This window comes from Gadus morhua, chromosome 2, assembly GCF_902167405.1.
Source record: "Gadus morhua chromosome 2, gadMor3.0, whole genome shotgun sequence".
Classification (NCBI taxonomy): Eukaryota; Metazoa; Chordata; class Actinopteri; order Gadiformes; family Gadidae; genus Gadus; species Gadus morhua.
Genome location: NC_044049.1, coordinates 17820281 through 17892369, shown reverse-complemented (window position 1 = coordinate 17892369; position 72089 = coordinate 17820281). Strand labels below are relative to the sequence as shown.

The window sequence follows — 72089 nt, the reverse complement described above, 5'->3', positions numbered from 1 at the left end:
TGGACGATATAAATAATGCAGACTTCATTGTAATAAAAAATAATAATCTCTAATTGCCCTTTGTTGGGTGTGCCCTTTCCTGACCGAGGGAGTCGAGGATCACTGGCTCTGATAAGGAACGGATACGTCCCTCATTGACGACGAGTTCCATCAATGGTGACCACTACCATTTGGCTAACCCAGTTTTATTGGGGAGCAGAGCTGTTCTCAGCTTTTCTGAGACTTATCCGCCACTGTATGATCCCTTGCCTTTGCCATTGGACTTCTTTATTTATTCAGGCTTCGAGCTCTATTAATGTCATCATTTGATTTAGAAACTTAAATCCTTCGTTGAATACATTTAAAAGGATTACTTTAGGAAGAGTTAAGTTCCAAGAAACAAACTTCTGTGTGTTCTCTCATATTTTGGCTAGATAATCTGTATTTTACATTTATATGGACCCCTCTCTCTATTTTTTCTATGGTTCAGTCTTTTGCGGATCCAGTTTTCAGATCAGAGCTGGCTAATCCTTCATTCGGTGCGCATAAGTGGAACGGATGGTGGATAGTCAGTTGGTTATATATAAGCACACATATACACATAAACACACACACATATAGGCCTATACATATTTATAGCCTAAAAACATGTTGACTAGACGGATATAAAATACTTACATTTTAATATTATGTTCTTTCGAAGTGCCCGAATCCAGGCGCGTCGTTTAGGTACGGCCACACCAACCGCGTTTGGGGCGTCAAATCTGCATTTTTGCATAGGGAACCATTGGTATAGGCGCGTAGACGCATTAAGGTACGGCCACACCAACCGCGTTACTCGCGTTTGGGGCGTCGGAAATCTGCATTTTTGCATGGGGAACCATTGGTATAGGCGCGTAGACGCGTTACACGCGTTGAAGCGTCGCGTTAAGGTACGGCCACGTTTGGGGCGTCGGAAATCGGCATTTTTGCATAGGGAACCCATAGTATAGGCGCGTAGACGCGTTACACGCGTTGAAGCGTCGCGTTAGGGGCGTTAGACGCGGCAGACGCACGTAATTACGCACGTAAACGCAGTAACGGGCCCAACGCACCAACGCCCAGAGTTCAAAAAATGTAACTTTCAACGCTCCAACGCGTGATGCTTAGCCGCAATAGCCATTCAGAGTGGAGCTTGACCCGACGTCACTGGCAGAAAGTAGTGACGCTTGCACAGAAGCATACGGCCGACATCTTTCTTTATTCTGGTTCGAAATAGTAACATAGTTACGCCATTAAATGCGTTTATGTAAACATTTTTAGCGAGAAATGTGCATTTTACTTTCAAAATGTTCGCTCGGTGAATGTGAAGAATGTTTGGTTTGATAGTCATGACGAAGAGGGAACGCTCCATTCAATTGCATGGACAGCGTCTCTGGTTGCTAAGCAACCTCAACGTCTTGGCGGACTATATCTCTGCTGATCAACACTACGAATGCTGGAAACACACCAGACACACCATGTGAAGTTATTTAACCCGATTATTGTTATTATATCCGAGATTATTTAATCTAACCCGATCTAAGCTCTATCATGCACCCAAACACGGCGGCGTTTGGATTTCCTACCTCGGACTCCTAAATCCAGCGCAGCCACAGGCGCGTTAAGGTACGGCCACACCAACCGCGTTACTCGAGTTAGGGGCGTTGAAAAACGGCATTTTTGCATAGGGAACCATTGGTCTAGGCGCGTTACACGCGTTGAAGCGTTGCGTTAGGGGCGTTAAGGCCCATTCACACCCTACGGTAAATACGGATACGGACAGTTTCGTCCGGTCCCGGAGGTGTTTCGTCCGTAAATGGGTCCGTCGCCTCTGAGCTTACGAATCCGGAGTGCTCCGGGAGAACAGGAGCAATGCCACCAGAAATCGAGGCGGCAGTATAGAGTCAAAAGTCAGACCATTCGCGAAAATAGATAAAATAGAGTACTATAATATCTGATACATATATATAGTATTTGACGTTTTGTACTTATATTATACTATATACCTGACATTTTTATTTTATTGTTATTGTTCCCCTGCTTTGGCAATGAGTTGTAACTGGTCATTTAACAACATTTTGAGGAGATAATCTGCGGGTTGGTGAGGGGTGTCACATGCCACCGCACAATTTTTGCACTTTTTTTTGCCAATTTCGGATGACGCAAAGCAAAATCATCTCTACAGATGTCATGTTTGCGATTGTTGATGCCGTTAATTTGTGAAACGACAGTCACTGCCCTCTAGAGGATTTATTGCGTAACATCCATAACAACGCTGAAACCAGACGGAGGTATGAAGGGTAGTTCCGGGGGCAACGTTTGGGGCGACCAGATTTCTGAAATGAAAATCGGGGACATTTTCAATGCGGCAGTGAAAAATCATTACATATTATCATTATGAAATAAAAAATGGGGACAAGTACTTTTTCATGTATTTTAACCAGCTTTTATTACACAAAAGGTCAGAGGCGCCATTAGGGGGCGAAAAGTAAGGACAATTCTGAGGGTCCTTGAGTGACAGGGGCCCTGAAAAAATATTAGAACATTAGTTATGTTAATTAAAAAAACATCATTAATGGATTTTAATAGAAAATCAAATTTATAATTAAACAAACAAATGTATCATGCACCCAAACACGGAGGCGTTTGGGTTTCCTACCTCGGACTCCTAAATCCAGCGCAGCCACAGGCGCGTTAAGGTACGATGTAGGCTATAGATATAGATTGATTGTCTTGGCTTGCTTGCATCCATGAAATATTGTAATGTTATGGCCTAGCTGGCTACTGCATATTGAGAACAATCTGGGGATGAGGACATCCCCGAATATTGACGGGTATTTCGCACACTGCCATCTCAATATATAGCCTAACATATACAAATATATCACTGTAATAGACACAAATGTATTTTCCACTAGCTAGTGGTGGTCATTACATTGTAGTGAAACTAGTAAAGACAACACAGCTTTATGTTACGGCGAAACATGGAGGCACTGCAGCTCTCGACAATGCGTTACCTTAGTCTGGTATTTCTCTTCACTGATTGGTTAGACAGCCTTCAAACTTAGTGGTCAAGCAAAGAAGAGGGAGGGGCTCCTTCTGCATACCTAATAGCCGGAGTGAATAACTAAAAGCCGGAGTGAATAACCAATAGCCGCGGCTATTAGTCATTCAAAAAACGTACGGAATCCGTACGGAATTCCTGCCAAACCGCACGGAATCCATACGGATTCCGTACGGTTTCCGTGCGGTTTTGCACTTTTACCGCGCCATTCTAGGGCCAGTTAGTGGCTTTCTTGGCTTTCAATAGGCGCCCTCCTAGGTCCTTTGGGGCAAATACATTGTGTGAGGTTTGTCTCTATGGGTTGGTTAGTGTTACTGAGTGTGTTTTGGTGTGTCATGTGGTGTTCAATAAAGGCAACTCTGACAGCTAAACTTGGGCTCCCTTCTCATCCTTCCCGTGCTGCTTGCTACAGTATGTTTGCTACATAGGCTAAAATAAATCAACCCTCACAATAGTCATGCATAAGATGAACCTCAAGAACATCAACCGGATAGCTATGTAGGCTACAGTCAACGCCAGCTCGACTAATACATCATGAATCAAATCTCCTTACATCTGGAGCGGAGGATTGACTGACAGGTCTGATGGCCCTCCCTCGCCCCTAATTACGATTGAACAGTTGGCCATCTACCACCCCTTAATACTCGTTAACAATTTCTTTTAAATCAGCCGCCCAATGCTAATTTTTGCAGCCTAACGTGATTAAAAGTAGCCTAAAAACCGCTCAATCTGGCATCACTGCTAGAACGTCCTCAAGCTCGCCTCAACGTAAGTCAAGAGATCAACTTGAAATATACGAAGCCGGTATGAAATTAAACTGTAAAAGTATAAACGATATCGAATTGTCTTTCATGTTATTGAAGTTTGTCTATTTGTTAAATATTTCAACGAAGGTCAAAGGCTGTGTTGCAGGGTTTATTTTCCAACGTATTTCTGCAATTTGCTTGTTGGTAATAAAGATTTAAACTGTCATTTATTGTATGTAATGTTGTTAGGTAGGCCTATCACAAAACGGAATGTAATACGAAAAAATAGGTACTATTTTAGCGGTTTGCTATTGATTCTCATTTCCCCCAGAATGCATTGCAAGCCACATTGAGACCGTTGAGAGTAGAGACTAGTAAGAGAGTGTTCAGCAGATTATACAGATACATAGATAAATACATTTCTACTATCTATAGTTAGTATATGCTACACGTGAACCTCCTAAAATGGTGCAATTTCATTGGTTCGCTATCTCGGGATATTGGGCAATATCCCATGATTGACATCTCAAACTCAATATTGTTTTCATCGCCAAATGTCTGCTTATAACAAATAAACCTTCATCTCAGGGGCTATTCCCCACTATTCACTTCGCCTTCGGCAAATAATTGTTGGTTAATAGCCTCGATAGATAGATAGCCTAGTCAAGTCATTATTATTACCAAACTACACAAATCGTCGGGAATTCATTGAGGTGATTCGGCTCACACAGTATAGCGTACAAAACCACACAGAACAAGGGAGACAACAAGTCTGACTGGACATACACAAAATACATCACATTAAAACTAGATACATGCGTTCATAGATGGATAGATGGACAGACAGACAGACAGACAGACAGACAGACAGACAGACAGACAGACAGACAGAGCGGCACACGGAGTGTGCCGCTATGCAAATCCAACCGCCTTAAATTATCATTTGTCCCAGCCTCCATTATGCTGATGAACAATGTGCAATAGAATGATGTGCAATAAATAGGTTAGCACTTTAGCACATAGTACTTTAGCACATAGCACTTTAGCACATAGCACTTTAGAACTAAGCACTCTAGCACATAGCACTTTTTCCATACGTTTTATTACGCAAGACAAATATATATTATTTGTCTTGCGGAGCCAGCCAATCCTGTGCGCGTATGCCAATTAGCTATGTGCGGCTAACACAAGAAAGTCGTAATGTTGAGAAGTCATACTAAAAACGGATAGCGAGCGAAAGCTAAACCAGACTGTATCAATCACATACTTTGGGTCCATACTAACTTATGGTAAGAGGCTAGTCTTTAAATATTTGCAGTGACTGAATGTTGATGATAAAACGGATTGTTGCATTAGATGAGTGTATGCGACTGTGCATGTGTCCTTTCCGGCTTCGGCATACTGCATGGTTATGAAGGCCTTGTGGTTAGTTGTGGTCTTAGTGAAGCAGCTTAGCCTTTGAGTTGGATAAGTTGGAGTGATTGTGTACGGGCGTGCAAGAGTGAGAGAGAGCACACCCGCCGTGGTGATGTTTGGCTTGTTGTGGGCTGTCGGTCAGCACCCGCGTGGTTGGACGATGTGCTTTGTGTATGTGTTCAATGTACACCTCTCTGGTCGTATTTGCTAGATATAAAGAAAACGTTGACTTTCACTCGCTGCTATTCGCTGACAGTAAAAATAAATAAAAGTGTCGTTATTGTATGCACTGCTGTTCATTGACTAGCTCCAGCGCTCATTGCTGCGTTGCTAAATGATAGCAACTCTCCACTCATTCTCCTCTGACCAGGCATTCAATTTGCTTTGACCTCCATCAGTTCTCGGCAATTCCCCATTTGCCCTCTCACGTCTGACAGGTTCGAAATGATACTGCTGTGGGCCATCATACATTTTATTTGTGGTTCTTGCCACCTCTTAGACGCCATAGTTCTAGTGCTAGGCTGAGGCTACCTTCCACCATGTCTCCCCAACGTGACGTCATCGCCGAATGGCATTAGAAAACACCCATTACTGCCAAAAACGCCCAAAACTGGACTTCAACACTATTTTGGAGACATTTTATGAATGATACACATATTTTGAGTGTTTTATGTACCCATTAATCAAAACTTCTGGTTAACCTGCACGTAGGCCTTTAATCCTTAAAATTTGACCAAGTTACAAAGTGTCAGAGAGTGGGCGGATGGAAAGTTAAAAATATTAAAAAAAACATGAAAGGAAGAGTGCGATTCTCTAGGTGATTTTTTTTGGAAGGAGGGTCCCAAAGTTTGCAGAGAATAATAAAGAAAGAAAGATTAAAATCTAATAAGGGCTATAGTTGAGCGCTGCATGCAGCACTCGCCTAAACAGGATTCTTTAACTTTTTTTCTTCAAAATTAGGGACTTCTTTCATCAACAGTGATATAATTGAATAGATTACTATGTTGGTGATCTATGTTGAACCATGCTGCCATGTAGGAGATCTTTTTGATTGTGTGTGGTGATGGCTGGTCTAACCTGTGCAGACATAAACCTAGTTTCCTCATTTATTTTGGGGGGTAATCACTCAGTATGTTTACATGCACAGCTTAATCAGATTAAAGCCATTCCGACTATGCTCCTCAATTGGACAACAGCAATTGTCTGATTATACGACGGGGAGAAAATAGATTCAGTGGCAGTGTACCCATTTCAACTAGTGGTAATAGAGCCACCGGCTGACCTCTCTACGTCACCAGTAATAACAAACTCAGGTGGCAATCGAGAAAGATGTTTCCAGTAGACAGCTGTCAGTTCACTTCGGGTCAATGTCATTTCTCCGATTGGTCCGACCTCTCGTTGGTATGAGGACTCCTCCGGCGGCAGAGCCCCTACGGCGGTGAGTCTGCATACGGGAACAATCCCTTTCTCTTCCATGTCGCAGCTAAATCTGGACATCAGAGAGTCAAAGCCAAAGTTCCTTTCCCCCACTTCCTTCTCCACCATGGCCGAGATAACCCCCACTACGTGCAAGTCTTGTTGGGGAAGTACCAGAGAGTCAGAGAACCTGACGCAGTCTTTAGATTCATAATATCAGAGAATATCCCTGTCAGTTAGGCCGCGGAGCACTGAATGAATAAAGATCTAACCCTTAAAAGAAAAAAACATTTATTTTGAAAGATGTGCCCAAAGTTACTACCGTATTTTCCGCACTATAAGGCGCACCTGAGTATAAGCCGCAGCAGCTAAATTGAATGATGTGTACATAGATAAGCCGCACTGGACTATAAGCCGCGGGTGCAGTGATGTTGCTAGGTACGCGTCCTGCGTCCCTGACGCATTAAAATCTAAAAGGATGCACTAAACTCACTATCCATGCGTCCCGGGGACGCATCTCATTTTCCCCATGAAAAACGATACATTGTGAACATTAAACTACTCGTATGGCGACACATTAGTGCCATAATTCACTAATGTGATAAAAGATGCATTCGGGCGTATTATATTATTCCACACGCGTAGATATTAACTGCGAGCGCGCAAATGATCTCTGCGCGCGCAAAACAGCCTCTCGCGCGCGCAAATTACCTCAGCGCGCAAAAAAGCCTCTCGCTAGCAGCAAATTACCTCAGCGCGTGCAAAACCTCTCGCGAAAGATGTTTTTACACTCTTGCTCGAATTTAATTTTGGCACTATGGGGGAGGGAACCAAGGCAGGGCGGGCTTTCCTATGATTGGCTGTTTCTGAAGCGCGATATTTGATTGACAGCCCTCCTCAGCTCTCCTCTCATTCAATTCTGAATTGTACAGTAAATGGCTGAAACGATAGTTGCTTATTGTAACTCTAGATTCTATGAGTATAGGCGCAGCCTTTCAAGGCTATCGATATTGGGTTATCCCTAGGCGTGAGCCGTAGCACTGAAAATTTGTAATCCCCGAGCACCAACAGCGTGGGCCTCAATTACGTCCGCGTGCGGCGTGCCTCAACGATGTCCGCATTTCGCAGTCGGGCGCCGGCGGACGTTCTGCTCCCAATAAACAGCTTTTCTTCAGCTATTTAAAGGACAATGAGGCCGACACTTAAAAGGCTGCGCCTATACTCATAGAATCTGGAGTTACAATCCGTAACTATCGTTTCAGCCATTTACTGTACAATTCAGAATTGAATGTGAGGAGGGCTGTCAATCAAATATCGCGCTTCAGAAACGGCCAATCACGTTAGTGATTAGTTAGTTATCCCCCATAGTGCCAAAATTAAATTCGAGCGAGAGCGTAAAAACATCTTTCGCGAGAGGTTTTGTGCGTGCTGAGGTAATTTGCGCGCGCGAGAGGCTGTTTTGCGCGCGCTGATGTAATTTGCGCGCGCGAGAGGCTTTTTTGCGCGCGCAGAGATCATTTGCGCGCTTGCAGTTAATATCTACGCGTGTGGAATAATATAATACGCCCGAATGCATCTTTTATCACATTAGTGAATTATGGCACTAATGTGACGCCATAACTCGTGTTTAATCACAGTAACTGGCCAAAGAAACCTTCTTGTGAGCAGACCGGACAAGCGCTGTTTCAACCCTCTGCGCATCTACTCGGCGCAGACGTGATCCCCTGTACAAAGTATCGCGACATGCTAATTTAGCCGCTACCAAAACAACTAGCTCGTCACTGCTGATTTCATTTCAACAATTAAAAATACGAACTTCATAGTAAATAAACCCACGTTTCCACTGCTCGATGCTGTGCTCATTCGTGTCGATTATGTTGTAACGTTTTAGGGGACGTGCTGTAATGAAATATATGAAACATAATCCAGTGGTGGTGATGAAAACTACATTGAACGGCAGCCGCCATATTGTTATGCCCAAACGGCGCCTGCGCATACATCGCGCTTCCAACGAGATCCCGTTTTTCTCGAGAAACAAAAATGCCACCAAAGAAAAAGATGAAACCTATTGCAGGTCAGCAAACTATTGCAGACCGGTCATAGAGCCCATACGGTACGGCCACACCAACCGCGTTACTCGCGTTAGGGGCGTCCAAACTCGGCATTTTTGCATAGGGAACCATTGGTATAGGCGCGCAGACGCGTTACATGCGTTGAAGCGTCGCGTCATCTTTCTTTATTCTGGGTGGAAATAGTAACATAGTTACGCCATTAAATGCGTTTATGGAAACATTTTTAGCGAGAAATGTGCATTTTACTTTCATAATGTTCGCTCGGTGAATGTGAAGGATGTTTGGTTTGATAGTTATGACGAAGAGAGAACGCTCCGTTCACTTGCATGGACAGAGTGTCTGGATGCTAAGCAACCTCAACGTCTTGGTGGACTATTTCTCTGCTGATCAACACTACGAATGCTGGAAACACACCAGACACACCATGTGAAGTTATTTAACCCGATTATTGTTATTTATATCAGAGATTATTTAATCTAACCCGATCTAAGCTCTATCACCCAAACACGGCGGCGTTTGGGGTTCCTACCTCGGACTCCAGTGCAGCCACGGCCGACGACTATCTTTATTCTGGGTGGAAATAGTAACATAGTTACGCCATTAAATGCGTTTATGGAAACATTTTTAGCGAGAAATGTGCATTTTACTTTCATAATGTTCGCTCGGTGAATGTGAAGGATGTTTGGTTTGATAGTTATGACGAAGAGGGAACGCTCCGTTCACTTGCATTGACATGGACTCATCTAGCTGCGTTGGCGCATTGACGCGTTGGAAGCGTTGAACCACCACACAATGATCAAGCGTCAGGTTAGGCGCGTTACTCGCGTTATTCAACGCGAGTAACGCGTTTGGTGTGGCCGCACCGATAGAGTTAAAGTGGGTGGACTCGTCTGTAACCTGTAAAATCCATAGATTAGCCGCACCGTTATATAAGCCGCAGACTCGAAAAATGGGGAAAAAGGCGCGGCTTGTAGTCCGAAAATTACAACCTCGTTGATGACCAACATTTTGAAAAACATGCACTTTATTTCAGCCTTGGGTGAAATCGCAGCGTAGTGTGTACCGAATGCATGTTGATGATGATACATATGATTCTAGAGGGTAACTACAATGGCACGACACCGGCTTCCTCCATATTCTGCGCCACCTTTTTTAATGAATCGCTGGTTCTCGATTTCCTACGTCGACAACAACTTCACTACCGTCTCCTTCTAATTCCGGCTCACGCCCCCGGAAAAGATCTCAAGCATGCGCAGAACGCAACAGCTTGAGAGGGTAGTACCAACCCAGTCGCCAAGAAAAAACGTCCACGGTGTACGTTTCCATGAACACTGGATACGTAGCATTTCAACGTAAAAAATAGCGTGTTATACCTACAGTATCCACGTGTGCCGCTGTGGAGGCGGGTTTCGGGGTTTGGGTTTCACGGCTTTCGCGGCAAATTGTGGACACGATTGTTTAGGGGGGGGGGGGAGACTGTTGTTGACCGGGGAGGGGGGGGGGGGGGGGGGGGAGACACGTTTGTTGAGGGGGGGGGGGGGACACACGATTGTAGGGGGGGGGGGGGGACACACGTTAGTTGAAGGGGGGGGGGGGCACGTTTGTTGAGGGGGGGGGAGACACGTTTGTAGGGGGGGGGGCACGCTCGACAACGAGAGTTGTTTTTTATTGAACGCTCGACAACGAGAGTTGGTTTTTATTGAACGAGACTTCAACACGGAACAGCTGCACGAAACGATGGTCACGTCACTCTCGGTGACGGTGTCGACAATAATGAACACACGAACAATGTTAATAGAACAACACACAACCACATAACATCCCGAACCCATTAACCCCACTTAATCCTAACAACAAAACAAGTTAACAAAAGCCCCATTTGTCAACCGAGAACCCCAATTCCCAGAATCCCCCGCGGCTCCGGAACACGGCGTAGCTTATATGAATCTTTATTATCTGAATGGGAAATGCAATATTTTAGGACAGATACACCATTAAACGCGTTTCTAATGACATTTCTAGCGAGAAATGTACATTTTCCTTACATAATCTTCAGTCAGTGAATGTGTATGATCTTTATTAATCTTTATTATCTGAATGGGAAATGCAATATTTTAGGACCGATTCACCGTTAAACGTGTTTCTAATAACATTTCTAGCGAGAAATATACTTTTTAATTGCATAATCTTCAGTCAGTGATTGTGTCTGATCTTTAGTTTTATAGTTATTAGGATTTGATCGGCTCGCTCGCATGTTTCAACGACGTCAGGTTGCTTTCGCTAAACTAGCAGCTCACGTGCTTCCTGCGTTTGTGTTATTAAACTGTTACTTTATGTAACTTTTAATGATATCATCTTGTTAGAAACACGTATATCTGAGAGCCAACCCAGTCGCCAAAAGCATACCTACGTTGACAGTGTACGTTTCGTGAACACTGGATTACGTCGCTTTTCAACATAAAATAGCGTGTTATACACACGCACGCACACGCACAGACACACAGACACAAGCACACACAAGCACACACACGCACGCACAGACACACAGACACAGACACACACACACACACACACACACACACGCACACACGCACACGGTGCATTTCGCTGCTAAAACAACAACAAAAAAATATTCCCTCAAATATTATTACTTTCAAAACGTTGGCCAAAATGGCCAATAATATCATTTTTTATTTGGGATGCTTCTAGGACATTTTGGGTGGATTTTGAACGGTATGTGGGGGGCACGTTTTTTGCAGGACCTGGCAACCCTGCGCTGTTGCCCGAGATCTGGATCCACCCCGGCGTGGTGCCGTCTCCTTTTGACCTTTTGACCCCAGACTTCGGGGGAATAGCTGAATCAATTCATTAGTCAATCAGAAGCATGTAAATATCTTCCCGGTGGCGTAAGAGGACGAACAAGGTGTCCTTCAACATCTACGCTTCCAGGCGATTACAACGGTGCCACACATGAGCATATTCGAACATGTTTAATGGTAGTAATTAGCTGTCGAAATTGGAGGCCTTAATCAATACTGAGCAGCTATTGATTTGCTTCCCGATAAAGATTTGTCACAAATGACATGTTATTTAGCATCTACACGTTGAGCTGAGTCCAATGACACCAAGAACGACACTCTAGCTAATGGTAACATGTATTTTACATGGTACACCTAGGTCTAGGACATGATCTCGGTGTAGCAAGAGGCCGAGCTTGATCTCATTGGACTCAGCTTAACGTGTAGATGCTAATTAACATGTAATTTATCACAAATCTCCATCGGCAAGCAAATCTATAGCTGGTCATTATTGATAAAGGCCTCCAAAATCAACAGCTAATTACTACCCCGAAACATATTAGATGTTGAAGGACACCTTGTTCGTCCTCTTACGCCACCGGGAAGATATTTACATGCTTCAGATTGACTAATGAATTGATTCAGCTATTCCCCCAGAAGTCTGGGGTCAAAAGGTCAAAAGGAGACGGCACCACGCCGGGGTGGATCCAGATCTCGGGCAACAGCGCAGGGTTGCCAGGTCCTGCAAAAAACGTGCCCCCCACATACCGTTCAAAATCCTCCCAAAATGTCCTAGAAGCATCCCAAATAAAAAATGATATTATTGGCCATTTTGGCCAATAATTTTGGCCATTTTGGCCAAATCCTAATAACTATAAAACTAAAGAACAGACAATTATTGACTGAAGATTATGCAATTAAAAAGTATATTTCTCGCTAGAAATGTTATTAGAAACACGTTTAACAGTGAATCGGTCCTAAGATATTGCATTTCCCATTCAGATAATAAAGATTAATAAAGATCATACACATTCACTGACTGAAGATTATGTAAGGAAAATGTACATTTCTCGCTAGAAATGTCATTAGAAACGCGTTTAATGCTGTATCTGTCCTAAAATATTGCATTTCCCATTCAGATAATAAAGATTAATATAAGCTACGCCGTGTTCCGGAGCCGCGGGGGATTCTGGGAATTGGGGTTCTCAGTTGACAAATGGGGCTTTTGTTAACTTGTTTTGTTGTTAGGATTAAGTGGGGTTAATGGGTTTGGGATGTTATGTGGTTGTGTGTTGTTCTATTAACATTGTTCGTGTGTTCATTATTGTCGACACCGTCACCGAGAGTGACGTGACCATCGTTTCGTGCAGCTGTTCCGTGTTGAAGTCTCGTTCAATAAAAACCAACTCTCGTTGTCGAGCGTGCCCCCCCCCCTACAAACGTGTCTCCCCCCCCCTCAACAAACGTGTCCCCCCCCCCTTCAACTAACGTGTGTCCCCCCCCCCCCCTACAATCGTGTGTCCCCCCCCCCCCTCAACAAACGTGTGTCCCCCCCCCCCCCCTACAATCGTGTGTCCCCCCCCCCCCCTCAACAAACGTGTCCCCCCCCCCCCCCCCCCCCCTCCCCGGTCAACAACAGTCTCCCCCCCCCCCCTAAACAATCGTGTTCACAATTTGCCGCGAAAGCCGTGAAACCCAAACCCCGAAACCCGCCTTCACAGTGGCACACGTGGATACTGTAGGTATAACGCACTATTTTTTACGTTGAAATGCTACGTATCCAGTGTTCATGGAAACGTACACCGTGGACGTTTTTTCTTGGCGACTGGGTTGGTAGTACGCAGGGCCTCTAAAATCATTGGCTGTAGTCTGCCTACCATAGGCTTGCACTATGACACCAGAATTTCCAGGAAAGCTAGGAAGATCATCTCTGACCCCTCTCATCCAGCACACCACTTATTCACACTCTTACCATCAGGGAGGAGGTACAGAAGCATCACAAGTAAAACATCACGCTTTAGGGATAGTACCTATCCATAAGCTATACGCCACTTGAACTAGCACTAAGCACTTTACGGTCTTCATGGTCAGTTTGCAGTTTTTGCACTACTGCACTGTACTTTACTGCTGCAATTCTCTGCGAACCATGCATTGTGTGTTTTTTATGTGTGTTAAGTGTTGTACTCCTTGTTATTTAAGTGCAGTTTTTTGCTTTTTGTCTTGTTAGGTTGTGTTGTTATTGTTGCTATGTGATACATTTGAGCATACCAAAACACATTCCTATCAACTGTATTTCTATATTGTTGAAATGGCTATAATAAAAAACTATAATATGTCCCCTTTAAGATGCATGTATACATTTGTCTGACTAAAATCGAATCGAATCGTGTTTCGAGTGTTTTTCTCTGTGTCTCCAGATGCCCTCATTTGTCAGAACAGGTTTGCTACTGCTGCTGTCTCTTGTTATCTTCAGTGGAATGAGCTACCTCTGGCATTCAAGATTCTCTAAAGAGGACAAGTTTGAAGCCCCAATGAAAAAGTGGTAAGGCTCAAAGTTGATTTGAAAGTGTACGCGTGTGAGAGTTCAGTCACTCTCAGTGCAATATTCATGTATTTACACAGCTGACCTCGGACATCTCAAAGCATAAGCTAATGGGTGGATTTGTCAATACATCAGTGCTTGTGAACAGTTTTGGAGCAAAGGAATACCACAATCCCAACAAGAAATTCAAGGCACACACACAAAACTCTTGGGGAAGGAATGATATTAATGATATTGTTTTTTATCAAATGTTATTCTTATGTTTTAAATGTAATGGTTATTCATTCTTGAAGGCAGTTGCATTCATGAAAGGCACACAATAAATAAAGTGTATGATTATTAATGTTACCTGTAGGTCCCCGATAACTGGTCAAGTGAAACCCCTGGCTTCCTGCAATTGCTCAGCGATGGCACATGATCTTGCCGGGCACATTCCTACTGCCAACCGAGCAGACATTCAGAAACGACGGGCAGAGGAGTACAAGAAGCACCAGGCGAGGTATGCACGGCCACCAGTACCAGGGACACAGGATGGAACAAAGTGATGGTGGGGAGGAGAGACACAAAGAATACAAAGAATGTATTAACTGATCAATTAATCCATTTCTAAATGATGTTCACTATTCAAATTAAAGTTTTGAGATGATCGTTTTTTTTTCATATCTAGCAACCCTGAATTAAATCATCACACAGGCCAAAACAAAACAAACCTTGTGAGAAGCCAGTATTTTGACTTGAATGTTTGATTTCAAATCATGGTCATTTTATGATTTAGTACAGAAACTGTTACATAGTGTTATTTTTTTTATTCAGTTTGAATATTGTTAAATTGACATTGGTTGATTATTGGTTAATTGGCGTAATGCTTGTATTGGTTAATTGATTTGTGGATTATCATATTTCTTTCTATCACCTGTGTCCAGAACAGGCTCCATTTTGAACACACTCCTCCTTGCTGCGTCCAACTCTCCACTGCAGTATCCCATTCAGGGTTTCATAGTACGCCCCTTGGTCCCCACTCTTATTCCAGGTACAATATATTGCTCTTTGGTGGTTCAATGAAATTGTCCTGATACTGCTTTTAAGTCAAGAGTAGTTCAGTTGCTGTGCAAGTGCAATGCACAGATATACAAACATTTACAATGAAAATGTGCCCAATAAGCTTTTTCCTCAGCATCCTTTCAGTCTTCATTTTCAATGTATACCTCAGGAAATTGTTTAATCCTAGCTTTGTTTCAGGTTTAGCGTTGAACTCAGCTCAAAGAAGCAGCTACAAGGTTGGTAGTAAAACTCTGGGTTTCAAGACAGAATCAGGATAGATAGATAGATAGATAGATAAATACTTTAATAATCCCAGAGGGAAATTATTTTTACAAGGGACATTTCTGGATATATTGGAACAAGGGACATTTCTGGACATTTCTGGATATATAACTGTAACCTGTAGCTACAGGTTACAGTTCCATGTTATATCTTCCAGCATCACACAGGTCCCCCTAAAATAATATTTTTGTGTTTCATCAAGCAATAGTTATATGTTTGAAATGTCCTTTCATCCCTTCAATGACATTGCTATGGGTGGGTCTTTATCATTTTATTCAAGCGGAGTGTTTTGGTGACTTCTGGGTTTTCTTGGCAGCACTCTTTTTTTCTTGCAGATGATTTCAACACTAAAATCAAGCCACATTTCCCCCAGTTACATGCCACTTTATTCTAATCATCCTGCTTTTAATATTGTGTGATGAATAATTATTTTTCTAAACAATGCAGATAATTTTCCAATATATTTTTTATTATACCTTAATCATTTGGTTCCATGCAGCTTGCATAATCTATGCAAACTACTGCTTGATGTTCTTTGAGTTCATGCCTTCCATATGATGTTTGCAAAAAGTAACAATATAAAAATAAAAAAATCCTTTGACCACAGCTAGGTACTCACTCACTCTAAATACGCCTCTCCCTGTTTTTTTCTAGGTATCACTAAATGTCACCAAAGGTGTGCTCCGTCTAGGGAGCACAAGTAAAGCAGAGAGTGTCGAAGGTGATCAATTGACCCCAGCATAGTTTACATTGTTTAAATGAATTAATAAACTACTTGTCAATGGGATTGACTTGCATGAAATATGATTTATGAAAAAAAAACAATAGGTGGTGGGAAGAACTTGTTGATCTTGGAAAAGCTGAACTTAGAGGAACTCAACAAACTTCTGGCAAATGTCACCTACACCAGCACTGTGTACCACATACACACCGGAGACCTGGGTACTCTAAGACCTTTTCAATTGATGTATGGGTTGGGTGATGTAATTTAAAGATACATACTGAACGTGTGGTCAGGTTTAAACTTTTTTTTTCATTCTGCACTCAAAGCCTTCCAATATTACAGTGGATTATGGTATGTGGGTCAAATCTTATTTATGCTGGATGGTTTTAATTTGTTTTGCAGTTCACTTCTCGTTTGAGCATCATGAAGCTGTCTTCCCCATTGTCATTCGGCGACCAACCGTTCCTGTACTTTTCGACATGGGAACAAGTATAACAACAAAAGTGTTTCCTCATAAATCGTCCATTTTTACCTAAGAAGAATCATGAACCCTTACCATCTTCCTCTCTCTATCCCCTGCCCCCCCCCCTTCCACACACACACATTCTTCCAAAGACATTAGAGACCAAGTGACAGTCACCACCAAGACCTTCCTGCGCTACAAGGAGTTGAAGGTGCTCATAAGAAGCCTCAGACAATTCTACAAAGACGTGGTGCTCATCGTGGCCGATGACAGCTTTACTCCAGAAAAGATCACAGAAGAAAATGTTCTGCAATACATCATGCCTGGGGGACAGGTAGGCGTGTTAGCACCAAGCTCATGCATGCACGCAGAACAGAATATGTATTTCCTGTGTTTGTCGTATAAGAGTAGTCTAGCATAATTTATTGAAAGAGGGACCTCTAGAGGAAAATATGACTCATTGAAAATAATAATCAACAAAAACAATTCAAGTAAGAAGTGACATTCTTACAGTAAGTTGATGTCAAATCTTTCCCTTCCACAGGGCTGGTTTGCTGGCAGAACCCTGGCTGTCTCTCAAGTCACCACCAAGTACTTTCTTTGGGTGGATGACGACTTTCTATTCACTGATAAAACAAAGATAGAGGATCTTGTGGAGGTGATGGAGGCAACACCAGAGTTGGATGTGGTGAGAATCTTATTACTCATTGATCAAATGTATTATTATTATTACAGGATCTTTAAAGAATGCAGATCTTTAAAGAATGCAGACACTATAACCTCACACCAGCAGGTGTGAGGTTATAGTGTCTCGTAATCCTTCTTAGGTTGGGGCATCAGTTAATGGAAGCGAGTTCTACTTCTCCATCGACTATGAGGAAGGCGATGGAGTCTACGGAGGCTGCCTGCAAAGGAAGTCCAAAGTAAAGATCCGATCACTACCAAATTACCCACAATGTTCCATAGTCGATGGGGTGGTCAACTTCTTCCTGGCTCGTACCGATGCTGTGAATCGAGTGAGATTTGACCCCAAGCTGAAGAGAGTGGCACATTCAGGTATTTAGCCGGCCATTTCTACATGTGGGTGTGTACACACATCCACAAATGTATTTATTTTTGTTCTTTGTGGGCCCACACTAATATCGAAATGTCAATGTTGAAAACCGTGCAGAGTGCAGAACCGAGCATAGACCCAGTATGACCGGAAGGCTTATTGAGCAGAACTACAGCCAGTGTGTATTGGTGAAGAACTTCAGGGAAGAGGAGGACTGTGAAACCTCAAGTCCTTTGGGAAGAGAAGTTGAGAAGAGCTTCAGCTAAATGTAGCGATTTACTAGAACGGAAGTCAGTAGGGTTAGGGTTAGCAGGCTACAGACGACTTGTAGCCTGCTAGAAGATAAGTTGTGTCAAAAAAAATATCAATGTGGTAAAGACAGGGCTATCCTTAGATGCCAAAGTAGTTCCTTACTCTTTAATTATTAGCTACCAACAGAGCTGTTATAGAGTGCTACTCCTGGCTGTAAAATGACGTCCTCTTTGGAGCAGTTGCACAAGCACTGATGATACACGACATGACACCAGAATCTCTTCAAAGTTTTGTATTAATGAAATATAGGGGTCATTTAAATTCAGCATGCAAATATTTTGCATTTCTTTCCTATAGTTATCACATGAATTGGACAGCAGCTTGAGTTGGCAGCTATTGTGGCATGGGTAGAAGTGCTTTTATAAATATTGTTGTTTGAATATAATGCCATAGAAAACTGTCAGAAAACCACTATGGCACAATAAAAACTGCAAGCTTTGCAAGTGCAAGGACTTGTTGTTCCGGAATTGGGTAGATATCCATTTTGTAGATTATAATAGTGGCTTTAAAAGACATTGGTAACACACTGGTAATAGGTTTGGGTTTTAATGATATCTAGCTTTCTGGTACAGATGTCAGCCGCCCTTCTGCCCATCTCTTTTTTATCGATATACCACCCATTACTGATCTTCCTCTTCTTTATTAAAAATAACATTGACATTTACTGCATAGACCTGGATTCCTTGCCATCAACTCAGCTATACTGTTTATAATTGTTAGTCCTCCGTTATATGTCTGTGTACGGCCCTGGTTATTTTACTTGATGCAGAATGAGGCAATCTAACAGTCTAGTTAATAGATTATTTTCCTTGAAACAATAGCCCTCTCTGGGGGAATGGTAAGTCATCTTGCTTTTGGTGAAACACCAGAAAAGGTCTTGCTACTTTCTTTCTGAAGGTTCAATTATTATTTTTTGTTTTTTCCATAGAATTCTTCATGGATGGTCTCGGCCAATTGATGGTTGCTTCGTGTGGCCATGTTTCCATCGGCCATCAGTCGAAAATGGCCATTGCTGAATATCAGCGTTTCAGACATCCCGGAAATGCTGAAGTGCAGTATAAACTACAGCTGCACTACTACAAAAACCATCTAAAATGTATCCACTATGGATAGAAAGAATCCCGAATGATCCTCACCCTATAAGTTAAAGTCAACTTCCAGTTTCTGGTCCACTTTTTGGAACCATATTTAAACCGGCACTATGTATGTTTTACCATAAGCAACCTCCTTTGGCTTGAATGATTGCTAGAGTAACGTCTTCATCATTTTCAGACAACCTTCATTATTTCAGAAGACAATATGTTGCACTAGTTCATATATTTAATGCAGAAAATGCCTGCTGTAGAAAAGTGACAGTGTGGGTTTAAATCTGTTGTATGTAACCTTGTTTCATTAATGCATTTTTTTCATTGAAATGTCACTTTTGGGAAAAGTACACACTGTAGTGACTACTATTATGGGTTTGTGTTCCCCTCTTACTGATCGAGTTGGAGGGAACTGGTTAGGAGTCACGGGGGCTAGGGGGACGCGTTAGAGTGTTGCACACGAGATCTAGCCATGCACTGTGACTGATTGTTCTGATCTGTTTTATTGGATTAAACAGTTATAATTAAATTGCCTACGTCCTCCTTTTCCTCCGGCACTACAACGCATTCTTTAGTCGAGTAGAAATACAGGTAATTTGGTTAAAAAAATACTGCACTGAACTTCTTTATACTAAAAGAAAAGTGGAAAAGTACAGGCTCTGAAATGTTCTCAAAGTATCAATAATTTTTTTTCTAAAAAATAGCCCTGACATTTCTACCGGCTGTTTCTTTGCAAAGCTGACGTCACATTAATTAATTTCAAGACTGTTAAATAAAATAACAGTGTCTATTCCATGGTTCCCGCGGGTCCTTAAAAAGTCTTACTTTTTTTTGTGTTAAATTAAGGCCATAAAATTTCTTAAATTTACTGTAAATTTGCTCTAGGTATTACATTTTGCAGAGGGTTTTTTAAGACTAGGGGAAATTGTCGCACACAACAAATCACATAGTGCGTCTTTTAATTACGGCATTTTCAGGAGTTTTACGTTACGTTAACGTTGACATCAGTTACTCATCAGTAGGCTAACTTGCTGGCGCTACTTTAAGCTAGTGACGGCTGACATCATTAGGCCAACTTGCGCTACTTTCAGGATGGGACGGTGCAAATTCAATGAGAAATGGTTTGAGGAGGATACGTTTTGGGGGTGGTTGGAGAAGGCAGGTGGCTACGAGGCAAGGTGTCGTCTATCCCGAAAGGCATTCATACTAGGGACCATGGGAGCAAAAGCTCTTGAGTCCCACATGAGGTCGCAGAAATATATCCGATACTCCGTGGCAGCTAGCGGGACTACAACGATGCCCATATTGTTTGAAAGAAGTGGACTGAAAAGTTCTGCATCCGTGGCTAGTACTTCCAATCAGACGGCGTTAACCGGCTTTGTGTCGCCACCAGAAACCCAGAAGGCGGAGGTATTGTGGGTTCTCCACACGGTGAGCAGACATAATTCCTTCAAATCGAACAAGGACATTAGTAGCGTCTTGGCTGCTATGTTCCCAGATTCTGAGTTTGCGAAGTCGTTCACCTGGGGTGAAAACAAAACAAAACGGCCTATCTTGCAAAATACGGCATCGCATCTTTCATAAAGCGAGCTGTCACGCAGCATAAGCGATAAACAGTATGTCCTCACATGTTCGATGACAGTTAACAAAACCACTAAAAGCAAACGGATGGATATCCATGTGAGGTACTGGCCCACGGACGACACCGACAGCCATATCATATCGCGGTATTATGGATCACAGTTCATGCTGGATCATTTTAATGTAAGTATTCCAAACAGTAAATTAATAAAATTGTGTGTGTAGGGCTTTGACTTTTGCCCAAAAATCATATTCGAAGTTTGTTTGTTTATTAATATTAATATTCGAATATATTCAAATATTTATTCATAATACTTTGACCATTAAATTCCTTCAGTAAGACCTGGATCGGGCTTCGCGGGGTTTGTTTACCGGCGTTGCTATGGTTACCGGTCCTGCGTGTTCCGACGGTTTATTAGGCATCTAATAAATCGCCGTCTAATCAATACTTGATTCACTGCCTCTTCTGTGGTCATTACAATATTATGAATAGACTGCGTCGGGTTCTCCGACGTCTCTCCCTCTTGGCCTGCCATAACAGGTTCGAATCTTAAGGGCTGCCTAATATTCGTTTGAATTTTGATTTATTTTTTGATATTCTAAATATATTAATAATAATAATAATAAATATAGCTGCGAGCAGCAATGTGGGTGTCAAGCGTAATCGGACTCGGTAGGCTAATTCTGCCGGATGGACGCAATCGGCCAGGGGGCTACATGATGACCGCCTCGGAAATCGGCAATACCGACAGCCGGTGGGATGAGTAAATGGGAAAAGGACCCCACCTAGAGGTAAGGGCGCAATGCAGTCTGCCTGACAGAACAAATGTAACAAATACATAGGGGTATTCGGAACAATATCCCTAAAAGAGACACAATGTAAAGAAGCATCCGTTCTGGAGGTTGTTCGTGAAGCATCTAATCCAGTGGGAATTGCAGTTTATAATGTAGGTGGGCGGAATGATGAATATAGTCAATGTTGCATTATACTTTAAGTACCGCTTGTCGCCACACGAGTGCAGTGTCTACCCATTAATGAGCGCCGTCAAGTTTGATTGGCTGTCACGGCCAAACGGTTTTGAATTTGAGAAAGCGGTTTGATACATTTGTTCAGCTTGGTCGGAAGATCATTTTTGCCAAGTTCTATGAAGATTGGACATTGTAGTGTTCTCGTGCAGTGTGTTGTAACCCTGACTTAACACAGAGTTAAACCGTAGCCAATGAAGACAGAGTCGTAGTAAGGTTGACCATTTACTGTCACAATTCCTCATGAACAGACGGTGAAAACTGCAAATAAAAGAATACAAAAATACTGAATGTACATTTGACTAAACAGCATGTTGTACATAGTTGTAAATAATAATATGAACTGTCTAACACTGCATGAAGACATTCTGATGCCAATTGCATTGATTTTAGTTTGTACACAATTGCTAACCAAAACGTTTTTAACAACACATCAAACATTATTTTTAAATAAATCCACTCTAATATATTATCTTAAACATGTCTTGCATTGATTAAACAAACTTACGGCATTGCCTCTTAGATGCTTTCATGTGGATGCTAGCGGATTACAATCAGAAGATGCACATGTCTGCCATTCCTTCTACAGAGGTAAGATTTTTAACAGGAAATTACGTCACAGGAAGTGACTAAACCGGAAGTGAAATAATAACAAACCTAAAACGGCAAAATAATATGAATTTATACATTGGCTTATTTTAACTGTAAAGTAATTATTCACATCCGTTTTTACATATACATATTTAAGAAATCAATGTAAGAATATTAAATGAGTGCCAGGAGAGACAACACAGACATAATTTGTGGCCTGTGGAAATTTTCAACTGATTTTGACAACTTGCAACATGGCGGCCAAGTTCTGATGCAATGAGAAATAATTCATAAGCTACATAAGGAGGTCTGGCAGTATCCTCAGACATTAAAAATAAGTTTGAAATGTACTCATGTGAAGAGAGAGGAGTTAAAACACGTCTTCATTAATTATAGCTTCCCCTATAGGTCAATGGTCACCAAATTCATTGAGTGTCCCCCTGATGATGTTATGGGTCTATGTATCAAGTTTGGTTATGATATGTCAAAGGGATGCTGAGATATTGGCGTGTTTCCGGTTTGGCGGGTTCGCGGTCGAATATCATTGGCTGTCGCGGATATTTCTGCAAGAAATAATATACTAGCTATACGGGGAGGTCTAATAGTATCACTAGACGTTGAAAATAAGTTTTAAATGGACTCATGTGAAGAGAAAGGAGTCAAAACACATCGACATTAATAACAGCGCCACCTAGAGGTCAAAGGTCACCAAATTCATCCAGTGTAACCTTTATGGGGTCATGGGTCTATGTACCAAGGTTGGTTATGATATGTCAAAGAACTGCTGAGATATGGGCTTACTTCCGGTTTGGCCGCTGCGCTGCAAAATTTGATTGGCTTTAGCGGGCAAACGGTTTTGAATTTGACAAATCTATTCGATGTTTTTCATCAAGGATGGCCAGAAGATCATGTGTGCCAAGTTTCGAGATGATTGGACAAGATTTGTGATAGGAGTAGCATTTTGAAGGTTTTTGACATAAACCAAGATGGCGGACATATACGTCATGGCGCAATGACGTCATAGGATGTGTTGAACTGGGCTTGGTTCAAGGAATCCAATGATACCTGGTTTGTGAAAATTGGTCGAATAGGTCAAAAGTTATGAACATGAATGCATGCCCAACTTTGACCTGTTGGTGGCGCTAGAGCTGTTGGGCTAGCGACCTTAGATTGGCTTAATGGGCTAATGGGGCAGTCCTGAACAAGTGTGCCAAATTTCACAACTTTTCGCCAAGCGGTTCTATGGGCTGCCATTGACTCCAATGGCAGCATAATAATAATAATAATAAATATAGCTGCGAGCAGCAATGTGGGTGTCAAGCATAATGGGACTCGGTAAGCTAATTTTGCCGGGCGGACGTAATCGGCCAGGGGGCTACATGACGACCGTCTCGGAAATCGGCAATACCGACAGCCGGTGGGATGAGGAAATGGGAAAAGGACCCCACCTAGAGGTAAGGGCGCAATACAGTCTGCCTGACAGAACAAATGTCACAAATACATAGGGGTATTCGGAACAATATTCCTAAAAGAGACACAATGTAAACAAGCACCCGTTCTGGAGGTGGTTCGTGAAGCATCTAATCCATCGGGAATTGAAGTTTATATTGTAAATCGGCGTAATGGTAAATATAGTCATTGTTGTAGTATACATTAAGTACCGCTTGTCGCCACACGAGTGCAGTGTCTACCCATTAATGAGCGTCGTCAAGTTTGATTGGCTGTCACGGCCAAACGGTTTTGAATTTGAGAAAGCGGTTTGATACATTTGTTCAGCTTGGTCGGAAGATCATTTTTGCCAAGTTCTATGAAGATTGGACATTGTAGTGTTCTCGTGCAGTGTGTTGTAACCCTGACTTAACACAGAGTTAAACCGTAGCCAATGAAGACAGAGTCGTAGTAAGGTTGACCATTTACTGTCACAATTCCTCATGAACAGACGGTGAAAACTGCAAATAAAAGAATACAAAAATACTGAATGTACATTTGACTAAACAGCATGTTGTACATAGTTGTAAATAATAATATGAACTGTCTAACACTGCATGAAGACATTCTGATGCCAATTGCATTGATTTTAGTTTGTACACAATTGCTAACCAAAACGTTTTTAACAACACATCAAACATTATTTTTAAATAAATCCACTCTAATATATTATCTTAAACATGTCTTGCATTGATTAAACAAACTTACGGCATTGCCTCTTAGATGCTTTCATGTGGATGCTAGCGGATTACAATCAGAAGATGCACATGTCTGCCATTCCTTCTACAGAGGTAAGATTTTTAACAGGAAATTACGTCACAGGAAGTGACTAAACCGGAAGTGAAATAATAACAAACCTAAAACGGCAAAATAATATGAATTTATACATTGGCTTATTTTAACTGTAAAGTAATTATTCACATCCGTTTTTACATATACATATTTAAGAAATCAATGTAAGAATATTAAATGAGTGCCAGGAGAGACAACACAGACATAATTTGTGGCCTGTGGAAATTTTCAACTGATTTTGACAACTTGCAACATGGCGGCCAAGTTCTGATGCAATGAGAAATAATTCATAAGCTACATAAGGAGGTCTGGCAGTATCCTCAGACATTAAAAATAAGTTTGAAATGTACTCATGTGAAGAGAGAGGAGTTAAAACACGTCTTCATTAATTATAGCTTCCCCTATAGGTCAATGGTCACCAAATTCATTGAGTGTCCCCCTGATGATGTTATGGGTCTATGTATCAAGTTTGGTTATGATATGTCAAAGGGATGCTGAGATATTGGCGTGTTTCCGGTTTGGCGGGTTCGCGGTCGAATATCATTGGCTGTCGCGGATATTTCTGCAAGAAATAATATACTAGCTATACGGGGAGGTCTAATAGTATCACTAGACATTGAAAATAAGTTTTAAATGGACTCATGTGAAGAGAAAGGAGTCAAAACACATCGACATTAATAACAGCGCCACCTAGAGGTCAAAGGTCACCAAATTCATCCAGTGTAACCTTTATGGGGTCATGGGTCTATGTACCAAGGTTGGTTATGATATGTCAAAGAACTGCTGAGATATGGGCTTACTTCCGGTTTGGCCGCTGCGCTGCAAAATTTGATTGGCTTTAGCGGGCAAACGGTTTTGAATTTGACAAATCTATTCGATGTTTTTCATCAAGGATGGCCAGAAGATCATGTGTGCCAAGTTTCGAGATGATTGGACAAGATTTGTGATAGGAGTAGCATTTTGAAGGTTTTTGACATAAACCAAGATGGCGGACATATACGTCATGGCGCAATGACGTCATAGGATGTGTTGAACTGGGCTTGGTTCAAGGAATCCAATGATACCTGGTTTGTGAAAATTGGTCGAATAGGTCAAAAGTTATGAACATGAATGCATGCCCAACTTTGACCTGTTGGTGGCGCTAGAGCTGTTGGGCTAGCGACCTTAGATTGGCTTAATGGGCTAATGGGGCAGTCCTGAACAAGTGTGCCAAATTTCACAACTTTTCGCCAAGCGGTTCTATGGGCTGCCATTGACTCCAATGGCAGCATAATAATAATAATAATAAATATAGCTGCGAGCAGCAATGTGGGTGTCAAGCATAATGGGACTCGGTAAGCTAATTTTGCCGGGCGGACGTAATCGGCCAGGGGGCTACATGACGACCGTCTCGGAAATCGGCAATACCGACAGCCGGTGGGATGAGGAAATGGGAAAAGGACCCCACCTAGAGGTAAGGGCGCAATACAGTCTGCCTGACAGAACAAATGTCACAAATACATAGGGGTATTCGGAACAATATTCCTAAAAGAGACACAATGTAAACAAGCACCCGTTCTGGAGGTGGTTCGTGAAGCATCTAATCCATCGGGAATTGAAGTTTATATTGTAAATCGGCGTAATGGTAAATATAGTCATTGTTGTAGTATACATTAAGTACCGCTTGTCGCCACACGAGTGCAGTGTCTACCCATTAATGAGCGTCGTCAAGTTTGATTGGCTGTCACGGCCAAACGGTTTTGAATTTGAGAAAGCGGTTTGATACATTTGTTCAGCTTGGTCGGAAGATCATTTTTGCCAAGTTCTATGAAGATTGGACATTGTAGTGTTCTCGTGCAGTGTGTTGTAACCCTGACTTAACACAGAGTTAAACCGTAGCCAATGAAGACAGAGTCGTAGTAAGGTTGACCATTTACTGTCACAATTCCTCATGAACAGACGGTGAAAACTGCAAATAAAAGAATACAAAAATACTGAATGTACATTTGACTAAACAGCATGTTGTACATAGTTGTAAATAATAATATGAACTGTCTAACACTGCATGAAGACATTCTGATGCCAATTGCATTGATTTTAGTTTGTACACAATTGCTAACCAAAACGTTTTTAACAACACATCAAACATTATTTTTAAATAAATCCACTCTAATATATTATCTTAAACATGTCTTGCATTGATTAAACAAACTTACGGCATTGCCTCTTAGATGCTTTCATGTGGATGCTAGCGGATTACAATCAGAAGATGCACATGTCTGCCATTCCTTCTACAGAGGTAAGATTTTTAACAGGAAATTACGTCACAGGAAGTGACTAAACCGGAAGTGAAATAATAACAAACCTAAAACGGCAAAATAATATGAATTTATACATTGGCTTATTTTAACTGTAAAGTAATTATTCACATCCGTTTTTACATATACATATTTAAGAAATCAATGTAAGAATATTAAATGAGTGCCAGGAGAGACAACACAGACATAATTTGTGGCCTGTGGAAATTTTCAACTGATTTTGACAACTTGCAACATGGCGGCCAAGTTCTGATGCAATGAGAAATAATTCATAAGCTACATAAGGAGGTCTGGCAGTATCCTCAGACATTAAAAATAAGTTTGAAATGTACTCATGTGAAGAGAGAGGAGTTAAAACACGTCTTCATTAATTATAGCTTCCCCTATAGGTCAATGGTCACCAAATTCATTGAGTGTCCCCCTGATGATGTTATGGGTCTATGTATCAAGTTTGGTTATGATATGTCAAAGGGATGCTGAGATATTGGCGTGTTTCCGGTTTAGCGGGTTCGCGGTCGAATATCATTGGCTGTCGCGGATATTTCTGCAAGAAATAATATACTAGCTATACGGGGAGGTCTAATAGTATCACTAGACATTGAAAATAAGTTTTAAATGGACTCATGTGAAGAGAAAGGAGTCAAAACACATCGACATTAATAACAGCGCCACCTAGAGGTCAAAGGTCACCAAATTCATCCAGTGTAACCTTTATGGGGTCATGGGTCTATGTACCAAGGTTGGTTATGATATGTCAAAGAACTGCTGAGATATGGGCTTACTTCCGGTTTGGCCGCTGCGCTGCAAAATTTGATTGGCTTTAGCGGGCAAACGGTTTTGAATTTGACAAATCTATTCGATGTTTTTCATCAAGGATGGCCAGAAGATCATGTGTGCCAAGTTTCGAGATGATTGGACAAGATTTGTGATAGGAGTAGCATTTTGAAGGTTTTTGACATAAACCAAGATGGCGGACATATACGTCATGGCGCAATGACGTCATAGGATGTGTTGAACTGGGCTTGGTTCAAGGAATCCAATGATACCTGGTTTGTGAAAATTGGTCGAATAGGTCAAAAGTTATGAACATGAATGCATGCCCAACTTTGACCTGTTGGTGGCGCTAGAGCTGTTGGGCTAGCGACCTTAGATTGGCTTAATGGGCTAATGGGGCAGTCCTGAACAAGTGTGCCAAATTTCACAACTTTTCGCCAAGCGGTTCTATGGGCTGCCATTGACTCCAATGGCAGCATAATAATAATAATAATAATAAGAATTCGTACAATAACAATAGGTTGTCTCGCAACATAGTTGCTTGACACCCAATAAGAATTCGTACAATAACAATAGGTTGTCTCGCAACATAGTTGCTTGACACCCAATAAGAATTCGTACAATAACAATAGGTTGTCTCGCAACATAGTTGCTTGACACCCAATAAATTAAATTTATATAGCGCTTAATATGGTACTCTAAGACGCTTTACATATTGGCCTATCAAAACTATGTAAGACAGACTAGGAATAAAAGAAAAACAGAGGTTAAACATGAAGAATAAGGTGGGAGTTAGGTGGGGAAGGCTAGTGTGAAAAGGTATGTTTTGAGGGCAGATTTGAAAGAAGAGAGGGTTGGAGAGACTTTGATGTGGGAGGGGAGTGAATTCCAAAGGGTGGGGGCAGCAACTGAGAAGGCCCGTTCACCCCAAGTCCGTCGCTCAGTCCGTGGAACTTGTAGCAGGTTGGCAGAATTGGACCTGAGGAATCGGGAGGTGGCGTGGTGATGGAGGAGGTCGGCAAGGTAGGGGGGGGCTAGGCTGTTGAGGTCCTTGTAGGTGATGAGTAAGATTTTGTAGTTGATTCTGTGTTTAATTGGAAGCCAATGGAGTTCACGGAGGACAGGTGTGATGTGTTCTCTGGAGCGGGTACCAGTGAGGAGGCGTGCAGCTGAGTTCTGGACATATTGAAGTTTTTTGAGGACTTAGTTGGTGGTGCCGTAGAGAAGACCATTGCAGTAGTCAAGCCTGGATGAAATGAAAGCGTGGATGAGTGTCGCAGCAGCGGTAGCTGACAGGTTGGGGCGGAGGCGGGCGATGTTTCGGAGGTGGAAAAAGGCAGTTTTGGTAATATGGTTAACATGGGGGAGGAAGGAGAGAGTGGGGTCCAGGATAACTCCAAGGTTACGGGTTTTGGTGGAGGGGGTGATGGTGGAGCCGTCAATGTTAAGGTTGAAGTTCAGAGTGGAGTGAGTGAGGGTGTCAGGACCAATGATGAGGATTTTGGATTTAGCCTAAAAAATTTTTTTGTTTGGTTCCGGTTTCCGACCGACCCTGTCAATTTATGTGCGACCCAAATTATTTTATGAGTTTTATAAAAAAAAAAAAAAAACTTTTTTTTTTTAATGTAATTACGTTTTGGTACAGCACCTCTATAATTACGTGTTTGGTACAGCACCTCTTCATTCTGTGCAAGGATGAGCGAATTTTCTCGTTTTTAAATGAAAACAACCTACCTATCATTCGCTGCCGCTGGAAAAAATAAAATAAAAAAATAAAATAAATTCCCTACCTACCCATGACCTCAACTGACAACCAACAGGAACCAAACTTTTTTTTTTTTTAGGCCTTTGTTGGAGTTGAGTTTGAGAAAGCTGTTTTGCATCCAGGTCTTGATGTCAGTCAAACAGTTGGAGAGGGATGAGAGGGTGGAAGGACTGATGCTTATTAGATGCTTATTAGAATAAGGAAGTTCGGCGTCAAAGCCTGTGTGTGTGTGTGTGTGTGTGTGTGTGTGTGTGTGTGTGTGTGTGTGTGTGTGTGTGTGTGTGTGTGTGTGTGTGTGTGTGTGTGTGTGTGTGTGTGTGTGTGTGTGTGTGTGTGTGTGTGTGAGATCACTGTCAGCCGTGTTTACATGGACACATCTGATCCGCATAGATGTGGAAGAACACCTCAATCGGAATAGAAAAGGATCATATATACGCCTCAATCGGAATACAATTATCTGTTCGGAATATAATTCTATTCGGCTACAGAAGAGCTGGTGTAGTCCGCTATAGTCGACGTGCATACACTTATTCCGATTAGTTTGGGGTTTAACTTAGAGCAGCTGCAGTAGTTCGCATTTGGTCCACTCCGCACACCAAATTTCTCCTTGCCCCAAAAAGAGCTCCAATGGAATAACTTATATTTGTGACGCCCTTCTCGTCAACTACATCCATCCTTCCAAATCCTGTGCAACTTCAGGCTTTTGTCATCGGCCCTCGACCGATGATTGGGGGCTGTCTAATAATGTACAGTTATCCCCTACCTTTGATGACCACTCCATTCGAGCTACTGCAAGGGTCCACTGTGTTCACCGAGGAAGACTTACGCAGTGCCTGAATCTCCCGTATCTGGGAGGGGAATGAGTTGAAGGCTGCCTCCAACACGCCAACAGATAGGCCTACTATGAGTACACAATCGTTGTTAAACGATTGTTGTAGGGTCAAGTCATGTCCTGTTGCGTGTGTCTATATTTGTGTCTCTGAAGCGTAAAATCCTTATTCCCCCCCAACTTTAGAGCAATATATATTTCTAAAAGTTAAACCTTTCTCCTTGCATTGCCTTGAAATTGCCCATTTTGTATTACAATGAAAGGGATATTTCTTAGACTGGTCTTGATTTATGTACATGAGAGTGCAGAATCCCTTTGCAAATCAGAGGTCATAGCATATATTATCGTTTATGATGCACATATTCTGATTGTTGAAATCATGATTATTGTTACTAATGATTATGCCAGTATTACCGTGTTCTTGAAGAAAGTAGTCCAATCCGGGTCGCTTTAACTCACCTTATTTGTTATAGTATTTCGTAACCCGGCTCAATGGCGATGACAAAAACGGGAGAGACGGTGCATTACCAATATCAAATAAAGGTTTATTTCCATACAAAACATAACCTAACAAAACCGCCAACGAAAACCCCAAAAGGTGTGGACGCCTGCACGGAGCCAATGAGTAGCGCCCACAGCAAGCAATCAGCTGCTCTTTTATTCGGCTGGAGCACCGGTCCCAGGTGCTCCAGATCCAGCTGATGGCATCAGCTGATCACCTTAAGGGAGAGAGGTAGTCAACAAGTAGGCGGGGTCGTCACACCCCCCCCCATAAAGTCGGTGTCCCAAAGGGAACACCGGCACATGCTAAACCAGTTGACCTGAAATTATCCACCCCAAAAATATATTAACTCAAAGACAAGATAAATCTAAGAAAGAACACGCAGAACTCCACCTACATACCGACCAACTCTTAACCCTACCGACCAACTTATCTCCATACCGACCAACTCATCTCCATACCGACCAACTCATCACCCTACCGACCAACTCATCTCCATACCGACCAACTCATCTCCATACCAACCAACTCATCTCCATACCAACCAACTCATCTCCATACCAACCAACTCATCTCCATACCAACCAACTCTTACCATACCAACCAACTCATCTCCATACCAACCAACTCATCTCCATACCAACCAACTCATCTCCATACCAACCAACTCTTACTGCTGTTTTAACTGCAACTGCAGCAACTCCTTCTGTGACACTGACAGTGGAAAATCAGACAAAGACGGATCCTCAAAATCATCGTCACCAAGCTCCCCATCTGATAACCCAGGCTCAGCCTTACTCATTGCTCGTGTAACCACACAGGCTGAAAGAACCTCAGGTACCTCACTGGAACTCCAGTCAGAGACAGTACGATCCGGACAGAGCGTAACAACATCATATTGTTACGCTATCAAGCGCAGCCAACCAACGTTTAAAATGGGTAGTTAAATCCCGAACAAATTCAACATAGGTTTGGCCACTTTCCCTTTCCCAAGCCCGAAAACGTTGGCGATATGCTTCAGGCACAAGCTCATAAGCCTTCAGCACTGCAGATTTTATTTTAACGTAACTACTGCTATCAGCCGCGCTCATAGACGAATATGCCCCCTGCGCCTTACCCGTGAGGACGCACTGGAGCAGCAGAGCACAGTCCTCATCAGACCAACCCCTCGCCGCGGAAACACGCTCAAAAAGCACAAAAAATGAGTCAGGATCCCTCTCATTAAACAGTGGCAACAGCCGCAAGTTGTTGATGTCAAAGGGCCGCGCACCGACCCCAGACACCTGCCCCCTCTGACTCTCAGCAGCCAGACGATAACCCTCCCGCTGGCGGATCACCTCCAGCTCTATTTGCTTTTTTGCTTCTATTTCACACTTAAATCTCTCATGTTCCAACTGCATCGAGAGGAGCTCCTTTTGCTGCTCAAACGTCAGCCCCTGAGTCTCAAAAGGCATGCCTACGGCAGGTGGAGAAGCTGGCACCGGGCCAGACGTAAGGACTCCCAGTTCAATAAGTTTTACCTTCAAAGCAATTTTAATATCTTCTTTACGCTTCCTTTCTATCCCGGCCACCAAATAATAATCCGACAGTTTCAACAACTGTTCCTTTGTACACTTGTCCAAGGCCTCCTCTGACGGAGCCGCCACAAACGCTTCACATTCAGCCATCTCAAAACCACCACCAGGACCAAGCAAAACACACCGTTATGCCCGAACCGGACCAGCAAGACAGCGAAGTGTCCCCGTGCGCACTAAGAGGATCCCAGTTTGGAGTTTCCCCGCTCTCTAAACACCAACCCCCTAACTGAACTCCCGGCTAGTCTTCATGCAGCGGGCAGTGGCGGGTACTTACGCACTAGAGACCGCTGATCCAGGAAAGCGACTAGCAAGCCAGCAACTCCCCCGAAATCACGGACATGCTCCCAAGACAATGCTTTAACCACTATGCCGCCACAACACTACCACGACCCCCGCAACGAACCCAAAGGGGAACGCCGCTATGCCTACCAGGGAAAACTCCGCACCGCACTAAGATCCACACGCTGAGGACAACACTCAACCGGCTTTTCGGTACTGGCATAAATTAAATGAGCAACCCTGATACTCACCCTAATCCGTCAGCCCACATGCACCATGAACTCTCCCCTTAATTACTGAAAAAACACTCGCAAAATGAGCAACAACCGTTTTACCCTCAAGGCAAACAAACAAAGGCAAAACAAAATCTACACTCAACTATTGCGCAAACCGAATGGACGAGCCCCCATTTGTCATAACCCCCCGGCTCAATGGCGATGACAAAAACGGGAGAGACGGTGCATTACCAATATAAAATAAAGGTTTATTTCCATACAAAACATAACCTAACAAAACCGCCAACGAAAACCCCAAAAGGTGTGGACGCCTGCACGGAGCCAATGAGTAGCGCCCACAGCAAGCAATCAGCTGCTCTTTTATTCGGCTGGAGCACCGGTCCCAGGTGCTCGAGATCCAGCTGATGGCATCAGCTGATCACCTTAAGGGAGAGAGGTAGTCAACAAGTAGGCGGGGTCGTCACAGCATGGTAACTATGAAGAAGAAGGAGGGGAATTGTATTGAACACGCGTGTGAGAGACAAACAGCAGGCCTCTGTATCTAATGGTGCGTTTTAATATCCATCCTTCTCGGAGGTCCGAGGACATTGCCTAGCGACACGCACAAACACGCCCCTTTTCCTCGGACGGTGATCTCGTCATCTCGGTTGAACTCAGTGGTGACCGAGCAAAATTCCGAGACAGAATTCAAGATGGCTGCGCCTATTGTGACTTGAAGTATGCACTGTTTTCATTGTGCTTGGACCACTTTGGTAGCCTGGTTCTACCAGGCTCTCGTACTTCACTTCATTTCATTTCATTTGTACAGAGAGTCTGGACCTAATCAATTGACAAACGTTAACTCACTTGAAGGCGGGTGTCTGTTGAAGTTTAAAATGATTGGATCTGCCCAGTGCCACTCTGGATCTGCCATAACCAATCGCTAACGTTTGGTTGTGACGTATGTCATTGAGGGGAAAAACGGTCTGTCTAGTTACTGGACCAGATGAAATGAGACGGAGAGGTAATAAAGTCTGTCGGCACGAGGACCTTGGATTTATTAAGTAAAGTGGCAACGGTTATACAGAGTCATAAAGCGTGAGAGATCGAATATGTCTAAGTCCCTAATCAGCGCTGATGGTTCGTCCAGAGCTTCGCCTCCGTGGAAGGTCTGCTTCAGAAGAAGATCCAGAGTCCCTGTGTGATACATTCTTATGCTGTATCCTCCTCTCGATGAGGTGTGTGCGTTTGAGGTGTGTGTGGTTCTGTGTGTTTTTGCTTGACCTTGGCTCCCAGGCCCTAGTATATGCATGTGTATCTTCTTGTGTTCTTCCTAACGGGGGAGAGCTTCAAAGTGTCTCCTGTGTGATAAATTAATGTGGCTCTCCCGTTCTTGAGGATGACTGGTGCATTGTCTGAGTGTCTACCATTTGCCTGCTTGGGAAATGGGGCCTTGGCTCTGGCCTTGACCTGACTATATTATCATGTTTGTGTTATGTGTTAAAAGTTGACTATATTGTAATGTGACTGCCATGTGATGTGCTCATCAGGCTAGGGTAGGAGTTAGCTATATTTGTAATGTCCATGTGATGTACTCAGCAGGTTATTTTTCCCAACATCATGCGCCGGGAATCACGCGCGGGTTGTACACAAACCAAACACCTTGCGCGTCTGCACGAAAATGTCAGTCAACGACAGCTGCAGGTTTTGTTTGTCGAATTTAATTTATCGGGGAAAAATTGCACATTGTAAATCAATATTTTATCGTAAGGCCAGTATTTTATAGTAGGCGGGCGGAGCCAGGCTACCACTTTGGTGGTTTAAATGGTAATTTCAATCACTCGTATTACTTCCATACCTTACTGCGTCCGTATCTCTGCCTATGTACACAAATATGTTTGTGTACAGCACTTTGGTCAGCTACTGTTGTTTTAAATGTGCTATATAAATAAACTTGACTTGACTTGACTATGGCCTATAGCCTACTTATATTGGATCGCCTGTCGCTACCGCGACAACAGCTTTCCGGGTGGCGTCCATGTTTTCCTCCAACGACCGAGCGAAATAATAAAACGCTTGAAGTGTGGGCGTGGCGTCAGATCCGAGATCCGAGTCGGTTCGCAGAGAATACTCGAACGCAGCATAACTCGCAAGTCTGGACTGCCGGATGTTTCTGCTCTCGTTGGCTCCAGGTCCTGTTTTAATACTGAGTAGGCATTGCCTATGTGACGTATTAGCTTCGGCTTCCTCACCAGTCTAAAGGTGCTGCCATCTGTGGCTGGAGTAGTTATTGCAGCTTTCAGTTGGGTCCTGCTCCCCTTGTAGCTATGTATAGTAATTATGGCTTATGTGTTCGATCCTGCTTCCTAGTGGCTATGTGTGGGCAGCTTTTGTGCTTAAAATACGTAACAGTATGAATCTATATGATTATCTAGTCCGTACTATGATTTGACTGGTAAAGCCTTATTTGGTTGCTTTGTTCTGATCAACCAATCTGAGTTAGTAGATTGCATCATCTGATTGGATTAATTTGCACAACATTTGCATTATTATTTTCCTTCTTGAAATTCACCATTCTTGACATTCTTGTTTCTTGACATTCCCCACATATGCCTTTCATGATTTCCTTTTCACACACCCAACACCTTGCCTACAAAGTAGACATAATATTGTAAATCTCTGAAGCAATAATTTCTGCCACCTTGTTAATATCAGGCATGTTCTCCTTATTCTACCAATTATAAATGTCATGATTTGCTCAAACTAAAGTGCCACGACCAGTAAAACGTGTTTGAGTTAAGCACTGAGGGCGTTGCCTCTCACAGACATTGAGAGGGGGCCACTGCCCCTCACAATTTCTGTGTATGGCCCTGGTTATTTTACTTGATGCAGTTCGAGGCAGACTAACTAACTAACTTCTAGTTTATCAACTATTTCCCTTGAAACAATAGCCCTCTCTTGGGCAACGGTAAGTCATCTTAATAATATAAATGCTAGTAGTTAATGCTGAAGGATTTGGTAGAATAATAATACTTTTTACAATTCGTAAATGGATTATTTGTTTTTAATATGGATCATTTACATTTACATAACATTATCCAGTTTTTCCCAGCATATTACCTTGGTTAGCATTTTTATTTTCTCTTTCATTTGGCGATATTTCCTCCGCACTAAAATTTGGGGAAAAAAGAATAACAATATATATGCTACTCTTATGCAAATCTTGTGTTGCACCTTAACCGCAAAGTATAATGTTTTTGCGGTTTTGCAGCAGCATACATTTTTATTTTGCTGCTGTAAAATCCCAATATTCCTTCAGAGATTGATGAAGTCTTATCTTGTTGGTGGATAAGTGTCCATCCATAAACGTCCAACAAAGTTTGGAACACAATGCAAACAAGAGTGCACATATAAAACTGACCATTTTATTGTGCGCAACAAAATTGGTAAAAACCTTTCGTTTTTTCTTTTAAATTATCTTTATGTGTTTGTCTCCAGATGAGCAGTTTTATCAGATCGGGTTTGCTGCAGCTTCTTCTGCTTGGTTTCTTTGTTGTTATGGCCTTCTTCGGATTCTTCCAGAGCTGTACGGTAGAGCACAAGCGCTCCCTCATCAGAAGGTGGTAAGTGCACATCTTTATTTATGCATATGTGTATCATTCTATTTTAACCACAAACCTCTAGCTAATGGATGGAAATGTCTACATATGAAGCTTTCAACCTCTGAAGCTAAGAACGATCCCCACAATAAATTCTAGGCACACCTATTTAAAGTGTCCTAGCATTAAAGTTGTAGGAAAAGATTATAAAAATTTCAGAGAAAGATCAATGCAAGCAATTAAATTATTTGTCCAAAAAAAATGTATTATGTGGTTTCATTATTCAATAATGAAGCAACTCATAAATATACTACAATCATTTCATAAACCAGAAATACTTTCAAAAAGTTTTGCCAGCTCAATCTTGTTGCTGTTCAGAAAATTGAATTCCAACATATTTCAAGGCAAAACTTCTTGTCAAACGGCTTGTACGTGTTGGCCTGACATGACTGAATGACAACACGTGAACAAGCTTTTCAGGTTGATAATTTACCTAATCTTACCCTCTCTAGGTCTCCACCCACCGGCCTATTCATCCCCCCTTCTACCTGCTTCTGCATAAATGACTCGTATATTCTGGACAACAGCATTCCTAGTGACCAGCTGGCAGAGATTCTGGAACGACGGGGCAAGGAGTACAAGAAACACCAGGCCAGGTACGCACCGTCAATAGTTCCAGGGACAATTTTTTGGCATACTTTAATGTCATCAAGTAAGAGCTTGTAAAATATGTAATACTAATACGTTGTGGAATGTAACACAATTTGCTGCTGCCTCTATTCTCAACACTTTCAATCTCGCTGTCCAGATTAGTTTGATTGACGGATAGTCCCGCTTATGATAGCATTCCTTTCCCTCTGTGGGGGATACAGAGCTGACTGGTCAAGACAGAAAAAGGTTTACCTTTACTATAGGTACAAATGTACTCACAACATTACTTCCAAAAAAAAATATATATAACTTTTTTTAAAGTATTTTGAGTAAAACAATTTGAGTTGTATGGCACAACTCTGTCTTTTAATCACAGTACACAATTGTGTTACAAGTTGAAAACAATTGTGTTACAAGTTGAAAACTTTCGTTTTACAAATGAAAAAATCTTAATGGAATTAAAATGAACCCATACTGAATAGTATGACCAAGGGTGATGGATTGGTAGAGAAACATTTGGGCGTGAGGAATGATTAAATTCATTAGTTAATTAATCAACAAATCAATTTATAAACTGCATTGAACTGCATAAATGAATTTATTTATTGTATATTATCTCCCATGTCCAGAACAAGCTCCATTTTGAACGCACTCCTCTTTGCTCCATCCAACTCTCCACTGCAGTATCCCATTCAGGGTTTCACAGTTCGTCCCATGGTCCCCACTCTCATTCCAGGTACAATACTACAATGCGCTTTGGTGGTTCAATTACGAAGGGCTAACACTGCCCTTTAGTCCATAGTAGTTCAGGTTAGGGCTGAACGTTTGGGGAAATAATCAGACTGCGATTATTTCAACTAATATTGCGATTGCGATTTAGCATGTGATTTTTCTTTTTAAAGTTCCTTATGTTCTGTATTACTCACTCGTCAATTGATTGACGGAACAGGGGCACGTCAGGGGCCAATCAGATTTCAGCAGGGGCCAGGGACCCTGTGGCCCCACCCCTAGAACCGCCACTGACTATGACCAACACAACAGTAGTCATCATATAAACTGCTATTTCCTTTAGGCCAGGCCTATATGTTGAGAAGAATTAATGCATACATTTATATTATAAAATCTTCATTTAACTATTGAATTTTAAAAGAAAAATAAATACGAATCTTACTGATCGCTAGTCAGTAACAATAATTAATCGCAGCCTTTGCAATTTGCTAATCATGTTCTATTACATTGCAATGTTGGTTTGAGTTTGATGAATCGTTCAGTCCTAGTTCAGTTGTAGTGATAGTGCACTACACATTTAGCCTGGCTATCGCCAGACCAAGCTCAATCGTTGATTGCAAGTTGGTCTGGGGAAGCTGCTGTCATTTTCTTCAGCACAAGAGGCGTGATCAATGGGCCTAGTTGAAATGACTCTGTACGCAATTGGCTGCATGCCGTTGCTTCCCTGTCGTCATTGTGTTAAACCAGCCAATAATGTGACAGGGGGAAAAGCCAGCTTGTGTGATTGGCTCCCGCAAAAACATATAGAAACTAGAAAGAAATGTATTGCTCTTCTGCAGGGTGAACTTAAATCGCCGGCAGAATGTGCTACCCAGTCTACTACACATGTGTTCAATGTGCTCTATCCACATCATCACTTTTGTCTTCCTTCTATGTTCAAAGTATTCCTCAGGAAGTAGCTTCACCCAAGAAATTCATTCTTAAAGATATATTTGTTTCAGGTTTAGCGCTGCACACACAGAAAAGAAGCAGCTACAAGGTTGGTACTTAAACTCTGGGTGTTATGTCAAAAATGTCCGGACATCTTACAGCTACTGGTTACATTTCCCTGATGCCCTGATACAGTCTATGTCTGGCCAGCATCAATACACGTCCCCTTACATAATTATTGGTTTCTCATTAAAAGTATAGGGTATAGTCAATCAATCAATGAAATGCTCTTATAAGAAAATACATAATCTGGTATCTGAGGCTGTGCAATAATCCCATCCAATAAACAAACAGGTCAGCCTTCAGTTTATTTACTTCGGGCCTCTTACCTAAGCTCTGCCTGTGCACTTATGAATTAGTTAAACTGTACGATTTTGAGCCAAACACACACACGCACGCGCGCGCGCGCGCACGCACGCACGCACGCACGCACGCACGCACGCACACAATTAACATACTTGTATTTTACAGGTTTTACTAAATGTCACCAGAGGTATCCTCAGTCTAGGGACCCCAAGAGATGAAGATGTTGTCAATGGTGATTCCTAAGCTCTATCATTGTTTACATTGTTCCAATGTGTAATTAACGTGAACAGGATTGACTTGTTTTATTTGTGAAAACCAATAGGTAGCAGGAAGAATTTGATCATCTTGGAGACGGATAGCTTAGCGGAAATGAACAAACTTCTGGCGAAGGTCACCTATACCAGCACTGTGTACCACATACACACCGGAGACCTGGGTAGTCTAAATCCTTTTCAATTGATCTCGACTGGGAAACATTTAATGAGATATATGGGTTGGAGGATGTAATTCAAACTGAAATTAATGCACTGGTAAATATTTTATACTAAATATTCTTTGTTGAAGTTTTATATTGAAGATTTATCTTTGTTAAAGACTTATGCCAATGTAATGTTTTCATTTTGGACTCAAAGCCATCCGCTACTTCTTCTACTCATTACATTTGTGTCAAATCTTATTTTCGGTTGGAAAGAAAAATATCCAACCCAACAAAGTCTTTTCTCTGCAGTTCACTTCATGTGTGAGGTTCACCAAGCTGTGTTCCCCATCGTCATTCGTCAACCAACCCTACCTGTGCTCTTCGACATTGGAACAGGTAGAACAACAAATGTCTATTCTTATATATATATATTATCAGTTTTTACCGTTGTGTAGAACTATGCACCCTTACCTTCTTCCTCTCTCTATCCCCTTGCATCCTCTACTCCTGATGACCACGCCCTCCGACTCACTAACACACACACAAACAAACAAACAAACAAACAAACAAACAAACAAACAAACAAACACTCTCTTTTCACAAGCCATCAGTGACCAAGTGACTGTCACCACTAAGACCTTCATGCGCTACAAGGAGTTGAAGCTCCTCATAAGAAGCTTAAGACAGCACTACAAAGACATGACACTCATTGTGGCTGACGACACCCATGAGCCGGAAAAAATCATTGAAGAAAATGTTCTGCATTACATTATGCCCGGGGGACAGGTAGGGCTTCATACAACAACCAGGGGGTGCTGTGAGTTCGGGGCTCCTGCACCCCCAAACCCTGCACACACACTTTTCCCTTTATAGTTTCAAATCACCTGAATAAATGTATCGCCGCAAATACCAGTCATCATCGCTTCACAGTTTACCCGGCCAACGACAACAGCTATGGATGAAAAGTAACGCTGAACTCTGGAATGCAACTTTCTTTAAATCTTAGCTCATCAATTAACACAACAGATAAACAATGAATGCTGACATGGGGCTCGTTTCAAGTAGCAGGTTAAAATACCATTGATTGAACCCTGTATACAGACAGAGAACTTCCCTGTAATGTCTAGTTATTTTAATTTCAGAACATATGATTTAAATTTCAAGGAACGAGTTCACTCAATCTCGAATAGGTTGAACCACAAAATTGTTTCTTCATATCAAGCCCTCATCTATTGCGCCCTAATAAAGGATGGAACTTACTGAAAAAAAAAATATATAAAGTTAGTGTTATCTTTCTCATTCTGACCCCAAATTCCTTGGACCAATGTGTTTGCACGTGATGTCTTTTTTTTTTTTCAGGGAACTCAATAACCGTTGTTGCTTTTGCCAATATTGGTGGACGCCTAGTCACCGACAATCCACAGACAACTAAATATGTAGTGAAAAGCATTTGCCTTTGCTTGAATGTTTTATGAGAGTTTATGATGTTGAAGAGGGACCTCTTCAAAAGCAAAATTAAGAAAAAAAATAGTAAAAAGTAAAATTCTTACAGTAAGTTAACGTCAAATCTTTCCGTTCCACAGGGCTGGTTTGCTGGCAGAACCCTGGCTGTCTCTCAAGTCACCACCAAGTACTTTCTATGGGTGGATGATGACTTTCTATTCACTGAGAAAACAAAGATAGAGGATCTGGTGGAGGTGATGGAGGCAACACCAGTGTTGGATGTGGTGAGAATCATATCACTCATTGATCAAATAAATTATTATTATTCTTCCTTATCCGGGGCCGGATTGAGGGGGCAGTAGCTCTAGCATCGGGCCCCAGACTTCCCTTTCCCCGGCCACATTGACCAGCTCTGATGGGGAGATTACTATTATTACATTAGGAATTAAGAAGAGTATGTGTGAGTTATAACGTCTAGTTATCTTTCTTAGGTTGGGGGTTCAGTGGATGGAAATCAGTTCTACTTCTCCATCAACTATGATGAGGGAGATGGAGTCACTGGAGGCTGTCTAGAGAAGAAAAGCAACAGAAGATTCCACTCAGTACCTAATTTTCCACAATGCCACCTCGTCAGTGGGGTGGTCAACTTCTTCCTGGCTCGTACCGATGCTGTGAATCGAGTGAGATTTGACCCCAAGCTGAAGAGAGTGGGACATCCAGGTATGTAACCGGCCATATCTACATGTAGTCCTTTTTGGTTGTGTAAATACATACACAATGAATGATAATGAGATACCTAAATTTGGAAAGGGGATTCTTGAATGAGGTTAGGCTGTTAGCTTCAAGATGTTATTCTTGGATGCCAAGGTAGCGGTTCTGTCTTTAAAGGTGACATATTAAACCACCAGGTGTGAGTGTGACTAGCTGTCAAAAGTCGTTTTGAAGATCAGCCTCTTCTGACATCACAAGTGGGCGTGTCCACCTAGATGTATGACGGATAAATGAGCGACGTTTGCTACAGTCCACTGGGTAGGCTGGTAGACTGTTCTATCCAGCATACATCTAGGTGGACACGCCCACTTGTGATGTCAGAAGAGGCAGATTTTCAAAACGACTTGCAACGGCTAATCATACTCACAACTGCTGGTATAATATGTCACCTTAATCACTTGCTACCACTCTCCTTATATGTCCACACAAACTTGTGGTTGGTTACCCAAGGTTCCACTCACTTTCAATCTGGGATGCAAAAAGTTTTCATACCGCATTGCAAAGGCTGGGTGGTGTCGTCTGGTCATTGGTGCAGGAATTTAGGGCTCCGGAATGGTGCATGATCATTGCAAGAGTGGCAAGAAAAGTAAGAAGTACCCCATGAAACTTTAAAGCATAAAGGAGAAGATTACACAGGTTATATAGAACAAGTGAGAAGGGACAAGTACATGTATCGTCTATCCATGTATGTGCGTAACTTAAGAAGATATTATTCTGGTCAGTACATCTACATGTCTTGGTATGTGAGGTAAACATAAACTTGGCCACACGAGGCTTCACCTGCTGGAACATATCCGTTCTCTAAATAGGCCTAGGACATGGTATAAATTGCCATACAGGAGAAACCTTTGATTCCCATATTTGGAAGTTATATTAGCATTTACCAATGTTAGTGAAGTTCTATAATCTCTTCCACAACCTCAAATCTTCATTTGTTTTTTTCTCAATAGAATTCTTCATGGATGGACTTGGTCAATTGATGGTTGCAACATGTAGTCATGTTTCCATCAGCCATCAGCCTAGAATGATGAAACCTGAGTACAAGATATTCAGACACCCCACATCGGAGGAACAGGATTCAAAAAAACGGCTGTACCACTACAAAAACTACCTCAAATGTATCCGCTTTGGATAGGACAACAACTCTTTCAATGACAAATTCACATAAGGAAAATATTTGGCGGCAAATCCAGACATATTCAATAAAAGAAAGTCAACCTCTAGCTTCAGGTAAACTTTATGTCACACTCAAAGGAATACGCAGACAGTGTTGTGCCTGAACGCGTTCATTGAATGATAGTTCATGAACTCGTTCATATTTTGGGGCGAACGTGAACTGAACGTACTGTATTACTGCCTGATGAACATTACTGTGAACTCGTTCATTTTGGTGTCTGGGAACGGCACACTCACTCGGTTTAACTTCGTTCAATAGGGGGGTTATTTGTTCATCAACACGGCGGATGGGCCGTGTTGCCATGTTTATCTCTGTGTTGCCATGGTTATCTCTGTGTGGTTAATTTGCAGTTTCGGTTTTGTCAGCTTACTGTTACATTAAACTGTAATCAGAAAACGCGGTTATATGCTTTAGACCAGGGGTCTCAAACTCGCGGGCCAATTGCGGCCCGCTGGACGATATTTTGTGACCCCCTACTCAAAGTTTAGTCACTTTTCTTTCTTATTTTTTTGCTGAGTCGCTGCGCTTGCCCGGGGGCCTCATTTAAAAAGCTTGCTGCGCACAAAAACCTTGGATAAGACGGAGGTGAAATGTACGTAGGCCAATGGTATGGCTTCTCCCAAGTCTGTGTGCGCTGGAGAAACGCCCTTTCTGTCTGTATCTCTGTGTGTAACACCATGCACCTGAACGGGTTCTCTCCTGTGTGATTCCTCTGATGTATTTCAAGCTTACTGAAGCATCTGAAACTAACCGCTTAGCAACCGAGTTCCTCAAATTGTGGAGCTTCATATCTCTGAGCATGAAATGTGCGTCAGTTTTTCTCACTGCAAACGTTGGTAGGCTATTTATAGAAAATGTCTATGTTTTGACATGTTTGATTACATTTTATAACTGCATGGGCCTGGATACGTCGGTAGGTGTGTGTGTGTGTGTGTGTGTGTGTGTGTGTGTGTGTGTGTGTGTTTCCAGTGGGAGAGGAAATATCGACGTGTGAAAGAGTGTTTTGTATCAAGTTTAGGCCGACACATATTAATTGAAATTTATATGTCATGAGATAAAATCATGTAATACATTTAGGAAATGATTACATGCATCTCTTCTCAAAAATCTCAAAAATATTCGACCCTGGAAGTTTAAACTACCCAGTTTCTCTGCCGCAATCATCTGCGCGTCAAGGGCTTTTTTCTTTTTTTTTCTTCCTGTGTTAAAATTATGAACAGATGAAGTAGGCAAGAAAAGCATGTTCAGAAGGACAGTTCATGTTCTGAAGAAGGTTCGTTTTAAAGAGCCATTCATGTTCAAAAAAGCATTCATGTTGCAGAACTGTTAATAGTAAAGCTTGAGAATGGAATACTTGATGCGGCCCAGCCTCACCCAGACTCTACCTCCAGCGGCCCCCAGGTAAATTGAGTTTGAGACCCCTGCTTTAGACCCTAGAGTATCTGTGGTATAAAGGCTGAGCTGAATTTCGAATTATAAATATGTACAATCCACAACGTTAGCTCTCTGGCTCATAGCTCAGTGGAATAGAATACCTCCTAGAATCATTGCTTGTTGGCCGGAAACGGAAAGGGGGGCTGTTTACGTTTGGTTGTAGTCTTTTCGCTTGGTTCTCCGTCTCAACAGTAGGGCGAGAACCGAGCGAAAAGACTACAACTGTTTCGGGCCAACGACAATGAGTCTTCCAACAGAAATCAATGGGATTTACAAAATGCGCTAAATGCACCGCTGGACTGGGCATAGGGCATGGCGGGCATATGCCCGGTGGCCTGAAGCCTTTTATTTATTTTTTTATTCATGCCAAACTCGCGTCTAACGTAGCAGGCCACGTTAACTTCAATGCAGGCCACATTAACGTCAATTCAAGTTAATGCAAATTAAACTGGCAGATCTGCCCTTTATCATGATTGATTGAAGCCTGGGCCAATGAGGTGAGGGGCAGGCCAATTTCGCCTACCCCTCCATCTCAGCCTCCGTTGGTGACTTGGTTGGTTAGCCACTGCTAGCAGGCAGATCGAAAACGGGCAATATGGACCCTAGTTGGAAGAAAAGAAAGGGTGGCGCTGAAAGAGCCAGGGACCAGAAAAAAACAGCCCTTCAGGCAGATGCTACGAAATGCCTAAACATAGCTGATATGTTTGCTGCTCGTGGACATGGAGCCTCCACATCTGCAGCAGCAGCATCAACAGGTAGTGGAGGAGAAGATGCTCGACAGCAGGTGGACGAGGCGGCCATGACGGTAAGTCAAGGTTAACTTCAGCTATTAATTAATGAACAGCAAAATGTTTATAAATCAGACATCTATGTGTGAGAAAGAAATATTGATCGTCTGTCGAAGTTAAGTGCTGTCTAACCTTGTCACTTGGATATGAATTAATGTCGGACCGTCGGATATTATTTTGGTGCTGCTCACTGCCAGTCATGTAACCTAGCCTAGCAATGTAGGCTAGGCTAAATGGTGTGCATGGCTAGCTACAACGCTGCCGCAGCCAGGTTGTTTATTTATTCTTTATTCGTTGTATTTGTGTGACTGTTGTGCCACCGCGGGGTTGCTTCTTTATTCTTTATTTTGTTTGTGTGACTGTCGTGCGTCGGCCTTACGAAATATGCTGTTTTGCACAGTCTTACTGAGCGATGGGGTGGACGGTCCCTTTCTATAGAACAGAACTAATGTATTTTCTCACTCCTCACTTCTGGGCACCTGCTTTTGTGATGAGGTAAAATAATACGCTGACTTGAAACACTCATAGTGGATCAGATTAAGTTAAACTCTGTCCTTGCACAAAGTACATTGCAGAGAAAATGTAAAGCAGTATCTACCTTTAGTGCACATGAGACCTTATATTAGAATCACTGTCATTTAGAATTAAAACATTAGATCTGAATACGCATTTACTGTGTCACATTCTTAGAACGTTTTTGTAGAGTTGAAATGCACTACTATGATCACCTGTGTTATTTTTCTCACATTTCTATCTTTCTTTTGTCTTTTCATCTTTTTTAAGGTTCCCATGCTTAAGGAGTGCTGGGTGTTGCTGCTGAGAAGAGGCAGATGGGGTAGCATCAGCATCTCTCCCACTTGTTGGAGTGTGTGTGTGTGTGTGTGTGTGTGTGTGTGTGTGTGTGTGTGTGTGTGTGTGTGTGTGTGTGTGTGTGTGTGTGTGTGTGTTCTGGTCCATTTAAAAGCTCTCATTGGTTTGCATGCTGCATGTAAGTTACCCATTCCTTTTCGTTTTAATGTTTGTTTTATTGATATTCATATTCTTAATATACAGTATAATTGTGTATTTATTTACTTTATTTTTTCTATTTATTTTGTACAGTTAAGTTAAGCAATTTATTTTATTTTGTACAGTTAAGTAATTATTGACTCATTGTAAATATAAGTGTTTAACTTCAATTGTTATGTGTGTCATCACTTTTTATTTTATATTCAAAATTAAATGGATGAAAATCCTATTCTTTCCAAGTCCTGGCATAATTTCCCACACCTAACATTTTATTTTGTATTGACAGTTGATTAGCAACACAAATTGGTAATAAGAGAAATCCTTGCTGTTACTTGTAGCTTGTAGTGAGATAAACATCTTGTGGCCTTTTTGTGTATTGCAATTTTAGGTCAGCCTTTGCATCCAGTCATTGGTACAGTCATCCAGTCATTTCTTGCTTTAATAATGCATTGTATCACACAAGTAATGATATATTATTCATAGTTTAGCCTACAGTATTACATTTATTATAATTATATGAACTAAAATGAATTAATTAATATTTAATATAATTCCTTTACTTAAATTTAAGTAACAAGGTTGAAAGAAATGACATGTCTAAAAAGTAATGTGACCTACGGTCAATAGATCATACTTTTGATAAGCCTAACAGTATTTTGGGAGAACTTTTCATAATGCTTCTCATAGTGTTAAAATGTTTGTCTCCTAGTGCACATTGATCGTTTAAGGCAGTGATTCCCAACAAGGGGTATATGGTACATATACCACCTGAGGTGCGCAAGCAAACTGCAGGGGGTATGTGGATAAATTAACGAATGTGTGCAGCATAGTCATTGCATGAGTGAAGGGGTACTCATGGTGTGACAAAAAGGCTTAAGGGGTACGCATGTCAATAGCAGTTGGGGAAAAAACCCACGCTGTCACACAGCGCGCTTACATTTTTCCCCGTCAATACCTGGTGGTGGCCTGCTCTTGGTTAAAAATGCCCAGCCTGAAAAATTTCCCCAGTCCAGCCCTGGCTAAATGTGCCATAAAACACCATAGAAACTGTATTTCGCTACAATACTTGATTCAACCACTCTATTTCATCCTAAACAAACCACAAAGGGGGCTCAATGTTCAAAATACAGGAAAGAAATAAAAGCTCACAGCAACATATTGAAAAAAAAGAAGAACTATAGTTCATTTTTTGGAACTGTGAACTATTTGAATTATGAACGTTTAACTGAACTCGTTCATTTTAAAATTTGCTAACTGAACTTTGAACTAGTTCACGTAGGAAGTGAACTTTCCCAACACTGTATGCAGAGATATCAATAAAAAATGATTCCCTGTGTGTCCAGAAGGGAAGTTAGCATATCCTAGCCAAGCTCTTTTTATGTGAGGGGAATACACTTGTTATTACTTCACACTGTTTTCCAATTTATTGAGAATAGTCGCTTTTTTAAAACAAGATCCAGTCACAACAAGACGACAACAAGATTGTAGTTTTTCTACAAACACTGATAATTCTGCTATTTCTTTCTGCGTGATTGGCAAGATTCAATGATTCATCAGCTGGTCCTGGTTTGGTAGTCCACATGGGGGGCATCCTCTCAGCGGTGTAACACAGGTAGCGTAATAATAATTGACCAAAAATAGTGCTGTATTAGGAAACATCCGGTTGGAGGAATGGTTATACTACGGGACCAAAGTCCCGGTTATACAACGCTCATTCAGTGCGCTTAGACCCCTCCACACTTGGCTTAGGGACTGTAGCTACCAATAACATAATAACGGGCAATAACGTAATAACTGCCAATAACGTAATAATTAAAATGTAATAAAGCCAATAACGTAATAACTTGCCAATAATGTATTAAAGTTCTTGAGCCGATAACGTAATAACTTTTTGCCAATAATGTAATAACTTATTACGTTATTGGCCTTGTATTAAAAAATCCTTTGAAAATGTTATAACAGAGCCAATGATGTGATAACTGAGGTATCACTTTATTTTATTTTCAATATCTGGAAAGAAACTGTCACATTTGTATGAGCCTTAATATTAATATTAACAGCGTTAATATTGCATCGTGCAACACATGCTTGAATATCTGACCCTACAGATACCCCTCCACCCTCCTACCCCCCTCCACAGGAGGTCTTAAAGGAGCCAAGAGTCAATTTGGATTCATATGTAACTCTTAGGGTTCCATTATAGTGCTCCTTGTATCCAACTCCGTGACCACGCAGACGCTTCAACGGAGTCGTGAGCCTTTCGAAGATCTGCGTTGCAGTTGTCAGTATGGTATTGCAACTGTTACGTATTTTAAGAACATATGCTGCCCCCACATAGCCTCTAGGAAGCAGATTCAAACACACAAGCTGTATTACCCTCACATAACCACTAGGAAGAAGGACCGAACATATAAGCCGTAAATACTGTACATAGCCACAAGGGGAGCAGGACCTTACCTTGAAGACCTTTAGATAGGTGAAGAAGCCGAGGCTAATACGTCACATAGGACACGCCCACTTCACATAGGCCACGCCCACTTGACCCGATCAATCTAGACAGAGAGGTTGGAGGTCAGAAAACTTCAGGTAGCTCAGGACTCGCGGGTTAGAGTTTTGATCAGCTGGGAGTCGCTCAGCACGTGTTCCACACACTTCCCCTCCTTTTGCTCCGTAGTTACCATACCGAAATACTTTAACAAATAAAGTGAGTTAAAAGCGATCCGGATTGGACTACTTTCTTTGAAGAATGCTGCACAACTCACCGCTGGAACGCTAGGGGCTACGGGAATGAGACGATACTGACCAATGACAGCCCCGCGGTCTCCATCGTTCTGAGTAGCCTCGACGGAGAGTAACATTTTTTGGAGGGACAGGTCGGGCTACGGAGACGGTCTCCGACAGGGTTTGCGACGATGGAGAGGCATTACACAGTATCATAAACCAGGCTTTACTTTTACTCTGGGATTTTTTAATCGGACAAAACAGCTTCAATATTATCATATCATACTGCTTTATTCATTTTAACCCTAACCTGAATGTTTGTCTGATGCATATGCTCTTGGTGCTTGTAATGATATCATAAGGCCCCCGGGACATAAGGGGGCGCTGTTGTATAATGAATGATCACACTAGTAGCTGGAAGATTATGTTTTTGTTTCATTAAAGCATTACGGTTTAGCAATCAATGTCAGTCGCAGTCTCATTACATGGTGTCAGAACGGACGAATCTTCGCCAAGATGGAAGCATTAAAAGCACCAGACCCTCTGAGTGGAAGGAAATATCGCAGACAATTGGAAGAAATGGAAACAAAAATTCGTTACATTACCGCTAAAGGCATTGAAGGCAAATCTCAGAAGGTACAAAGCTGCAAGTTACTACACGTGATCAGGGATACAACACCTTTGAATTCACGCAGCCAGAGGACAGAGTAAAGCTCAAGATAATAGCCTACTGGAGAAATTCGACGAACATTTTACCCCCAACAGGAATGTGACGTTTGAGAAACACGTGTTTAACACTCGTGTTCAGGCCCCTGCTGAGAACATAAACCAGTTCGTCACTGACTTGAGAACAAAGGCAAGATCATGGGAGTACGGAGATTTGTGTGACAGTCTAATTAAAGACTGAATAGTCGTGGGGATATGGGATGATCAACTAAGAGCCAAGTTGTTGAGAACAATGGAATTAGATCTCCCAAAGGCTGTGTCTATATGTCGCGCTGCGGAGGCAAGTTGCAAACTGCACAAGCAGAGTGCATTATCAATGAAGTAAAACGGGAGCGTGCGAGAAATTCCCAAACGTCATCTGTCACGTCACTCAGGCAAAACATGATACAGGACTGTAAATACCGTGGCAGAGACCACCAGAAAGGAAAATGTCCCGCCTATGGAGAAAAATGCATAAAATGTTGAAAGCTGAATCACTTTTCAAGCAAGTGCATGTCCAAAGCGTATGCAACAAAAAAACCAGTGCACATAGTAGAAGAGCAGTCTGACTCAGCGCAGACGCACAACCCATCGTCCATGTACCAAGGAAGGTCCCCGTGGCCTTGAGAGACAAAGTAAAGGCAGAACTGAGAAGAATGGAAAAACCTGGACGTCATTGAAAAAGTAACAGTACCCAGGCCGTGGGTAAGCAGCATGGTCACAGTATGGAAACCAGAAAAACTGAAAATCCGGATATGCATGGACCCCAAGGACTTGAATGCCGCTATTGAAAGGGAACACTACCCCATGAGGACGATCGAAGAAGTGATGGCTCGGAAGGCTGGAGCAAAAGTGTTCAGCACACTAGATGCTCAATGTGGATACTGGCAGGTCAAGTTGGACAAAGAAAGTTCAGCGCTGTGCACCTTTAACACCCGTTTCGGTCGCTACGCATACAAAAGGCTACCCTTTGGAATAAACACAGCTGGAGAAATATAATATAAATTAAGTCTACTTCAGGAAAAGTGGCAGGTGCTTCTTGATGAAAAGGAGCTTCTCTGCTTTGTCACATGAAAGTCTGTTCCTCTTCTCATCGATGACATGAGAAGCAGCGCTAAACTCTCTCTCGCTATCGGTGCTTGTGCGTGGAGCAGACAAGTATCTAGGATGGGAACAGAGAATCGAAACAGTTATCTCATAGCATCGACATTATAGGCTATCTGTTTTTTGTAGGTCTTTTTATTTTTATTGATGGCATGTTTTTCTTTTCTGCCTAAGAAATAATTACATTTTTGAATGCCGGTATATGCCTTCTATTTTTCCACACTAAGTATAGTATAATAGTTCAAAATATATAGCCTAACAAGAACTTTATGAATAACATATTTAATTCCATTTCCTAAATAGCTAACCTGCGTGCCGTCTGTGCCAGGTCGGGAAAGCGGCCTTGATTTGCCCTCCAATATCCGAGAGGGTTATTGCTTCTGGGGATGGGGACTTCTGATAGAAAAGCATCCAGCTGTTGAGCTTGTCTTCTGACTGGTATTTGTATTGCTCTCTTGGAGAATCTCTTCGAACATGTCAGACAGTAAGCAGGTGTTGACACTATGGTTTCAAAAGCACTTGCCCATCGGGCAAGTACAGGTCAGGTTCAACTTGCCCGAATGTGATGTTCACTTGCCCAAATTATAATCAGAATCGTGAACAGGCCTCTTTTTGCCAGGCACGCGGCCAGGTTTTTGGGGGGCTCAGAAAAATCATCCTAGCTCAGACTGAGGCTGAATGTTAGCTTCCACACATGTTGTGTTTAAAAAATAAGATACTTCTCTTTGTTTACTTATTTATAGAGCGGTCAAATCGTGCCATGAAGTGATTTCAATCCACCGTTGTAACCTATTAAATCTAACGCCAAGTTATATGTAGACCTGCATGATTTCATGCAAATTTACTTAAAGCAGCATTTCACTGGTGGAGGCATGAATATGTATTGAAATTGGGTCCTATATGTAGTCGGATAAAAAAATAAAATTCTAATTTGGTGCCGTCTTGACCGAGAAAATGCAGAAAGTGATTTTTTTGCGCTTATGGATGGAAGACAACAACTCCCACCATGCACCACGATGCACAGCTTTGCTGGCCACTCCCGCTGATCTAGATCTCCGCCTATCGGACACCTCAGTCGCTGTTCCATCTACCAAGCTGATACCGCAAGACTGCTTGATAATCATTTTACAAAACATTTCTAGTATCAGTTGGTGAAAACGATCCAATTTCGTTTTATGCGGTTCAGGGATATCTCCGTAAAGACAGTCATTTCCAAACCGCATCGAGCTGTAGTAGAAACGCTGTAGTAAATATTCAAGGCGCTGGTTCTCCACAGAAAAAAGTGGAGCGCATCAAGCCTGCGCGCTGTATACAAACATTCAGTCACGAGGAGATTCAACCTTTTAAATAGAGCAGAAATACTTTTTAATGTACAGTTACTAATTACATTTATCAAGGGGCTTTATTTAAAGCTACAAAAAGAATACAAATAAAATAATAAATAAAAAATTCAACGCAACTCTGACGTCCCGCAGCTGGTGGGGGGCTAATGCCATCAAGCGTTTCAGACGTCCGCACGAATCATAACACGAAACCGCATAGGTCCGGATAGATTTGAAACCACCACCGAGGGTGGTTTCAGAAATGTGCGGTTTTGGGCACCGGATTCGCCGGCTCCGTCTGGACGTCGGCCGAAAGGACAAGACTTATGCGGTCTCACCATAAAATCGGCTTTGTGTGGACGGGGCCTTAGAAGGCGAACACACGTTCACCAAGACGGGGAGACAGCGCCGGGCGTCTTACGCCACTATCTGCCAATGGATCGTGGATGCCTGGGCTGATATATCAGTCTCAACTGTGGTCCAAGCTTTCACGAAGGCAGGAATAATCACTGAACTGCCAGGCAACAGCAGCGACACAGACTCGGATAATGACGAGAGGGAGCCGGGCATGTTGGATGCCGTACTCGCCCAACTGTTCAATTCGGACACTGAAGAAGAAGAATTCGAGGGATTCGTGGACGGGGAATGAACTGAAAAAGTGAGCTTTACGTGTTATACGTAACTGAACAATGTTGAGTTATGCACTAACTTTTGAATTAGCGGTATCAGACTGTGTCTCTTTTACGTGTTTACAACTGAACAAGTCTGGGAGATATTGTTAATATGCACATTAACGTTTGAACATCGTTACCATGGGAGTGAACGGAGTTGTCAGAACGCTAAATAAAGTTTGACTTTATCTGACTGTTTTGACATTCTCTTTAGGACAGCTCCATCTAGTCGATGCATAACGCAACCCCAGTCTAACGTTTGACTGCAGTATCTTCTATTCTATGCGCCTCATAATCCGTTGCGCCCTATATATGAAAACAGTTCTAAAATAGGCCATTTATTGAAGGTGCGCCTTATAATCCGGTGCGCCTTATAGTGCGGAAAATACGGTAGTCCTCGTTTGTATTTCTTTCGAAATGGTGAACTTTTGCATGGTGCCATCTTCTATGTCAGATCCAGTACCCTCCACCATTGTACTTCAGTTGTGTCAACAGCCTCTGTTAGCTTAGCTTCAGACGCTGTGGATGTTAGTTTCTGGTGGTGAAGTCCCACCCACTGGCACTGCTCTAATAGGTCTGTAAAACCTACAGACCTATTAGTGGGTCCCACCCCCTAGAGGGGGGTGGGACTAGTGGTTGTAGTCTTACGAGAATCATCCCCTTTTACACTTCCTATTTTCTTGTACGCAAAAATCGTCATATTGCGTCATTGAAAACAGGAAGTGTTGGAGATTGATACGGATCTCTCCAGTCTCTCCAGAAAATAAGGGAATGATGCTCGACCATTCAAAAATATGAGTGTGTTCCTGACGATACAAAGCTTAAGTGAAATGGGTGAAGTTGCCCTTTAACTAAATGTCAGAGGTAGTAGCAAAGACATGTCTTTTTTAACTTTCACGTTTCTTGTAGCTCTGACTGAATAATCACAATCTCGTTTCTAGTAGTGTTGTCAGTCACGATACTGGATTTTCTAACTTTGACACTATACCTGGAAAAATATTGATATTCTATATATTCTATAGTTTTTTTCAGGAAAGAACATACCCAAAGTAAATAGAGTATATCTCCACAACTGCAAGGGCGATAATGTCATCTTTTTGCCAAAAGAAAGATTGTTGTGCAAGTGAAATATTCAATGGGGATGATACTTGGTTAAAGTGAATAAAGCCATGGAACACAGCATAAGTGGAAGATAACATTTCCACCTGAAATAATTATCAGTTGGGAGCGATGTCTTACTATGAGACACAAATAAAGGTAGATATCTTACAATTTTGACACTTGCCTGTACACCAGTAGAACTTTATGACCAAAACGCAGCCTTATTAAGGTGTCATTGAACTGGACTGAACCTGGTCCAAGCACACTAATATTATAAATGCAGTTTCTCCGGCCCACCCAAGCTGTGAGAGATAGGCCACAGCTCGCCTCAATTAAACACATCAGCATTTTTCTGTTTGTATTTATAGTGGATAGTGTAGATAAGCTGTTTTATGCCATCAAATATCAATTTTATCCCTCAGGTATGTACTGTATGCATCCTTGAGATAGATACTTATCTAATAATTTTAGCAATGGTATGAAATAGCAAGGTCTAGGTGTTAAACAGGCCTTTATAATTGAACCAGACTAGCAGATCCTCTCTGTAACATCCCAATCATTTTAAAACGTGTTTGATATTTTTGCCATAGCTCTTGTAGTTTGAATGGTATGTCGAGGCAATTCTTTACACTGGCCAGTGAGAAGGCTGCATCAGTGAGCCTTAATTAATTTTTTGTGTGTTTTTTGTTCAAGCCTAGATTGTGGATTTTGATTAAGGGGTAGTGGATTTTATGGTTATTATTTTGCTGTTGGTTACCAAGAAGATATTCGTTCCTTTACAATTTTACTGAGTTGGTTTTGGTTTTAGGGAAATATTATAAATAATATATATTGTGAATAATATATATTATATAATTGATGAAGTGTATTTGTTATAATAAATGCTTTTATTTTGTACGGTTCCTGTCAATGTAATCCTTTCATGCTGTCTCCGCACTTCGCTCGCATTCTCACCCCAGATGGGCTGATTGGTTTGCTCCTGCCCATAAGTCCACTGTCCACCACTTAGGCTTTTCTGCTAATTAGGCAGGTTGATAGGGATTTAGTCATCGCCCTGATGATCACTGTCCCCATCTACTTGACAGAGTACCTCAACCGACCAGACTCCAACACCACACACACTGACCACTCCACTGACATCTCACCCGAAAAAGGTGGGATGTTTGGGGATACCTGCTGCACTTTCAATCCTAACCCCACACAGCGGCATGATGATTCTAGTAGGTCTGGCTGGTTGGACTCAATGTTTGGACGATGGAAACCCATCATTGTTGCTGTTTAGAACACTCTGGTTACTGCCTTTTTTGACTTGCTAGGGTTATGTGGATATATATATGTCCGAGGCCTCATAATGAGAGCTATAGAACATGGAATCTCCCATCAGATGACCGGTATCAGGCCATTACAGTATATGATAATGCTTCTTAAACCATGAAGAAGTGAAGTGTTTGATGTTCTGACTGTAATGATTGCAATACTTTTTAAGCATAATGTTGTCTTGAACGATTTTATCCTAGTGCACACCCAGTACCAGCAATGGCATAAAAACCACCCAAAAGCCAAACCAACAACCCTGAAGCGAATTGACTGACGCATATTATGAAAACTGATTGTGTCAATCACACTCAGTTTGCTCAGATGTGAATCTTCCCTGAATAAACTCTTTAAGTTTATGCTGAGTTGCGTTGTAAAAACACAACATAGGCTACACATTTCTAGTTCTTAACTATACCCAAAGAATACAACTATACAATCACAAAAGCATTATGATTCAATAACCGAGCTGCCGGTTTACAACACCATTATAACAATAAGAGCAAACACAGTATTCTCCTTTTCGTAAACTTTAAAACTCATGTGTGCTGGAGACAGAAAGAAGGGGGAGAGGGCCGACCCCACCCTTTCTACAATTGACCTTTCGCAAAACCCCGCCCCCAAACGGTCACCAATCAGTTTTCATAATGGAAGGTCAATTGTATTGATTTGTTGAAGATACACTGTATTTTAGTTGTTTCAGTTGTTTTTTGCTTCTTAAGCTCTATAGCTCATTGAGGGATGATTTACCTCTGATTATTAGTGTTGTTTACATATTGAGTGCCACGAGCTTGATTTTAGGAAAACCTTAAATTCCAGATGAGGTGTGAAATATAGGTATATAGGTGTCTTCAGACCTAGACTAATCTGGAAGAAATCTTCCCTATATCAACGATTTTTTGTCATCATTATAGGTGTTATAGACTGAATTAGTGTTGCACTCATTTATATCCTGCACCCCGGAACATCTGTGCTTATAACTGTGTACCCCGTCGTATTGTTCTAGTGATTGCTCTGCACCTGAATGTCTTGTGTATACCTTGGCTGTTATGCTGTGAGCATGGTTTCAGTAAAGACGTTAAACTGAGTTACAAGTGTGCGTGCATTATTGCCCTCGGGTTACCACAATAGGCATACCCTTAGTTAGGCTTACAAGGATCGAAAAGTAACGATTTGATCTTTTTAGTCCATATGCTGTGTGAATGGCTCTGCGTTTCAGGCCCCGTCTACACGAAGCCGAAACGGGCGAAACCGTTACGGTTTCGATCTATCCGGTTTCGAAGTATCTCCGTAAAGACGAAGCCAAGCGAAACCGGATAGATCTGTAGAAACGCTGTAGTAAACATTCCAGGCCCATAAGGGGCGCTGCTTCTGGTACACAAATCCAGGAGAAGAAGAGGCGAGCATGCGCATAAAGGCTGCCCCCCGAACCACTAACAACACAAACAAACAGCTCTTCTACGATGGCGAACTAGATTCTCAATAAATAATGCACCGCAAAGGTCTTGTACGGTTCGGCCTTCCGTCCACACGAAGCCGGCGAATCCGCTGACCGAAACCGCAAACTTCTGAAACCACCCTCGGAGGTGGTTTCAAATCTATCCGGTTTCGTTTTGGTTTCGTGTGGACGCCTGAAACCGACTGAAACCGCAAACCATGACGTCATCGCCCCACCCCTCGACCTCCTAGCCAATGGCTCTTAAGCCCGCGGAGTCTCAGAAATCACAACAAAAAAGATGATGGCGGACAACAAGCTTGTAATCGTTCTGCAGCATATCATGTCCCTTGTTGGGTTGCTAAGCCATTATTAATTGAGAATCTAGTTCGCCATCTTAGAAGAGCTGTTTGTTTGTGTTGTTAGTGGTTCGGGGGGGCAGCCTTTATGCGCATGCTCGCCTCTTCTTCTTATTTCATTTCTTCTGGATTTCTGTACCAGAAGCAGCGCCCCTTTTGGGCCTGGAATGTGTACTACAGCGTTTCTACAGATCTATCCGGTTTCGCTTGGCTTCGTCTTTACGGAGATACTTCGAAACCGGATAGATCGAAACCGTAACGGTTTCGCCCGTTTCGGCTTCGTGTGGACGGGGCCTCAGACTCAATAACGCAGTCTATTGCATTTCACTGGTCTATATTCTTACAATGTGAGAGAATACATCTCAGGCCAGCTGGCGTCACCTCAGCCCGTTTCAAGCAGCGCTTTGAGGCGGACCTGGCGCACCTTGATCCGTCCTCGCAGATGGAAAAACCGAACATGTTTTGAGTTCTTCGCCGGAATCCCGTTGAGTGAGAGGCCAGGTGTAGCTTGAGTGTAACCACTCAAGTTGTTGTCACGTAATGTGCACTGCCTTGGTCATTTTACTTGACGCAGCCAGACGGCTGCCCAACAGCCCAGGTCATAGTTATTCGAGGTAATTTGAGTCAACTCTGGAGGAATGGTAAGTCATTTCGATGAGATATCATGTTCTATATGTTCTTCTATTTGTCTGTTAAATATGTAGCCATAATCTACCCAACTAACACACGACGTTTTCAAACTTAAACTTACATTTTTTGTTGCATAAAGGTGTTGCTAAAATTGTCGTTTTGATAACTGTAGCCTGAAATCAATACGCTACCTGACATGTAAAGTGCATGCAAGTTCTCAATAGGTGTCAAAGAAATATTTGGAATTGTTTGTATTTTTCTCGTTTACTGCACGTTCTCATACGGTGTGAAGTTAAACGTTGTAATATAATCTATTTGAAACCTTTATTATTTCTAATTTGGTGTCCGACAATACGTTTAGAATATACTGTAGGCTAATGTGAATCTCTTCCCACTTTGTTATTTATGTCAAACAAACAATTTGGTTGTATTCGAAACGTTTACCACACCTTTTGTTATAGAGACGGAAACCACGAAAGGAGCATACTCGAATGCTACTCTCAGTTATGGGGAGCGTCAAGAGGACAGCGTTTACATTTTTATCAGTAAGCTGTTTCTCTGGCTGATTGTTCTGGCCCTCTGATGGCAGGCTATGGAGGACAGGTTACTTAAGTACATGAGCCTTTTGAAAAATCTTTGGATAGGCTGTGAAGTTCATCCAGCTGTTCTGAGCCTACCAGTGCTACTGGGTTCTATTTCATCCTTACTGACCGCCAGAGGCGTTGCTTAAAGCACTGGATCTCCACCTCGCGCATGCGCATTTCGAGTACCTAATACCAACATACGCAGTGTCCCAATTCCTAGGACGCATCCTTCGAAGGCTGCATTCGAAGGATGCGTCGACGCAGATTGCGTCACAGCGACGCGCCAAGTGCTGTCCCAATTCCAAGGGTCCTTCAAATGCGGCCTACGAATGCAGCCTTCTTTTCCCGGATTTGAAGGATGCATCGGCTGTATCCTTCACGGCCCAACGTATCCCAAGATCCTTCACGGCCCAACGTATCCCTCCCAAGATTCATTGCGCACTCAATCAATGGAGATGGCGGAGAATGGCGATTTAAGTTCTGCATTTAAATGTAAGTATTTGGTTTCTAGTCACTCGAGTATTTAACGATACAAATGTTAAAAAAAACAAGGGCCCTTAAAACTTTTTTCATTAAAGTAATAGGCGATATAAGTAAGGTAACGTTACAGTTAGTGACGCTGTAACGTTAACTAAGAACACCCGTTAAGCCCTATAGTTTCAAATTTAAGAGGTTAAAATGGTTATATTTACCGAAATTGTGTCGATTATATAGATAATTTGCTATTCTGTAACGTTAGATAAATGGACCAACGCGAACACAGGTTGTGGACCCTGGTTTTCAGACCGTAACGTTACAGACGTTGGGATTGATTACACAGTTAACTTGGTTATTTTGCTATTTAAGCTGCTTTTGTTTGGTAGTGTAAAGCAAAACTAATTCTAACATTTGGTTTTGGTTTAGGGAGCCAGCAGCATACTGCTCGATTTATTCTATTGAGGGGGGAGAAGGATGAGCTGTTCACCGGGGTGAAATACTCAGCAAGTGTGGCTTGGGGGTAAAGAAACAATCGTTTATTTATATCGTAAGTTAGTTTATAAAAATTATTATAGGCCATTTATATATCTTCATTTGACCATCTTTTAAAGGTTAGTTAAATTAGCCCTCATTAAACAGCAGGACGGATACAACATCCCCAGAAATCGTTTAATACGATGTCCTATTTTGGGTTATTAAAGAAAGAAAGACAAAAAAAGTCACATCTCGCATCAGTACTAGACAGCACTAGAAAAACCCACAAAGAAAAAGGGTGTTTTGACTTCTATTGGTTGTCTTATTATTATTATGGGCTTCATATAGGATGAGGGCTAATTTAAATGTAACCTTTACAAGATGGTCAAATATATATATTATAAATGGCCTATTGTTAACATGGGCTATTAACATGATTGATAAATGTGTCTCTTGTTTTCTCTGATTAACAATGTCTCTGTGTTTAGGACAATTCTGGAGGAAATAGGCCTGCAGGGGAAGGTGACTCTCCCGCAGGCAAAGAAAAACTTTTGCTGAAATTTGTTTTGATACTGCTCTTGTTAACTGCCATGATTGATTTCCTCTGCCTTAGGATTGCAAGTATCCTGGGTCAGGAGAGGGGGTAGGTGGGAAACCCACTGCTGCCACTTGGCCCTGGTTTGTCCCCATGGATAAGGTATTGGATTGGGACAGAGGCATTCCACCAACCCCCCTGTCCTAATTGCATCCATCCCTGAGAACACACCAAGGCCAAGTGCAGCAAGTACAGCAGTGGTGGATCAGGAGGTGGAGGACAAGGATCAGGAGGAGGAAAGACAGCGAGGGCCAAGGTCCAGAAAGAGGGACAGAGAAGAAGACATGTTCCAGAGTCGCTCACTATCTTCCGAAAAGGACTCAAGATTCACCTGTTCAGTGTCCACCTCGACTGCATAGCCACCCTCCCCCTTCTGGCCACCATTGTACACTGTGTTGTATTGTATTGTATTGTATTATAGTACTTAACTGTGTAGCAACTGCAGTAGCTGCTATCATGGCAATGTATATCATCAATGCTATCATCAATGTACTTATTGTAAGTCGCTTTGGATAAAAGCGTCTGCTAAATGCCCTAAATGTAAATGTAAAATGTAAATGTTCCAGTTAATAAAAGAGGACATGAGGCTACAAAGGGAGGCAGAGGAGAGGAAAGCCCAGGAAAGCAGGGAAAGAATGGATAGGTTTTTCTCAATTTTGGAGCGTTTGGTGGACAAATAACTTATGTTCTGTTATATTTAACACTTTTTTTTTGTATTGACTAATGTATTCGTATATAACTTATAAAACATATATACAACAATAAAACTATTTACAACAAACATTCATGTGACTATTTACAACAATTATTATAAAACTACTATATACAAAAACATAATGATCAATAATGATTGTTGTTGGTTTCTTTTTTTCGCGCTGTCCGGTTTAACTTCTGTTTACAGGTCAGTTCAGCTGTCAGGGTTGCTAGGTGACAGGAGCAGCGTGGTCACGCAAGTGAAAGGGCGGTAACGGTTTGTTACGTAAACCAGAAATGCTCCGTAGGCTAGACCGTCCCATTTCTTCGGCCTTCGGAGTGTCCTTCGCGGTCTACGAAGGCCGCATCCTTCGAAGGACGCGGTCTACGAAGGATGCGTCCTATGAATTGGGACACAGCCATAGTCACCTGTGACCCCCACGTGACACCGGGAAGGCTATATCTTCCGGTGTCATTAGAGGATCTGTTCCTTACATCTTCTCGCTGCGCAGGTACCGTATTGAACCTTTGTTTGAGAAAGGAAGGAAGCTGTTACAACTGGCTACGTGCAGCCTCGTGACCAAGGTCGGAGCTGCGGGTAACCCGTCCTCCAAAGGCTGTGGCTAGTTCATACAGATACTTAGTGAAAGCAACTATAAGAAGAGTGGCCGGTGTTTGTTTGGGAGGGCAGTGTGCTCGCTCCCGCTCCCAGCACTCGTTCGCCTCTTGCTCTGTTATTGTTTGTTGTGTTAGCCGTTAGCTTTGCTCTGTTCTAACCATCAATTTATTTTTCCCTTACAACTTACCGTTGAAGGCAGTGCTCTCGCTCCCGCTCCCAGTAACGTTTTTGTTTGGTTTCTCCCTTGTTTAGCAGCAGCGCTTACGCTCAAGCTAAATAATATCGGTCGATTTAGTTTTCTGGTGAAGGCAGTGTTCTCGCTCCCGCTCCCGTTAACACCGCATTTTGGACCTTGTTTGATAATTAGTAGCAGCGATCACGCTCAGGCTAATTAGTTTCGGTTTTTTCATTTTTTTCTGGCGAGGGAAGTGCTCTCGCTTCCGCTCCCAGTACGCTACCGGTGGCTGCCTCTATAATGGCTCACCTATGTGTCGCCTGTGCGGCTCCTCTTGAGCCTGAGGACGGCCACGACAGTTGCCCTCCTTGCCTCGGTCTCGAGCATCTGAGGGAGAGCCTCACGGACAGCGCCTGCATGAACTGCAGCCTCCTGCCTTGGGTGCTCAGAGTGGCTAGGCTAGCAGAGCTGGAGAATCGGGCAACAGCCAGCGACCCCTCTGCTTTAATGATCCTCCCTCCCAATCAGCCCGGTCGTTCGGGACGGCGGCGGCATGATGGGGCTGCGGCTATGGGTGCCCCCCCCAAAAAGAAGGCAAGGGGCGGGCTTGCTGCTAGGGTGGACGGATTGGCGTCCGACATGGAGCAAATCCGGTCCCTCCTCCTGGCCCTTCAGCCTGGGACTGGTCAGGGGCTGGCGGGGCTACAGCCCGGCCCTCCCTCCTCCCATTTTGAAGGCGATGTCCTCTCTCTGGCGGCTTCGGCTAACCTCTTTGATGAGGCTATGACCGAGGGCGATGCCTCCCACACGTTGGATGAGGCCTCCTGCTCCTCGGCACAAGGCTCTCGGCAGGGGGCAGCAGACACCTCCATGGCGGCCGTCCTGCGGACCGCTCTGGCTCGCCTGCAGCTTGACGCGGCGCAGACGGAGTCAGCCCAGGCCAGCGCCTTCTTCAGGCGCAACCCTGTCCCGGCCACATTCTCTGTCCCTCCTTCAGAGGAGTATCTGAAGGAGCTCCATGCTTGCTGGAGGGACACTAGGGCCCTATCCCACTCGACGTCGGATGCCTGGACCTTGGCTGCCATGCAGAATGCGGCACAGGTTGGGCTGGGCCGCATGCCAGCAGTCGAGCCTGCCATCGCCTCCCTAATTCTGGCTCCTGATGAGGCTCTGAGGCCAAATGCCAGGTGCCCTCGGCCACAGTGCAGGGTCACAGACGACCTCCTGTCAAAGGCCTACGACGCAGCGGCGCGCATGGGTCGTATTGGGAACTCCCTTTCCCACCTGCTGCTGGGTCTTTCGACCTCTCTGCAGCAGGCCCAGGCCGAGCCGTCGCTGCAGAGTCTGAGTGACGCCTCATTGCAGGCTTTTGCCCTCATGTCGAGGGAGTTAGGGCGCACTATGTCCACCCTCGTGCAGACTCGCCGCCAGGTGTGGCTTGCGCAGTCGCCCTTGACGGAGACATAATAATAATAATACATTTAATTTAGAGGCGCCTTTCAAGACACCCAAGGTCACCTTACAGAGCATATAGTCATCATACATTTTTTAAAAAGCAAGACATTGTGGAGAAAATAAATAAATATATAAATAAATAAACATAAGCAATAAGAAAAAAATAAAAAAAATAAAAATAAAAACAGTGATCAGTTAGACGTTGTGTGCGAGTTTGAACAAGTGAGTTTTGAGTTGTGACTTGAAGGTTGAAATGGTGTCTGACTGTTTTATGTGTGGGGGGAGGGAGTTCCAGAGCCTGGGTGCTGAACAGCTGAATGACCGGGCACCCATTGAAGTGAGTCGTGATGTGGGGATACATAGTAGTCCAGCAGAGGTTGAGCGGAGGGAGCGGGATGGAGTGTATTCTTGGAGGAGGTCGCAGAGATAACTGGGGGCTAGGTTGTGGAGAGCTTTGTAGGTGAGGAGTAGGGTTTTGTATTGGATGCGGTAGTGTACTGGGAGCCAGTGAAGTTGAATGAGGACAGGGGTGATGTGGTCAGATGATTTGGTGCGGGTGATGATCCGGGCGGCTGAGTTCTGAATGATCTGCAGTCTGTTGATAAGTTTGGTGGGGAGTCCGGTGAGGAGGGCGTTGCAGTAGTCTATGCGTGATGTGACAAATGAGTGAACTAGGATTTCAGCGCTGGATTGGGTCAGTGATGGGCGGAGTCTGGCGATGTTGCGGAGGTGGAAGAATGCAGTCCGGGTGATGTTGTGAATATGGGGTGCGAATGAGAGGGTGTTGTCCAGGATGACGCCGAGGCTCTTGACTTTGGAGGAGAAGGGTACTGGGAATCCATCGATAATTATGAGTGGAGCTGGGGTGTGTTGTGATTTAGTGAGGGTGGATTTGGATCCGATGAGCAGGGCCTCGGTCTTGTTTCCATTGAGTTTCAGGAAGTTCCTGCTCAACCAGCTCCGGATCACTTCCAGGCAAGTGATGAGGGAGGTGGGGGGGATGGCAGCGGTGGGTTTGGTGGAGATGTAGACCTGTGTGTCGTCAGCGTAGCAATGAAAATGGACCCCATGGTGACGGAGGAGTGTGCCCAGCGGGAGGAGGTAATTGGTGAAGAGGAGTGGACCCAAGACTGACCCCTGGGGGACGCCCAGTGAGACACCTGAACACCCAGACTTGTGGTTGCTTAGTTGAACAAATTGTTGACGGCCGGTGAGGTAGGATGTAAACCAGGAGAGTGCAGCACCAGTGATCCCAATACCAGCTAGGCGGTCCAGGAGCAGAGGGTGGGAGATGGTGTCAAATGCTGCGCTGAGATCGAGGAGGATGAGAATGGTGAGTAATCCAGAGTCGGCTGCAAGGAGGAGGTCGTTGGTGATTTTGACTAGGGCTGTTTCAGTGCTGTGTTTTGGACGGAAGCCAGATTGGAACGGTTCGTGGAGATTGTTAGTGTCGAGGTGGGACTGTAGTTGTGCGGCAACCACCCTTTCAAGTGTTTTGGAGATGAAAGGGAGATTGGAGATGGGGGGTACAGTACCAGTAGTGAGGGAGGAGTTAATTATGTTGGTGATCATGGGGGAGATGGACGGAAGACATGCTTTGACAAGGGAGGTGGGAAGAGGATCGAGCTGACAGGTGGTGTTTTGGCTTTGCGGATGAGTTCTGAAACGGTCTGTTCTGTTACTAGGGTGAAGTCAGAGAGGGAGCTGATGAGAGGTTGGCCAGAGGTGATCATCCAGGGTGGGTCATCAGAGGGGGTGCGAGATGAGGCCAGTTGTTGGTGAATGGTGTTGATTTTAGAGCTGAAGAAGTCAAGGAACGCAGTGCATTGGGTGGTGGAAATGTCTGGAGGGAGAGATTTAGGAGGCTGAAGTAAGTGGCTGACTGTTGAGAAGAGGACTCTGCTGTTGCCTGTACCAGTGTTGATGAGGTTGGAGTAGTATGAGGTTTTGGCAGTGGTGAGGGCATTCTTGTAGTGATGGAGGTGGTCCGAATACATTTGGCGGTGTACAGTGAGTTGAGTCTTACTGTAGAGTCGCTCCAGTCGACGACCAGTGGCTTTGAGCTGGCGCAGATGAGGAGTGAACCAGGGAGCAGTGTGGGTGAATGAGACTGAGCGGGTTTTCAGGGGGGCCAGGGTGGTGAGGGAGGAGGAGAGGCAGTTATTGTAGTGAGTCACCAGGCCAGTCAGGGAGGAAGCTGGGGGAGGGTTGGGGTAGGAGCTGATCAGGGTGGAGAGGTCTGTGGTGTTGATAAGTTTGATGTTTCTGAAGGAGATGGTCCGTTGTTCCTTGGTTTTGTGTAGTTGGGTATGAATGTCAAAAAGTACAGCTTTGTGGTCGGAGATGGGGAAATCAATGACATCAAGGTTAGTGGGAGTGATGTCAGTGCAGCAGATTAAATCCAGAATGTGACCTTTGTTATGGGTTGGGAGGTTGACATGTTGTGTGATGCCAAGACAGTCCAGAAGTGATGTGAAGTCATTAGCAAAAGTACAGGATGGGTTGTCAATGTGGATGTTGAAATCACCAAGGAGGATAACAGTGGGGGACATTGCACATACAGATGTAAGTAGTGATGAGAATTCATTGAGGAAAACGGCGGAGGGTTTTGGTGGTCTGTAAATGGTGACAATGATAGTGGGTTTGGGGCCTGAGAGTTTTACAGCTAGACATTCAAAGGAGGAATGAAGGGGGACTGTGACAGTGGTGACTTTGATGTTATCACGATGGAGGAGAGCAAGGCCACCCCCCCTCCCATTAACCCGGGGTTTACTAATAAACGAAAAACCTGGTGGGACAGCTTCATTTAGATGGGAGAAGTCATTTGGTTGTTGCCAGGTCTCAGTGAGGCAGAGAATATCTAGGCTCTGGTCAACAATAAAGTCATTTATCAAAAGGGCCTTATTACTGAGGGATCTGGTGTTCAGCAGACAGAGTTTCAGACAGGTGAGTGGAGTGTAGCAGGTTGCTTTGAGCAGAGGGGACAGTACACTGTGATTGACGGGACTGACCGTACGGGCTGTGCGAGGAGGGGGGCGGGCCCCCCTCCTCAAACAAAAACAAAAACATCCGCTCCTTCTGGTCCACTGGGCCCCAGTGGACCAGAAGGAGCGGATGTTTTTGTTGCTGGTGTGAGTGTACTGAAAATTCCGTCCAGAGCCTCGGTGGATGTATTTTGGTCGTTTGAGAATGTCCTGGTGGGATGCAAGCTGAGGTGGTTGGGTCCTTGAGAAGATCCGTAGACGTAACATCTCCGTTACCGAGTAACGGAGCGGCAGAGATGCACTCGTTACGTGAGAGTCAAACATAGCGCAATCCAGAGGAACAGGTTAAAATCCACAGGTTGTGAAGTCGGAAGAAGCCAGCGGTAGATCCAGGCGATTATGGTGAAGCCACAGAGCCAGCACAGCGGAGGCAGAGGAGTGGAGCAAGCCGGTTATAGCTACGCTGGAGACGGGGAAGCCAGTTGGACGGCGCCGGGGGTTAACAGCAGTCTAGCCGGCCAGCAGGTGTCATCCACCAACAGCTGCACGACTCCACGCACAAAACACAAAACAAAACACGCAGACGTTTAACGTTCAGAAATAAATAAATAAATCAAGAAAACTGACGCAGTTACTTAACTTAACTTTGTAGTCCGACCCGAGGTCCAGAAGGGTTTCAGACAGAAGGTGTTGAAAGTAAGCAAAAGAAAACTGATAAAAAGTTAAAAGACTAGAAAGAAAAAGAAAATCGCGAAAAAATAATGTTCAGAATGACGTTCCGGTGAGCAGCAGCAGCAACAGCGTTCAAAAGGCAACAGCGTCCACCAACTGTACGACCTCACGTATAAAACACGTAAAAATAAAGAAAACTGGCGCACTGACAATAGCGAAAAGTGACTATATATAACTAGTAAACTTAGCTAAACTACTAAAGACCAAAAAAAACGGCAAAATGTTCAATGCAATCTTGAGAAATATTGGAAATACTGAATAAAAACAAGCCATACAGAGCGGCGTTAGACTCGCCAGCGTCCCCGTTACTAGGCAACTGAGACATGTAGGAGGGTCCTTCGTGCGGTGCCGGTGGAACCAGGGGAGCTCTTTGGGTCAGCTGCCCTGGAAGCACTGGAGGGGGCTGCCCGAGCTAGGCAGACCAGGCAGCAACTGTCAGGCCTAAATAGGAGTGTGTCCGCTCCTAGCAGGCCTGGGGGCCCCTCGGCAGTCCCCCAGCAGCGTTTTCAGCCACCTGGTTATTCCGGTGGCCTACGTAGGTCTCAGCGGGCTGCACAACAGCCAGCGGATGGCTTTCGGCCCCCCGAACGCCTACCTTCCTGGCAGCTCCGTGCCCCACAACCCAACCGACGCCCCCCCAGAGCCTTAGGAGGCCGGGGGGGTAGGCGCTAGGCCCTCGGGGCCGGTCGTCGGGAGTTTTTCCCATCAGCAGCTCAGTTACTGGGCTGCCTGTTCTTCAGACCCTTGGGTGGTTTCCACCTTGACCCAAGGGTACGAGTTACAGTTCCGACGCCGGCCCCTAGCCTTCAGTCGGGTCAAAATGACTGTCGTCAACGACCCGGCAGAGGCCTTAGCTCTGGACCAGGAGTTGTCCACCCTCCTGGCCAAAGGGGCAATCGAGCCAGTGGATCCTCTGCTGCACCCCAGAGGATTCTACTCGAGATACTTTCTAGTAAAAAAGAAAGATGGCAGATTTCGCCCAATTCTCGACCTGAGGGGACTCAACAGGTTCCTGAAGGTCCTGCCATTCCACATGCTCACCGCATCCGACACGCTGCGGGTGGTCGCAAGGGGAGAATGGTTCACCACGGTGGACCTAAGGGACGCATACTTCCACGTCCCAATTGCACCGCGCCATCGGCACTTCCTCCGGTTCGCCTTTCGCGGCCGGCACTTTCAATTCAGGGTACTTCCCTTTGGTCTCTCCCTCTCTCCGAGGGTATTCACCAGGGTGGTGGCGGCAGCTCTCGCACCCCTGCAGGAGCAGGGCATGAAGGTCCTGCCTTATTTGGACGACTGGCTGATCTGTGCACCTTCCCAGTCTCAGGCGGCCCGGGACACGGCTCGGCTGCTCTTGCACGTGGCCCGGCTTGGCCTGACGGTGAACTTTGTGAAGAGTCGCCTGGACCCATCCCAACGGGTCGCATACCTGGGGATGGTCCTAGACTCGGATGCTATGAGGGCCTACCTGTCACCTCAGCGTGTGACCGACATCCTCCTCTGCCTCCCCCGTTTCGGGTATGGCAGGATGGTACCATTCATTCTTTGCCTGCAGCTCTTGGGCAAGCTGAGAGCTGCCTCAGCTGTGGTGCCCCTCGGCTTGCTGTCTCTGCGCCCTATGCAGATGTGGCTGAACAGCCTCCACTTGGACCCCAAGTGGCACAGGCACCGAAAGGTCAGAGTGTCTCGGCAGTGCCTCTTCTCTCTGTCCCCATGGAGGAAGAGGTCGTATATGTCTGTGGGTGTACCCATGGGCACCATTCCATCCCGTCGGGAGCTGGTCACGACAGACGCCTGCCTATCGGGATGGGGCGCGGTTTGGCAGGGCAGGACTGCCCAAGGGCAGTGGCCGGCCCAGAACCACGCTCACATCAATGTGCTCGAGCTCAGGGTGGTACAGCTAGCACTCAATCATTTTCTGCCTCATTTGAGAGGCAAGCATGTGCTGGTTCGATCCGACAACATGTCAGCTGTTGCTCAGATCAACCACCAAGGGCGGACCCGGTCTTCACGGCTACTCCGGGTATCTCGGAACTTGTTGGCCTGGGCATATCCCCGCCTGGCCAGCGTGCGGGCGGTCTTCATACCGGGGCAACGGAACCAGGTCGCAGATTTTCTATCGCGGCAGAAGCCCCCACCGGGGGAGTGGCGGCTTCATCCGGAGGTGGTGGAGACGATGTGGGGTCTCTTTGGCAGGGTGGAGGTGGACCTCTTTACATCAGAGGAATCCGCACATTGCCCCCTCTGGTTCTCCTGGACGGAGGTGACCGGCCCCCTCGGACAGGATGCCTTAGCTCACGACTGGCCACAGAGTCCTCTGTATGCCTTCCCACCGCTGCCCCTGATCCTCCCCACACTTCAGAGGGTGTTTCTGCGGGGCCACAGGTTACTTCTGGTGGCCCCCTACTGGCCAGGGAGACTCTGGTTTCCACTGCTGCGCAGGCTCTGCTGCAGCTCTCCATGGCGCCTCCCCTGCAGGAAGGACCTCCTTTCACAGCTGGGGGGCCAGATTTGGCACCCAGATCCCCGTCGCCTCCAGCTCTGGGCCTGGCCGCTGCAGGGCCCGACTCACTGCTGAATGTTTGCACTGAGACCGTCAGGAACACTATTCTGAATGCCAGGGCACCATCTACCAGAGCACAGTATGCCAACAGATGGAAGTTATTCTCTGACTGGTGTAGGGGTAAGGCAGTAGACCCAGCGCGTTGCTCCGTGGCCACCGTTCTGGAGTTTTTGCAGTCCCTCCTGGATGATGGTCGCTCTCATTCCACCTTGAGGGTCTATGTGGCTGCTATCTCTTCCCGACATGAGATGCTTGACGGAGCCACAGTGGGGTGCCACAGGTTGGTGTCCCTCTTCCTTAGGGGGGCCCTGAGGCTGCGTCCCCCTAGGACTCTGAGGACTCCAGCTTGGGACCTGCCCCTGGTGCTGGAGGCCATGTCATCACCTCCTTTTGAGCCTCTGACCCAGATAGGGTTGAAGTGGCTGTCCATGAAGGTGGCTTTTCTGCTCGCCATTACCACTGCGAAGCGGGTCGGGGAGTTGCACGCCCTATCCGTGGCAGATACATGCCTGCGGTGGAACCCTGATGGCTCAGGTGTGGTTTTATGGCCCAATGTGGCGTTCCTGCCCAAGGTGCTTTCACGCACCTATTTTAACCAGCCTATCCAGCTGGCACGTTTTAACTCCCCATCTGAGGGGAATGAGTCCGAGATGCTGTGCCCGGTACGGGCGCTTAGGGCTTACATTGCTGCTACGGCCGGTATACGGCAGTCCGAGCAACTGTTTGTGTGTCACGGTGGCCCTAACAGAGGTTCTGCCTTGTCTAAACAGAGGCTGTCCCACTGGGTCGTCGACACCATTAAACACGCCTATGTGGCCAGTGGCCGCCCCCCGCCATCCGGGTTGAGGTGCCACTCCACCAGAAGCGTATCAACATCATGGGCCGCACTAAGAGGTGTACCCCTGGAGTCAATCTGTGCCGCGGCATCATGGACGTCACCGGGCACCTTTACAAGGTTTTACCGCGTCAACGTCGCCAGTCCCCACCCGATGAGTGTGGTCCTACTGCCAAGCTCTGCTACCTCCAATGAGTGAGGTGGGTGTTGGATTCTTTGTGAACTTTTTGGTATGGGTCATCCAGTGCTTTAAGCACCGGTCAGTAAGGATGAAATAGAACGATAGTTACGAATGTAACTACGGTTCTATGAGTCCCGGATGACCGCCAGAGCGTTCAGTCACTCAGAATCCTTGTGTTCTCGCGAGAAGATTCTAGGAACAGATCCTCTAATGACACCGGAAGATATAGCCTTCCCGGTGTCACGTGGGGGTCACAGGTGACTATGTTGGTATTAGGTACTCGAAATGCGCATGCGCGAGGTGGAGATCCAGTGCTTTAAGCACCGCCTCTGGCGGTCATCCAGGATTCATAGAACCGTAGTTACATTCGTAACTATCGATTTTTGGGTCCATCTCAGCTCAGAAAGTAGGACATTGAGAAAGTCCACAAAGTCTCTGACATGGCCCTGAATGCGTACACCATTGATGCGCATAAAAATGGCGTTGTTTTCGTCTGCAAGAGAACGCTGGAAGAGGAAATGTCTGCTGATACTTTGGTGTCTGCTGCGAGTTCATAGAGGGCTTGTATTGGGCTTGGATGGGTTGTGAGAGTACGACATCAAAAGCATTGCTTTGCTTTTGGCCGCACAACCACACAATGTTTCTGTTTAGTTACTCTCTGAGGGGACTGTATGGGTATACTGTACTCCAATTCAAACTTTGCTTTCAAGGTCCGGCCTGCCAGTTCTAGACATTCTAGAAGCGTGAGCAGGCGGTCATCATGGAGCTCCTGTGTGGGAGCATGCACGAGGACTTCATCCATCTGGCACACTACTCCCACCAAATGTAAATTGTGTGATGCTACTTTTCAGTGCAGTAGTAGTAGCAATCTGCTGTACCACATCAAGATAATGCACCCGGGGCCATGACCAAGGATGGCTCTCTCTGAGACCCTCACCCAGTTGGTGTGAATGATTTGGACCGATATGCTGCCAGTCAGTGTGGTAGAGGAGGGGGATTTAAAGAGCTAGTTCGGTGCCTTGAGCCTGAGTACGTCATGCCATCGGAAATGCGGCACGAAAGCTAATTGAGTCAATGGATCGCTGAACTATAAGGAAAGCAACACTTTCTTAACCGGTTAGTTAGCGGTTAATGTGTGTCACCCTATCGAAAGCAAAAGGGTTTGGGTTAGGGATTCTCAGTGTTGTCTGTGCTGACCATTCATAGTGCCACTAGAGCATGGCGGTACAAGAGAGGAGTGCGGAGGCCTTTGAACGCTTCAATGTCTTGTTAATTGGAAATTTCCCGCCTGGAATTTACTTTGTGACACCATGATAGGAACTTGAAAAATGTTCCTACATCTCATACATTCCTTTACTGCACCCCTAAGGGTGTAACTATGGCCACACTCATATAACATCAAACTAAATGGTGTAAATGTTTCTATTGGAAACTTATAATATACATTCTAATTGGGTGTCGGAAACTTTAACATTTTGCATTGGACACCTAATAATCGGACATACACTTTTTCAAAGATCAAAACGTTTAATTTTAGATGTTAATCATAATGGTTTGCAACGTATATACATCGTCCATCCAACAGTTTATTGAGTGCACAGGTTGAGCCTCATGTTTATACTTTCCAGGCAATATGGCTCAGGCCGTAGAGCGGGTTGTTAAACAGAGGGTTGCTTGATCGATCCCTGACTCCTGCTAGCCGAGTGTCAAGATGTCACTGGGCAAAACACCTAACCCTATCTGCTCCCTATGAACTAGCTGTTGCGTATGAATGAGTTAATGTGAGGCAATAATATCTACGCTCAACCGGTTCTTTGTTCCATTTTTCCCATTATATACATTTTGTTTGCATTTATTGGAATGCGTACACATTTGTTCATAGTCGTTTGTTACTTTTCCATCGTGTTCAGAGTTGGGGACAAATAATGATTAAAAAAGCTAGTTTTTTCATCCACCCTTGCACATTAACCACCTTTAATTGGGAACTTTATGCACTTTACCTTTATACAAATAAAGTATATACCTTTTATAAACTATCTATGGTGTATATACATGTGAACACAAATGTACTTTGCTGCTATAACCCGAATATCCGTTCAGGGATATTCCATCAATATTGTAAATAAAACACCATGCCTATAAAAGCTAGAGTTTGAGGTTTTGAGAGAAGATGGTGCTTTAAAATTGAAATACGCATTTGAAATACAATTCAAATTAGAGAGCAGGAAGCAAAACAGACAACGGAACCTCCTTAGTCGATTTACTTTTGTTGGGTAATCTGTTTTTATATGTGTGGCTCCAGATGCCTAAGATAT

The 72089-nt window shown here is 43.7% G+C and overlaps 3 protein-coding genes and 1 long non-coding RNA gene across 4 annotated transcripts; all 4 read left to right on the top strand.

The window, feature by feature from the left end:
• The first annotated feature begins 14461 nt into the window (after positions 1-14461).
• LOC115556929 (beta-1,4 N-acetylgalactosaminyltransferase 2-like) lies at positions 14462-19207 on the top strand. The gene is made up of 10 exons (XM_030374357.1): positions 14462-14553; positions 14978-15084; positions 15294-15331; positions 16032-16098; positions 16206-16319; positions 16504-16590; positions 16717-16898; positions 17109-17252; positions 17392-17620; positions 18859-19207. Exons 1-10 carry the CDS (start codon positions 14462-14464, stop codon positions 19041-19043), a joined length of 1245 nt encoding a protein of 414 aa, XP_030230217.1. The 3' UTR covers positions 19044-19207.
• A 16368-nt stretch (positions 19208-35575) lies between these two features.
• On the top strand, positions 35576-43891 carry LOC115539399 (beta-1,4 N-acetylgalactosaminyltransferase 2). The gene is made up of 12 exons (XM_030350409.1): positions 35576-35699; positions 36230-36354; positions 36843-36986; positions 37611-37717; positions 38712-38749; positions 39172-39238; positions 39329-39442; positions 39734-39820; positions 40029-40210; positions 41008-41151; positions 41359-41587; positions 42589-43891. Exons 2-12 carry the CDS (start codon positions 36230-36232, stop codon positions 42771-42773), a joined length of 1422 nt encoding a protein of 473 aa, XP_030206269.1. The 5' UTR covers positions 35576-35699; the 3' UTR covers positions 42774-43891.
• Positions 43892-44489: 598 nt separating this feature from the next.
• Positions 44490-46274, top strand: LOC115556831 (uncharacterized). The gene is made up of 2 exons (XR_003979127.1): positions 44490-45054; positions 45821-46274. It is a non-coding gene; the product is annotated as an uncharacterized LOC115556831 (long non-coding RNA).
• A 3911-nt stretch (positions 46275-50185) lies between these two features.
• Positions 50186-68803, top strand: LOC115556921 (uncharacterized). Its single transcript, XM_030374346.1, has 5 exons — positions 50186-50367; positions 59431-59464; positions 61364-62455; positions 66686-66805; positions 66905-68803. Exons 1-5 carry the CDS (start codon positions 50186-50188, stop codon positions 68771-68773), a joined length of 3297 nt encoding a protein of 1098 aa, XP_030230206.1. The 3' UTR covers positions 68774-68803.
• The last annotated feature ends 3286 nt before the right edge of the window (positions 68804-72089 follow it).

Excerpts from the sequence above, each read along its gene's own strand:
- LOC115556929 (XM_030374357.1), top strand. The coding sequence starts at position 14,462 with ATGGCACATGATCTTGCCGGGCACATTCCTACTGCCAACCGAGCAGAC. Across the intron at positions 14,554-14,977 it reads TACAAGAAGCACCAGGCGAG|AACAGGCTCCATTTTGAACA; the intron begins GTATGCACGGCC and ends ACCTGTGTCCAG. Across the intron at positions 16,591-16,716 it reads ACTTTTCGACATGGGAACAA|ACATTAGAGACCAAGTGACA; the intron begins GTATAACAACAA and ends ATTCTTCCAAAG.
- LOC115539399 (XM_030350409.1), top strand. The coding sequence starts at position 36,230 with ATGAGCAGTTTTATCAGATCGGGTTTGCTGCAGCTTCTTCTGCTTGGT. Across the intron at positions 39,239-39,328 it reads AGATGAAGATGTTGTCAATG|GTAGCAGGAAGAATTTGATC; the intron begins GTGATTCCTAAG and ends GAAAACCAATAG. Across the intron at positions 41,588-42,588 it reads GAAGAGAGTGGGACATCCAG|AATTCTTCATGGATGGACTT; the intron begins GTATGTAACCGG and ends TTTTCTCAATAG.
- LOC115556921 (XM_030374346.1), top strand. The coding sequence starts at position 50,186 with ATGGTCACAGTATGGAAACCAGAAAAACTGAAAATCCGGATATGCATG. Across the intron at positions 50,368-59,430 it reads TGTGGATACTGGCAGGTCAA|GACAATTCTGGAGGAAATAG; the intron begins GTTGGACAAAGA and ends CTCTGTGTTTAG. Across the intron at positions 59,465-61,363 it reads AAATAGGCCTGCAGGGGAAG|CCTGAGGACGGCCACGACAG; the intron begins GTGACTCTCCCG and ends GCTCCTCTTGAG.